Raw genomic sequence first — 56,273 nt, forward strand, 5'->3', positions numbered from 1 at the left:
GATAGACTCAGGGATGGTACCAGAACTCCCTGGGACAACCCAATAATACCGAATATGGGAAGGTTCAAGACAAATAAAAATGAAGTACTTCGCACAGTGCATAGTTGGACTATGGAATCTGCTCCCACAAGAAGCAGTGATGGCCACCAACTTGAATGGCTTTAAAAAGGCATCACACAAATTCGTGGAGGAGAAAGCTATCAATGGCTACCAGCCACAATGACTATGTTCTACCTCAACTGTTAAGGCTGTATGCATCTGAGCACCATTTGCTAGGAATCACAGGTGGGGATAATGCTGCTGCCCTTGAGTCCTGCTTGTGGGCTTCCCAGAAGAGGCATCTGGTTGGTCACTGTGAGAACAGGATGATGGACTAAACTGGCCTTTAATCTGACCAGTCAGTTGGGTTCTTCCAGTGTTTTTTATCTGGACTCCCCTTTATCTGGAATTCCCTAAGGTCTCTAGGAGACCTTAGCAGTAACAACAACAACAACAATTTATTATTTATACCCCCCCAATCTGGCCAGGCCTCCCCAACCACTCTGGGTGACTCCCAACAGAGTATTAAAACACGATAAAACATCAAACATTAAAATCTTCCCTAAACAGGGTTGCCTTCAGATGCTTTCTAAAATTCAGATAGTTGTTTATTTCCTTGACATTGGATGGGAGGGCATCCCACAGGGCAGGCGCCACCACCGAGAAGGCCCTCTGCCTGTAACCCCCCTTCTCACAGTGAAGGAACTGCCAGAAGGCCCTCGGAGCTGGACCTCAGTGTCCAGGCAGAATGATGGGGGTGGAGATGCTCCTTCAGGTATACTGGGCTGAGGTGGCCCTCTGCCACCATCGTGTTCAGGCAAATGTGGTTGGGGAAACTGGTTGCCTGTTTGGTTCATCTATCTCAAGAAGAATTGTCAGAGATTCTGACTAAACATCAGGAAGAACTTTCTGACTGTAAAAACTGTTCAACAGTGGAATGGTCTCCCACAGGAGGTTATGGGCTCTTCTTCATTGGAGGCTTTAAAGCAGAGGTTCGATGGCCATCTGTTATAGATGCTTTAGTTGAGATTTCTGCATTGCAGGGGGTTGGACTTGATGGCCCTTGCGGTCCCTTCCCGCTCTATGATTCTATAACCACGGAAATCTGTTTTGAAGCCTCCTTGTGCTTGTTATTCTCCACCACACATCTCAGCTGTTTCAAGCTAATCATGAATATTTTACATCAGAGGGAAGAGATGAAAAGAGAAGGCAAAATGGGAGAGAGGGAAAGTACTTAGGAGGCTGCCCTTCGTGCTAGAACACAGAAGAGAAGGGATGCTGACCGGAGCCTCTAGTTCTTTGTACTTGCCTTTCCTAAATCCGTAAATGGTAAATTAAGGAGCTTCAAAGCTGCTCTGGGACCTGAGGAATGCACACTGCGCTCCCTTGAAAGTGATAGGAATGGAAGTGAAGGGGAAATAGCATAAAGAACCCATCATGCTATTTGGATACACTGAACAGATCCAGTGTAGTTAAAGTGTTGGGCCAGGACATGGGTATACCAGGGTCAAAATCCCTTGGCCATGATACTGGGTGGATACTTGGCCTGGGTGACCTTGGGCCAGTGACTGCCTCTCAGCCTAACCTTCCTCCCAGGGTTGTTGTGGGAATTAAATGAGGAGTGGAGAAAACCATGTACACAACACTGAGCTTCTTGGAAATAAGATGGGGTATAAATGCAATAAAAACATAAATACATAAATACATAAATACATAGTCCAACCCCCTGCAATGAGGACTATGCAGCTGTCCCATACAGGGATCGAACCTGCAACCTTGACGTTATCAGCACCGTTCTCTAACCACACTTGTGAAGAAATAGATCTCTTACTACACTGGAGCTCCCTGCCTATTATTATTAGATGGTCATATTCATTATACAGTTTTCAATGCTCCCTAAACACCCCCCTCCCCAATTTAGGCATGTCTAAATAAGCATGTAAATTTATTATGTGCATTTTGAAAAAACAAACATGTTGGTTTTATCTATATTGTGGTGGTCTTATTATCCCTACTTGTTTTTAAAGTCTGTTTTCAATTGCAGTTTTCAAATGGATATTTCGTGCCATTTCATGTAAACTGCTTAGGGATATTTGTGCAATTAAGCAGTTCATTACTAAATAAATAGATTAAAATGAATGCAGTTGAACCTCCTGTGCAAGCAGTCTGCAAGCAACAGGCAGCACCTGGGCTAATAATATCTTGAAACCTGGCAAGAGTAATCTGCCCCTAAAGGGAAAGGGGGAGAAACAGAGAGAGACCCTCAATTTTTACTCTGGTTTTTGACACTTGTGTGCTTTCCAGACCCACCCTATTCCTGTGACTGTAATGTGTTTTAGAAGTTTTAAATTTAATATAATAATTATAACAACAACAGCAGGCAGCCAAAAGGTTGCTCTCTGTTCCTGGCCTGCACAGAGAATCCCTTTCAGCGATTTAGTTTCTCATGAATTTTGCAGGAGTTTGCAACCATCTTGGCTGGGAAACCACTGAATTTTTCTTACTGGACTCTACAAGCAGAGATTGGGGAAGAAGTTCAGTTCAGTTCACATATTCTTCTTACTGTTGTTGTTGTCTTAATTTATTACCTGCCTTTCACCTTAAGGCTCCAGGATAGGTTGAATAATAATAATAATAATAATAATAATAATAATAATAATAATAATAATAATAATAATAATAAAAAAAAATTTTATTTATATCCTGCCCTCCCCAGCCGAAGCCGGGCTCGGGGCGGCTAACAATAGTAAAACAGTACAAAAGTACAGCACAAACAACACTCTAAAATCATTCATTATAAAATTAATTAATTAATTTTAAGAGCAGCCTGCTGGTCACAAAGCCCAAACCGATGGCAGGGAGAAACCTACAGGCAGGAGTCAAGCACAAGAGTTTGAAAAGTTTAAAAGCTTACAATGAATTCACATGTGGGGGACTTGTAAAAGGGTAAAAGAGTACAGTATTGGGAAATGATCCATAATGAATTGAAAAAAATGTTTTAAAGTACTTAACCCAAGAGTCCTTCCAGGTGTTAAAAAAGGTTATTTATCTATGCCACTGCTGCAGCCCGTGTTCTGATAGCCCCAAAATGGAAAATGGGTGACGTTCCAACCAAAGAAGATTGGCAACTTAAGTTGACAGAATATGCACAGCTTGCAGACTTAACATATAGAATAAGAGACAAGAAGCACATACGTTTAGAAAAGATTGGAAAATGTTGACATGAATATATGGGAAATAACTGTGTACAGCTGAAAACACTGGTGGGAAAATTCAAGGAACCAGGAAAGGGGAAGAAGGGAAGTCATTGAATGTTTTTTATTAAAAGAAATATGTCAATGGTGGAAATGTATATTTGAACGTGAATGTGACTTTGGAAATGGTAATAATGAAAATTATAAATAAAATTTAAAAGGGTCATCAAAAAAAAAAAAAAGAATATGTATCTCAGGTGCCAAAGGTCAGGGTAAAGGTGTGCGTCCTATCTAACTGGCCCTTCCTGAAGCAATATATCAACCGAAATGAAACTAACCTCTGAAACTCGCACTGCTCTGAATGTGGTGATGTGGTTCTGCAAACCAAATACTGTGCAGAAAAGTGCACATTTTAGGGGAAAGTCTACATTTAAAGACATGTGCATTAGTGATTAGTGAACCTAACAAGAAAAAGTGCATTCTATTTGGCAAAAAGGCATACATACAGTATGTGTTTAAGTTAGGAGTGCACTAAAATGCCGGTGAATTTCCACAAATTTCTTTGGGGGGGGGGTGACTTTGCAAACTGATGTGGAAATGTGGAGAACTGAATAGAAGATTGGAAAAAATGAGAAATGGGGTGGAACCACAAATGGGCACATTCATCCATCCTTATCTTCAGGACAAAGCACTGGAAAGAATAGCACTTTTTGCAATGTTGGAATTTGAACACAGATGGGAGTGTCTCCTTGCTGCTGACTTCTTTTCAGCTTCCTTGTCCCCCTCCCCATCACACAGAGAAATGTTTTTTGGAAGCAGAGTCTGCACAGATAGGAGCCATATCCCTTTTTACGTCAGCCAGGCCAGTCTGTGCTCTTGCTAAGAATAAGCTTTTGCAAAAGCAGGAACCACGGAAATAAAAGAAAATACAGAAGCTGACAGAAAAGCAAACAGCTCTTGATGCCTGATTAAATGGGCTGCTCCGGAAAATCTTCCTCAATAAAGAAGTCATTGTTTTACAGTTCTCTGCAGTCCTCGCTCTCTTTTTATCTCTGGGACAGTCACAGTCGTGTGTGAAAGAGGAAAGTGTGTGATAAATTGTAGAACTGCAGGAGGTTGCCTGATTATGGTTGGCTGGAGGGTCATGAAGGACAAAGAAAAACTGGGGAACGATCTATCACTTTTTGTAAAGAGGAGAGTGGGGTGGGAGGCAGAGGTTGCTAATGCAACCATTTTCTGTCTTTATCTTCTTTCTTAGCGATTCATATTCATGTTCAAATCTGCCTCAGAGTTCTTCTTCCACCAGCATTCCAGAAAGCTGGTGTTAGTTGGTAAACAACATCAATAAACTGTAACTAATCTTTTGCTGACTTGTTCTGCTGTCAGGGAACATTTTCATTGCTGAGGAGTAAAGTGTTCGGGCTTTGAACGTGGTCAAACAAGTGTTGCTGTTGTGAAGGAAGCGACCTGTCAGTTTGGCTGGAGGACAAAGCTTCCCACCAGCAAAGCTGTGTGGTGGGTGTGCTCTTGGTGGAAACGAAAGACTGGCTGGATAAAGCAAATTTCCTTCAGAATACAGTGGTACCTCGGGTTAAGAACTTAATTCATTCTGGAGGTCCATTCTTAACCTGAAACTGTTCTTAACCTGAGGTACCACTTTAACTAATGGGGCCTCCCGCTGCCGCCATGCTGCCGCCACACAATTTCTGTTCTCATCCTGAAGCAAAGTTCTTAACCCGAGGTACTATTTCTGGGTTAGCGGAGTCTTTAACCTGAAGCGTCTGTAACCTGAGGTACCACTGTACAAGAACATAAAAAGAGCCAAGATGGATCAGAATATTGTTTCTCACAGTGGCTATCCTCTGCAAAGTCCACAAACAGGACTCATAGGCAATTGGCCCACCCTGGTGTTGATCCCCAGCAACTGGCCCTTCAGAGACAGATTTCCTCTGTAGGGAGAGTGAAGAAGAAGAAGAAGAGTTTGGATTTGATATCCCGCCTTTCACTCCCTTTAAGGAGTCTCAAAGCGGCTAACATTCTCCTTTCCCTTCCTCCCCCACAACAAACACTCTGTGAGGTGAGTGGGGGTGAGAGAAGTGTGACTAGCCCAAGGTCACCCAGCAGCTGCATGTGGAGGAGCGGAGACGCGAACCCGGTTCCCCAGATTACAAGACTACCGCTCTTAACCACTACACCACACTGACAATTTAGACATCATGAGGGTGCTATTGATAGACCTCTTCAGCAATCTCCATGAATTTGACTAATCCCCTTTTGTAGCCACCTTAGCTAAAGACTACCAATGCAAGGAATTCCATAACAATGGGCTGTGTGAGGAGTACTTCACTTTGTCTTTCATGAATCTGCTGCTGGTTGGCCTTGTTGAGTGAACCCCCCAGGTTATAGCACTATGAGAATGGGAGAGGCAGTTATGAGTCTCTCTCTCCTTTCTCCACATGATGTTCCATTTTATAACCCTCTGTGATGCAGTCACCTTTTGCCCTAAGTTTCAAAGGCTTCAGCTTTTCCTCATAGGGACGATGTCCCAATCACCTGATTCGGTTTAGTATAACATTGAGGAAGAATTGATGCTTTTGAATTATGGTGCTGGAGGAGACTCTTGAGAGGCCCATGGACTGCAAGAAGATCAAACCTATCCATCCTTAAGGAAATCAGCCCTGAGTGCTCACTGTAAGGACAGATCGTGAAGCTGAGGCTCCAATACATTGGCCACCACATGAGAAGAGAAGACTCCCTGGAGTCTTCCTGATGTTGGGAAAGATTGAGGGCACAAGGAGAAGGGGACGACAGAGGATGAGATGGTTGGACAGTGTCCTCGAAGCTACCAGCATGAGTTTGACCAAACTGTGGAAGGCAGTGGAAGACAGGAGTGCCTGGTGTGCTCTGTTCCATGGAGTCACAAAGAGTCGGACACGACTAAATGACTAAACAACAACAAAACATTGAGTGGAGCACCCAAAAATTATAGAATAAACAGACGAATTTCCAAGGCATCCAGAAAATTAAATCTGCAGCTTTGCAGCAGACCTAGGATGGTGATGCAGTTGTAGCATGCCATAAGTTGGAGGCCTCAGACTCTTGGTGTGCTGTAAATCCTGGGATTAGTTGAATCTAATCAAAATTCCATACTCAACCTAAGCAAAGTCCAGCCAAGAGGAAGAAAGAATCTGCTCTTAACAGAAGGGAGAGAAAATTCCAACGAAAGAGGAATGGCAGATTAAACTGTTTGACTGTTTGGAACTTGCAAAAATGACAAAAAAAAGCAGGAATCAAACAAACCAAAAGTTTATAAAGGAATGGGAGTGTTACAGAGGGTATTTAAAGAAAACAATGTTCCCAATTAAAATCTTGGGATTTGACTGATTTTTACAAATTACATGAGTGATGGATAATGTATTTTATACAATATTGATGATTGTGAAGGCGATAAAGGACGCAGTAAAAAAGGGGGGCCTGCAAGTGAGGTAGATGGTAGTCACTTTCAAAATATAGAAGATTATTTAACCATGATTTAAGGCTCCGATGATATAAGGTGTTGAACATCTTTATTAAGTATGAGTGACTTTTCATGATTTTTTTCTCTTTACTTTCTGTATTCTATGATGTTTTGAAGATGAATGGAATACTTGTAATATCTAATGAAACCAACAAAGAGCATTGTAAAAAAAAAGAAGAAGAAGAAGAATATGCTCTTAACAGTAACTTCTGTTTTCTTAAGATTTTTTTTTAATCAAAGATTTCCAAAGGATTGGGGGGGGTGGTTTGGGGGAGGTTGAAGCTTTTGTCTTCTTTTCTCTTGTTTTCAACAAGCTTGTAGCATTTCAGGTGTTTGAGGATAGGAACTGCACTCAGCCGTGTGAAACCAAAAGCTTTCAAGGTCTCCCCATATTTCCCCACAGAAAGCTGTGTGAAAAAGCTCCAGAGGAGACTGTGCCCCCTTTGAGCTTGGCAAGACATAAGCAGGCAAATCACTGAGAATGTAATTGTGCTTTTAAGGGGAATGCAGCCCTTTTGACGAGCTTAATTTCTAACCACTATCTAAAAAAGCAGAAAGCACTTTGCCCTTTTTCCAGTTTGGACAAGTGGCCTCCGTCTCTCTCTTTGATCCACTCAGACCATCACATCTTCCTGAGCATCACCCATCAAATGAATCTGCTGCCAGCGCTCAGATGTTAAGTAGCAGCAAAAGTCACTTTGACCCGGCATTTCATCTCCCTGTTAATTAAAGACCTCCATTACTTCTTGAAGTGCAATATTTATCCCTGCTTCCAGCACTGAAGGACAACTTGCAGCATGACTTGACTCCTGGATTGAAATCTAAAAGTTTTTTTCACCACCCAGCGCAGTTGCTTTGCAGTGACCCCAACCCCTTCTCCAACCTCTGGTCATAGCTTTGGAGGCCATGATCTAACAAAATGCTGTGTGACTTTCATTAAACGTGGTTCCGTATAATCCTGGATACGCCCTGGCTGCAGAAGGATTTCAGTGTGACTTAGCAGGGCTTTAATGCTCAGCAGCCCTCGAGAACACAAAATTGGAAAAAATGTTATTTGTGACCAAGGTTACCATCTGATAGACGCTCACACGGGAGCAAGTACATGAATGGAGTGGTACTTCCTTCCAAGCAAACAAAGCTAGAATTGCATGTGAAGGCTGCCATCTCATACCAGCAATAAGCCTTGTTAGCAAGATTTACTTTGGAGAGAGAAAAGGAAGGGGGGGGGGAGAACATGCGCAGGCTAAGTTTGAAAACAGGTGGGCATCGCAGCTTGCATAACAGACATCAGCAACTCAGCATTTTGGCTAATCTACTTTATTTACATAAAAACGCCCACAGAGCACTGCAACATGGCTCCCTCTCTCTCTCTAGCATCAGACAGCAAAGAGAAAAAGAACAAAGGACAATAGTCCCACTTCACGGAACATAGTAACACAAACATCCTGTCTCTGTCACTTCCCACTCTGTGGAGTCAAAACATCCACCGTCATGTGGTAGACAAAAATCCCATGACTGCAACCATGGAGCAGGAATTTTAACAGGGAGCGATGGCTGTCATTTAACTACCAGGCAAAATTCAAAGTGCTGGTTCTGGTGTGTAGCTTGGGACTAGGATAACTAAAGGATTTTCACATAGCCAGCTGAGTCGGTAGAGCATGAGACTCTTAAAGTCGTGGCTTCGAGCCTCATGTTGGGCAAAAGATCCCTGCATTGCAGGGGTTGGACTAGATGACCTCGTGGCACCCTCCAATTCTATAATTCTGCCAGAGATGGACTTTAGTGTTTAGTGTGCTGAGAGCTGTTAGGAAACCAACTTTCTCCTCACAGAGCTACAATTCCTAGAGTTTCCCAGGAAGAGGGATTGATTGTTAAACCACTCTGGGAACTGCGGCTCTCCGAGTGGAATAGGGGTCTCCTAGCAGCTCTCACATGTCACCACCCTTCATAAACTACAGTTCCCATGGTTCTTTGGGGGGAGCCATGACCATTCAAAATGATATGCTGCTGCTTTAAATGTCTCATGGAGCCATTGTGCTGAACTTTAACAGAAAGAAATACTATATATAAAAAAAGCACCATTGGTCAAATCTGCATTTTCTACAAGACAAATGTTGCCTCTGAAGCCTGCGCAACAAAGAGTGATATGAAATTCTAACTTATACCACTGGAACCAAAATCCAGGCCGATGAAAATCTGGGATTACAAAGAGGGAGGTCTCTCCCCCACCCCGGGGCTGGGGACGACGACTTATATTTGAAAAGTATGTTAACGCTATGGTATATATCCAATCTCCCAGTCAGTAAAGAGGCAAGACTTTACCTGCGCTCTGCTTACAATGCAGTCACGATCGCGCGCCGTATTAAAGGCTGGTAATTCCAGCAAATCGGAGAATTAAGGAATGTAAGAAGCGGATTAGAGCCAAACTCCTCAGCAGCTGGGTTAATACTTCCAGAACTTGACAAGGCTCTTGGCAAAAATGAGAACATGAAACGTTTGCCTGTTTTTCCCCCAGAACCCCTAAGAACCCATAAGGCAATGGGAGTCTCCAAAGATGCAGTAGTTCCTACCGACAAGGTTGGTACCTGAACAACTTGCTGGGTGCTCACCAAACCAAAGAATACAGTTGAATACAGTTTCTCTGGGCAAAAACACATTCTTCTGATGGCACACTCATTCCTTCAGTTTCCATGAGTGGCTGGAGAAAGGCAGGAGCCTTTTCTCTCTCTCTCAAGAAAGATGATAGAGCTCTCTATGGAGCAGGGACCCTCTGTTCACTTTCAAGTCTGTTTCTCTGGCTTTCTAGACTTCATCCAGAACTGCTCTGCTGGGGACTAGAATGCAGAAGTGTCCACCGCATTGGTTTAGCTCAGCTGCACAGACGTTGCCACCCATGTGTCTTTTCCTAATAAAAAGTACTAATGATTCTCAATAGCTTCTAAGCCTTTTGGCTAAGAACAACTGTGAAAATAACTGGGTTGTTGTTGTTTTTTAGTAGTAATCTTCAGGCCAGCGGCGTAGCGTCAGTTGTCAGCACCCGGGGCAACGCAAGTAATTTGCGCCCCCTAACCCGGGGCAAGGCACGTAATTTGCGCCCCCCTTAACCCCTAACCTGCGAGTTGCCGCTGGCACTGCTGCCCAAACGACGCCGCTTGCCCGGAGGAGGAGGGGAGCAGAGAGGCGAGGAAAATGCAACGGCCCCGCAGCTGCAGCAGCAGCAGCGGAGGCGGGGCTGTGAGGAGGGGCTGCCTGGCGCGTCCTCCGCGGCGAGCGCTGAGAGCCGCTGCCTGCCGGGCGCCTTCAGCCCGGACGTGCGCACAGCTCGTCGGTTCCGCGAGACATGCGGCTCTGCTACAGCCTGCGCCCGAGGCTCTTTGGCGACTCCGGAGGCAGCGAGTGCGCCCCCCCCCAGATGTTGCGCCCAGTGCGGCCTGCCCCCCTTGCACCCCCCACGCTACGCCACTGCTTCAGGCAACCCTAGGTATATAGAAGAAGAGTTTGGATTTTATATCCCACTTTATCACTACCCTAAGGAGTCTCAAAGCGGCTCAAAGAGTCTGTCAAGGCAAAGGTAGACTTAAGTCATATGATATTTAAGAACATCAGAGGAGCTCAGCAAATGATTCTGAGAGGCCCACAAGAGGGGCACGTAGATGAGAGCTGTCTCCTGGTGTTGCCCCCAGCCCAGCAATTGGTATTTAATGGTAGACTTCTTCTGCTAGTGGAGGTCCCATAGAGCCATCTTGACTAATAGCCAGCAAAAGACTTCTCCTTCATGAATGCCTTGCCTAGCTTATCCCTCTTGCCCAGCTACTCCCTCCCCATTTCAAAAAGCAGCTGTAGCATTTCCGCACAACAAACTTCATCCAAGCTGCTTAATTCTACACACATTTGCTAGGTTCAACGGTGCTTGTTCCCAACTAAGCATGCCTTAGGGAACTCTGATGGATCAGTGCTGGAGCCCTCCATTGTAGCCAAAACATGAAAATTATCCTAATCCACTTTTCTGAGTTTCTGACTTCTGTTCCAATGAGATTAAAGAGGAAGAAAAGTACTGCAAATTTCCCCACCCAGTGGGAAATGCAGACCCCTCAAGGAAAGAGGACTGATCGCAGCAGATGGAGCTGTGGGCTAAATCTGAGGCACAGCTTGCAGGTTTTAAAAAATGTACATCTGCTTGCTTGCAGAAGCTTAACAAGGAAGGGGAAGGTTCGAGAGTAATACTCTTAAAATTCATATCCCCAGCAGATACACACACACAAGTCACACCGGGAGTGGGCTATGTATCAGCAATTAAATCACCGCTTAATATTTTGATTTTGACAGCTTAACCATCATCAAAATAGCTTAAGGCCTAGCAGGAATGTTGGAGCAGTTTGGGTTTGAAAATTAAGACAATTAGAGGAAAGGCTCACTCTTTCCTCCCCAGTTGAAATTGGGATGTAGAAGCTGTGAATCACAGTCATGTCATGCTGGGCAAGACAGTGATCCATATCATCACCAGGGGGCCAAAAGGATTGTATCACTCTTCGGGGGAAATGGGAATTCTACACACACCACTTGGCAGGGCAATTTGTACAACCAATTTGCCAAGTAGTTGTGCATACAGTAGAGCACTGAAAAAAATGCTGCCTTGCATTTGTACAACCAATCTGAAGGTTGGCTCATCTATCTCAATAATGTCTGCATCAGGGTTCCCAGTGTGGTACTCTCTAGATGTTGTGAACAAACCCTGAATCAGGAAGTCCTTGACTGGTTCAAAACTTGTCTCTGCCATAAAGTTGTAGTTAGCCCTTGACAAACTGCTGGCTGTGTTCTCCTGTAACGTTGAGCTGTAACATAGTTTAGCCTTCCATGCATGAGCTTCATGTGTTTTCCCCTCCCATCTCCCTGAATTGCAGACTGGAAGGGCTCGTATCTGTTTTCAACTAACCACAGTTTCTTGTGTCCAAACCTGGATAGCTTGTGGCTAGCATACTACCTATGGTTTACTGAAGCAAACCAATTTTCAGCTGTGTTTAATACAATACAAAGCAAATACTCTATTCCAAACTTTAAAAAAAGAGGTTTAAAGACTGTCTCAAGGCAAATCTATAAAAATGTAGTATAAGCACCAACAACTGGGAAACACTGGCCTGCGAGTGCTCCGGTTGGAGAACAGCTTTTACCAAAGATGTCATGGGCTTTGAAGACACTCGAACCCTGGACACAAGGGAGAAACGTGCTAAGAGGAAGGCACGCTTGGCAAATCCACACCGTAATCAACTCCCGCCCAGAAACCAATATCCCCACTGTGGAAGAACATGTGGATCCAGAATTGGCCTCCACAGTCACTTACGGACTCACTGTTAAGACCGTGTTTATGGAAGACAATCTTACTCGGCTATGAGTGATTGCCAAAGAAGACTTTAATGATCTTCAGCAGAGCCTCTGCTTAGGTGCTCAGACTGCTGAGCAAACAGAACAGGGTAGCTCTTCACATTTGATAAATTCAATTCCAATTATATTGGGCAAACTTTTTCTACTGGTATTTTTCAACAGACTTTGAAAACTTGTCTTAATTTTGCTGCCTGTCATGTTCCATTTATTTATTGATTATTTAAGCAACGATGGTGCAATTATTTGAACTGTTTATATTATGTTTAGTTTTATGCTAGGCTGGTTGTTGTTTCCCCAGCCTGCTTTTTCCTGTGAATTTGAGGTGTATAAAAAGTTTTAGTTTTTTGTTTTGCATTGCTTTAACGATTGTTTACTTTTGATATTTTTATGCCACTTTCTGAAGGGTTTTCTCTTGAAAAGCAGCTTATTGACTAATCAAATATATAATGACCCTGCCTTGCACCAATAAACCTTGGTAAACACTAGAAACTATGATTATTCGACAATGGATGTGAAAACTTCTGACTGCCTTCTCATGTCCATGCTAGAGGAGAAGAGGGGAAAGCAAGGAACATTCCATTGCCTCTCAGTTTCAGACATCTCCAAGCTATACCCTGTGGTGAATAACTTACTTCACATGTAGATGGTCCCAGACTCAATCTGAGGTGTCCCGAATTAAAAGGATTTCAGATAGCAGAGCCAGTAACGGTTGTGAGGCATCGGAGCAGAGCTTACTCTAAGTTTCACATCCTCCAGCTTACTGCCCAAGCAGCTGGCCTAACCTTCCCCCCACCAAAAAAAATACATCCCTCCCCAGAATTTCTTTTAACTGAGAAAAGGAAGAAAACAGGAGGGGAAGGGGGAGGAAATGACAGAAAAGAAGAAGAGGGAAATGGAAATAGGAATCACAATAAAGAAAGAAAGGTGGCAAAGAAGGAAAGGAAATGAGAAAGCAATCATAAAAGAAATGGGGGAGGTCTTTGCAAATAATTTCAGAGTAAAAATGTAATACAGTTATACCATGGTTGTCAAACAGAATCCATTCCATTCCATTCAACTTCCAAAAACATTTGACAACCAAGGCATGACTTCCAATTGGCTGCAGGAGCTTCCTGCACTCAACATTGGATATTTGGCTTCCAAAGAACATTCACAAACTGTACAGTGGAATCTCATTTGTCGAATGTTTCGAAAATCAAACGTTTCAGCTTTTGAACGCTGACAACCCAGAAGTGAATGCTTCCATTTTTGAACGCCCCTCAGAAGTCGAATGGCTTCTGAGGCATATTTCTCCATTTTTTCAATGGATTTTGCCAACTGGCAATTGCACCTTGATTGTTGAATGTTTTGGAAGTCAAACGTCTTCTGGAACAGATTGCATTTGACAACCAAGGTTCCACTGTATACTATTTGTATCAATCTGAAGAGGGTAACCCTAGGCCTCAAGAGTGTGGGGTGTGTGGAATTCGGCCCTCTAGATTTCTGTCTGGCCTTTGGAATTCCCCCTAGGCCATACCCCTGCTTTCCAAGCCACCCCTCTTATTGATCACGCTTGGCACCTTATTGGCACGCTTGGTAGAAATGTTTCCTGGTACTGCGGTGATGCCTCCTGCTTGTCTGAACAGCTTCAAGCGAGTACCTCTGAATTTTGTGTGGCTGGACTACAGCCTGCTGTGCGAAGGTAAAAATCCTTTCCATTACTCCGCCCACTTTTCCCTCTGTCTCTCCGCCCACTTCTTGCCCCTCCCACCACTGGCACGTTCCCCCCTCCCCAGCTTTGGTCCTTGGGCTGAACAAGGTCACGTTAATAAAGTTAGTTAGACTGAAAGGAAACTATTTGTCTTCATCTTCTATTTTATTTAAGTTAGCAAGCAAACTCCCTATTAAACTTCATATTGCCTAACTTCACCAAAAAAAACCCACCTACAATTAAATTTCCATCGCACATAATCTTCCTGGCTGCATACCGGAGCCAATTAAATCCCACTTTGGAGAGCCATTGATCTTCAGTCTGTACAGTGCTGGGCTAGTGGGAGCAATGAACTGACTCCGGGTAAAGCAGAGACGTCTGTTCCTCTGCAAGATGGGGATAACAATGACTTACTGTCATTATGCGGATCCCTGAAATAATGCGTGTGAAGAGAGCATTTTCAAAAGTAGTACATTATTTTTATCATCTGTAGCACCCACACATCTGGCAGGAGACTCTGTTCAAGATCGTAAACAGAATTACAGTTGGGTGACTCCATTTCCAAGATTTCACTGTCAGGGGTCATCCACGCTTATGCTTCCCCTGTGCCTAGAAAACACGGATCCGAGCAGTTTTTCATTTGTCCCACTGCTTTCCTCAGGAAAACTCCCTCTTTGCTGCTGAATCGGAACAAACACCTATCCACAGAAACCCCAGTTGATGTTTGCTCCTTTCAGCTGTAGAGATCAGGTTTTCCTGGGAGAAAGCAGTGAGCAAGTGGAAGTCTAGGTGAACCTTTCATTTCCAACTCTTTATATTAGCTTCTACCAATTCTAGCCTTACTCTGAGCAGACCCACTGAAAGTTATAGGTCTGTTTAATTTAGGTTCATTAATTTCAGCAAGTCTACCCTTAGTAGAAATTGACTGAATATGATCCATCTTCTTCAGCACTTTGAGCTGCCTGACAGATGTGAACATTTAAGAGGAGTTAGATACCACTTATATCTTTCCCATGAAATGGACTCATTTTTTTGCCACATCTCAAACCAACTTTTCTGAAAGTGCCTAATAGGACAATGGCACAAACTCAAGCGTGTCTTATGAGGGAACATCCACAGAAGCAGAGAAATTATTGCCCACTTCAATTCCTCATGCTGGTACTGACCCTCTCCCAAACTCTGAGGTCAATCCAGTTCCACCTTGGATTTGTTTGGATGTTTTCTTGGAGCCTTCCCTTCATCCCTCCTGGCTCCTTGGGCTGGCTTTTGAGGACTCCATGTCTTGCAACAAATCCACAATGCTTTGCTTTTCATTCCTGATGGCAAGTTGGAGCGGCGTGCACCCAGCATTGTCCTCCAGATCCAGCAGTGCCCCAGCATCCAGCAAAGTCTTTACGATGGCCACATTGTCTTTGAGCACCGCAAGGTGTGTGGGCGTCCAACCCACCTTGTTCCTGATGTTGACATCTGCCTTGTGCTCAAGGAGGTTGAGGATGCTGAGAAAAGCCCCCCGCTGTACTGACAGGTGGAGTGGAGTCCAGCCCAAATTCTCAGCTGCATTGGGGTCCGCTCCGCTTCTTAGCAACTCGGAAATTGCAGCCGCCTCACTGTAACGTGCTGCCAAGTGAAGGGGAGTCCAGTCTAGGCTTCCTCTGGCATTCACTTTACCATGGTTGTCCACCAGGAGGTGGATGATGTCCACGTAGCCTTCGATGGAAGCCAGGTGCAAAGGCGTCCATCCTTTGTCTGTCCTCAGGTCCACAATGGCTCCATATTTTATCAGCTTCTCACAGATAAGGTATTTCCCTTTTGCTACAGCCATATGCAGAGCACTGTAGTGATTCTGGTCCAGGCTGTTGACTTCAACGCCGTTCTTCAGAAGGTACTGGACCACCCTGAATTTGCCTTTCTCCACAGCGAGGTGAAGAGGGGTCCGGAGGTTTCTCTGCTTCCTTTCCAGGTCTGCGCCTTGGCTGGCCAGCATTTTAACGAGCTTGATGTGCCCATAACAAGCTGCCAGGTGCAAGGCAGTCCGTCCCTCATTCTCCTGAGCATTGGTATCAGCCTGGCGTGAGAGGAGAACCCGCACCACGTTCTCAAAGTTGTTCTGAGAGGCCAAGTGAAGGGGTGTCCACCCATCAAGTTCTCGGGTATTGACGTTGGCCTTGTGATCGAGTAGGAGACGTGCAATCCTGTCGTCTCCGTTCTGAGCCACAAAATGGAGTGGTGACCAGTTGTCCTCATCAGCCATGTTGACATCTGCACCATGTTGGATAAGGAGCAAGATGGTCTCCAGAGACCTCTTTTGGACAGCCAGGATGAGGGGTGTGTAGCCACAGGCTATCCTCTTGTTGACATCAGCTCCCTGCCTCAACAGGAATTTCACCTTCTCCAGGTTTCCTGAAGCAACCATGAGGTGAAGGGTGTCTTCGTGGCTCTTGCTAACTTCTTCTGACATTACCAGAGCTTCCAAGCTTTCAACCTCATTCTGAGGTAAACAGTGGGATTGATCCTTCTCATTCTCAGCTGAAACAAAATTAAAAGGGGCTGAGAACATAACCAATGAGAACTGGTGATATCAGGCACTTTGGTTCTGCTGAAATGTGGCCCAATGCCGTCTGTGAAGTACTACTGTCAACTGCTGTGGCCAAGCTATTTATTAATTTTAATCATTTATATCCCACCTTTCCTCCAAGGAGCTCAAAATTTCATGGATGGTTCTTGCTCTCCCCATTTTATCCTCACAACAACCCAGTGAGATAGGCTGAAAAGATGGTGACTGGCCCAAGTTCACCCAAGTTTGAGTTTCATGGGAAAGTGGGGATTTGAATCCTGGTCTCAAAGCTTCAACAGTCTATTTAATTAATGTACCACACTGGCTCTGATATACAGCATGATCCTTCTCTGTCATATATGGTGCTAATTTTGCATTCTAGGATCTATAAATATTTTCTTGCGCCATTCTCTGCATTCTCAAGCAGACAGGGCTCTCCTACTGGATTGGTCAGCAATAAGAAGTCCTCCCCTTGGTCATTTTCATTAGAAACACAGCTGCCCCCACAGTCTGTGAAGTCGTCCAAACTGTGCATTGTGACCCACATCTCCAGTACAACTGATGGTAATATTTACTTTCATATCTGACACCAAGCTTATTTCTTTTTCCCACCAGAGTTATACTGCAGGTTGCAACAAGAAGCAATGCATTCTGCTGCTCAGTTTGAGCTTACCCCCTGTCACCACTTCTATCCCCTTTCCATATGGGTCACTAGTCTGAACTTTCACCCCTGAATAGGTTTGTGAACTGTGGTTTTCTGCCTGACCCCAAATTGATGCTAGAATTACACACAAACACCCATCGATTAGGATTTGATTTACTCAAGTCCCAACTGGTTCTTATATCATTGTTTCACTGCGTTTCAATAGGTTTCCAGCTACTTACATTCTAGTTACTAACAGGTCATTGAGATAATTTCTTTAACTGATCCAATTAATTCCTGTTTGTAAGCCTAACTTCCAACCTCTATTCAGACCGAGAACTCTCAAAATGATTTGAAAGTTGCTGCTAGCCACCACACCTCTCAAGACCCGGAACAGGGCAGTGGGGAATGATGGGAAAAGGCTGCCTCAAGATTCAGTGCAATGCACTAAGGTCAGATTCCCTTATCCCGCTTGGAACAGAACATGTTGAGCAGTAGGACTTTGCAGAACTCCAAAATGTGTTTCAGATCCTACAAAAGCGGATACTCACCACTGTTGTGTGCTTCCTGAAAGGGACCGGATCCATTTGTACCCTTTCTCTTTGTATTGAAGACATGGAAAAGAGCATGGAGACAGTTAGCAATGTAATAACATGAGCCATGTGCTATTCTGTCATGATATCTCTTTTAAAAGGCCTCTTTACTGGATTGTGCTGTGTTTTATATTCATTTTCACTTTGTGTGCTACACACTTGTTACACAAAGGCATTCATTTCTTTGTTCACCTTGTATGGCCTTTTTGAAAATAAAGAAAAATCTATCTATATCTATCTAGGAATCGTTTCTACTGGAGAACTACAAATATGCAGAGCCCATCAGAACAGCAAGTCCCACAACTGACCTTGAGATGTTTTGCATCATTTCAGATCCTACTTCTGTACCCTTCTTAAGATGCAACACATGGAGAATTCCCTTCCTATTTAGGGCAAATGCTCTGCCTAAAATGACCAAGGTAGCAGGACAGCTTTCCCCTTACCGGTTCTCTTCTAGAGAAAGGAGGCTTCACCGACATCTTCCTGGAGAAGCGCTCATTCTCCAGGTCCACCACGGGGCATTGGGTTAGGGACAATAGCATGTCTGTCTCCACCACCACATCTAAGGAAGTGGAAAAGATTGGGAATGAGCTCGTTTCAAGGACTTGCACTTCCATTTCCCATGCAGCTTAAGAATGCTGAAATGCCAGTTAGTTGTGGAGACCAGATCCTACATGTTCTGGGGAGGCTGTGGTCCATGTTCCAGAGATATAGTAGATGGGGCCTTCTCTGTGGCAGCAGCACTTATAGGATGTCAGTCATGGCAGAAAACCTGCTTTTCATGCAGGAAGTCTCAGGTTCAAGCTCTGGCATCAAGAGGTAAAGGATCTCAGGTAGGATGTAATGGGAAAGACGCTTGCCGGGGACCCTGAGGAGGAGCTGCCTCTCAGATTGGGCATCATCTGACTAGATCAGGGATGAGGAGCATGTAGCCCTTTGTATATTGTTGGACTCCAACTCTTAGCAGCCCCAGAAGCCAGCAAAGCCAATGACTGGGGATGATGAAAGTTGAAGTCCAGCAACATCTGGAGGTCCACAGGTTCCCCATCACTGATCTAAGAAGTAGCATTCTCTACTGCAAGAGGCATTCCATCCTGCAACCATAGAACACCTCTTCTCACTTCAAGGATTGGAATCCCTGTGGTCCTCTAGATAGTTTTGGACTCCAATTCCCAGCAGCCCCAACAGCCAGCATGACAAGTGGCAAGGAATGATGGGAGTTGTAGTAGCCCAGTATCATCTGATCGATCCCCACAGGTTGCCTATCCTTGGGCTGTATGGATCAAAGGTCTGCGATCTCTGGATGAGGTCAAAAGCCCAGCTGGGATCCCATATGTGGAATAGCTCTCAGGAGGAATCCTTTCAACTACCAGACCTATGAAGCTTGGTCTCCTTTGGGGCTCTTGGTCCCAACATCTCTTCATCAAGTCAACCATCTGCTGGCATTCCGCTGGCCAGTCATCACGGATGGGCTCCATGGAGGGGCGCTGGCCTGTTGCCACGGTGACGATGACAGCCATTGTCTTGACCCCTATTGAAAACGAAAAAGGACCACCTTCTGTCACATATTTTTCCTCCATGGGAAAACTGTGGATGTATGTTAGGAGAAATGAGCACTAAATTGCTGACAGGTTTTGTGAGGACTTTAAAAATAAAAATAAAAAATCACCAGCTGATGTGACATTGTGACACACTAGATTTAATACTGGCAAAAATGAGAAACTGAGAGAAACCCAAACGGGCAGATATGTCCATCTCTTGTGGTGAGTGGCAAAAAGGGCCTCCTCTCTGGTGGTAGTCCACTTCAGAAACATCCTCTCCAGAAAGATCAAGTTGAATCCCTCAGCTTGAGCCAGTCAAGATACCCCCTGCCCTCCCACCAGGACATCTGAACCGGCTTTACAGAGTGGTGCTTAAGCTGGGTTGATTCAAAAGGATTTTATCCCACTGTTTATAAGTGTTAACTTCATTTTACATCTGCTTCTTTGCTGCGGTTTTCTTCCTGCTGTTTTTATGGCTTTCATTTTAATTTCCCTTTGTGCAAATTCTCTTTATTTGGTTGTTACTCACTTTGGGAGTTTGCTTTTCCCAAGCTGAAAAGGAGGCTTTAAATCTGGGGTTGGGGGTGGGTGGGTTGGAACAGATAGTTAGTTGTTTTTAATTTTTGTTAATGTATAGAAAGACTGCCTTTTTAGGCATAGCTCACATGGGGCGGCTTCCCTGTCATAAAAACACAATAGATTTTGAAAGAAGCAGCTAGATGGTTTATATGGAAGCAGCGCAAATGTTATTTTAAAAACATAGACTGCTTAAAATAAATAAACCAAGAGCAATATAAATTTCAGCAGATATAAAAAAAGCCAGGCATTTACTAGATGTTGTGGAAAGTTGTTTGTTCTCTATGCATTTCAACAGCTCTTAAGATATAATCAAATTTTGGGTTCCTGAGATCAAAGAACAGGTTTTCACCTATGCTTGGATAAAATTAGATGCCATTTTGAATCAAGATGGCAGACTGAAGCTTTCTAAACTGCACTGATTTGGGGGGGGGGGAGGGTGGTTCTTAGAAATATTGAGCAACATTGGGGCCTATCCCACTTGCTCTAAATAAATAAAAATAAAGGCATTTCCTCCATTAACAACACATTCACCATTCACTCATAGGGTTATGAAGAAGTGAACTCTGGATATGTAACTGTTCTTGCATGGGTGAGAAACCTGTGGCCATCATGATGCTGTTGGGACTCCAGCTCCCATCATCCTTGACCGTTGTCCATCATGGCTAGACAATAACATATTGAAGTAGTCACAGGTTTACCATCCCTGTCCTAGAAGGAGTTATTGGAAGCCTGTACTGAAATTTCTGTTCCAATCCCTCACCTGCATTCTGCAAACGAGAACCCTGGGAGAATAGGTGATTTCCATCTCCTCACCCCATCAGAATTACCTGAATACGGCTTCTTCTGGGTAAGAATCTCCCAGATGACAATCCCAAAGCTTGAAAAAGAATGAAAGAAATGAAGATGAAACAAATGCAAACAAAAACACAAAGCATTATTAGGAGGAAATAGTTACACAGGGAGCTTAAACAAAACAGGGATTTGAAAGCTATGAAATATGGTCATGTGGAGCAACAGGGTGGGCCCAAATATAGTTTGCAGCCTGAAAGAAAAGACAAAATGGCTCCTTCCCCCTTTCCATGTATGGAAACCAACCAAACTGCAGTTGGATGTTGTTACTTTAACACAGGTAATGAGTATACTCAATGGTATACCTGAACTTTTCCTGCTCCAAGTGCCTCAGCATCTGTTACCTTAAGCATCCTCCTCATTCTGCCTAATGATTGGGTTGGGCGCAGACTGCAAGCTGAGAAGTGGCAAACAAGACTCAAGAGTGGTCAGAAGGTAAGTCAACTCCACCAGAGAATGGATAGCCAGCAACTCAAAGGGACAGCAGGTTGGTCCTCACCTGTAGACATCAAATTTAGTTCCTGGTGGACTGGAGCTCTGCAGAAGTATCTCAGGAGGGATATAGCTCAAACTACCCCTCTGGGCTGACCTCTCAATATATTCCATTAGACTTGATTCCTCCATCCACTTGCAGAGTCCAAAATCTGAAATCTGAAGTCAAGGTGAAATAAAAGTACATTTTTCACTTCCATGCCTACCACTGATGTAACTTCATTTGTCTCCTTATTTCTGGGCATGGGCTCCTTTTTGTATTTGTGTGAGAGTTTGTTTGTGTGGGTAGATGGATGTTATATAAAATTTACTTTAATTATAACTGGAGCCAAAAACCACAAATTCACAAATGTTTTAATTTTTCAACATCCTCTGGCCAGAACAAGAGGCAGATAAATAAGCAGTGCTGCAGTGAGTAAGAGGAGGAGCAGGTCCTGGGGGCTCTTGTCATTGGACTGCGTTCCAGGATCTGGGCCCTCAGTAGGTGCCCAATCACGCCAACCGTTGGCATCAGCCCTGATCTTTCCCATCCTTGAAACTTGTAACTGGATATGTTAGAGACAGAACCTGGGACTTTCTACAAGCAAAGCTGCATCATACATGCAGGACTGAGCTATCACATACACACACACACACACACTAATCCTGCTCCCCAGAGACACAGGTGGCACTGTGGTCTAAACCACTGAGCGTCTTGGGCTTGCCAATCAAAAGGTTGGCAGTTCGAATCCCTGCAACGGGGTGAGCTCCCATTGCTTTGTCCCAGCTGCTGCCAACCTAGCAGTTCAAAAGCACGCCACTGCAAGTAGATAAATAGGTACCGCTGCGGTGGGAAAGTAAATGGCATTTCTGTGCACTGTGGCACTTGTCATTGTGTACCGTTGCACCAGAAGCAGTTTAGTCATGTTGGCCATGCTGTGGACAATTGCCGGCTCTCTAGGCCTGAAGCGAGATGAGCGCCGCACTCCATAGTCACCTTTGACTGGACTTAACCATCCAGCGGTTTTTTACCTTTTACCTTTACCTGAATCCTGCTCCCCAGTTTGACCTCACCTTCACATGCATGTTGGCATCCAGTAGGATGTTTCCTGGCTTTAGGTCCAGGTGAAGCAAAGGAGGCTTCAGACTGTGCAAGAAGTTCACAGCCAAGCTTGTCTCATGGATGATCCGGAACTTGAGTTGCCAAGACATTTGGTGGGTGGGGAGAATCTTCTCCAGGGACCCATTGGCCATATATTCCATCACAATCCCCAAAGGGCTGTAACAGATACCATAGATGGACACAATGTGCTGGAACTTGATTTTCTCTATCTTGGCTGCCTCTTCAAAGAGATGCTTTGTGCTGGTTCTACAGGGGGGTAATGTGGAGCATTACTGCTAAGTTTTGGTCTCAAAACAGTGAAAGACACAAATAAGAACACAAGGCGAGCCTGCTGGGTCGGATCAATGTTGTCAAGCTCTGTTGTTTCAGTTTTACAACAACAGCACAACACATTAGTGTACTTTAACTTCAGTGGTAGATGCAGGTCAGTGCAAAAGATTGGCTGAGATGGTACCAAGTGATGAAGCTTAGACAGGATGGTGATGGTGCCATGGTGAGCATTTCAATGAATGATTTGTGTAGTCTGGATTAGAAACTGAGGAAGAATCCAGTTTAAATAGATGCATACATTAAATTTTGTGCCTTTGCCTTCATTGGATCACCTTTGGCATCAAATGCCTACTTATGCCCAAGCCACTCATGAGTGGAACATTTTTCTTCCTCTCTCATAATATTAGGACTTGGAGACATCCAATGAAACTGAACATTGGAAGGCTCAGGACAGACAAAAGAAAGGACTCCGGCACACAGTTAGAAATCGCTCCCACAAGAGGTGGTGTTGGGAAGAATAGGGTGTTGGGTGAGATGGGCCATTGGCCATTGGCCTGATTATATACAAAATCCTAATTATATACAAAACTATTCACACAAAAGTCATATATTATACATACATATATGCATATATATATATGCATATATATGCATATATATATATGTGTGTGTGTGTGTGTGTGTGTGTGTGTGTGTGTGTGTGTAATTTATATATAATTTATATATATAATTTATATAGATAGATAGATAGTCAGGTCCCTTGCTATACTACAGTTTTGCAGCATTATTTTATAATTTTATACAGTTATATGCATTGTTGCATGTACAGTGGTGCCCCACAAGACGAATGCCTCGCAAGACAAAAAACTCGCTAGACAAAAGGGTTTTGCGGTTTTTGAGCTGCTTCGCAAGACGAATTTCCCTATGGGCTTGCTTCGCAAGACGAAAACGTCTTGCGTTTTTTGCAAGTTTGTTTCCTTTTTCTTAACACCGTTAATACAGTTGCGACTTGACTTCGAGGAGCAACTCATAGAACGCGGTGTGGTAGCCTTTTTTGAGGTTTTTGGTGATTTTTGAAGCTTTTCCAAAACTTTTCCCACACCGTGCTTCGCAAGACGAAAAATTCACTAGACGAAAAAACTCGCGGAACTAATTAATTTTGTCTTGCGAGGCACCACTGTATATGCTTATGCACTGGTAACCTGGAAACCTGGAGCAAAATAGTATATGTAAAAAACGAGTATATGAGAATTGTTCATATTTTTAGAAGAACCAATAAAAAAATAACTGGCATCTCATCTAGCTCAATGAGTGAGATGGAAATGATTGAAATTCTATAGATAAGATAAACCAGAAAAGTAAAGCTTTTGGTTGACAATTTTGGTCCAAGCGCTCTCATGACAATCTTGCGATACTAAGGGTAGGAGACCAGTGGGGTTTAAATTTAGGCGAAGCCAATAATTAAATGTCCTGCACCAAATCTGTAATTCAACAGAGGGGAGGTTAACCTCTAAGTGCAATGAAGCTTTTCGAACACAGGATGGAACAAGAAAAAAAAATGCCTTAGGAACTTTGAACAGCTTCTGTAGATCCAAGATGAGTGCCTCTCCAAATCTGAGACCCATATATAACTGTGCTAGGGGTTTAGCTTTAAACACTTCAAGAGCTGAGGGTATGTGATTGCCACCTTTGGTATGGAAAAGGCACATCAGAATTTTGGCACTTTGGGAGGCTTTTTGCTTTGCATGCATATGATGGGCTCCCCATGACCCTGTTGACTGGAAAATAAGGCCAAGGTATTTAAAGACCAATAAAAAAATAACTGGCATCATGGAAATGACTGAAATTCTGTGCAGATAAACCCAACGTTGAAATTCTGGGGAAACTCCATTCCCAGTTTGGAATTACACATGCAATCAATGTCCAGCCCTTCTTGAGGGTAGCATCAGGATGACTTAGAAGCGTGTGAACAGCGCATCACAGCTTAGTCATTATCACAGAGAGAACACCTGGACTGCACTAAGAACCTGACCGATATGCATTGTGTTCACCACATCAATAGCAGTGGTACTCCTACAAGCAAGTTCACTACCTGCTTGCCCATGGGCTTGCAAGCCCCTCTGTGACATCAGAGAGCCTTGAGGCAGTCTGAGGCAGTACTGCACCTCTGCTGTGCTTGGTTCAGCTGCATTTCCTTTCCTTCTGACCTCAGTGCTTATAGTTCCTCCAATCATACAGTGGTACCTCAGATTAAGTACTTAATTCGTTCCAGAGGGCCGTACTTAACCTGAAACTGTTCTTAACCTAAAGCACCACTTTAGCTGATGGGTGCTGCCGTCACGCCACCGGAGCACGATTTCTGTTCTCATGCTGAAGCAAAGTTCTTAACCTGAAGCACTATTTCTGGGTTAGCGGAGTCTGTAACCTGAAGCGTATGTAACCCGAGGTACCACTGTATATACATGGCTGCAACTCAGGGCTCAACCACACTTCCGCTTGTTCTGTGATTTCAAAGCATGGGCTCTGGTTTCCCGCTGCTTTCCCTGGGAAAACCCACTGTTTGCTTCTGAATCAGAAAAATCCACAGAAAACAAGGCTGACGTTTGTTCCAATTCATCAGCAAATAGTGGGTTTTCCCAAGGAAAGCAGCAGGAATAAAGAAAAACCTCTTGGACCACCTAGAAGTCACAGACCAAATGGAAGTACAATGAGCCCTCAGAACAGGCACTCCCAAACTCGGCCCCCAGATGTTTTGTGACTACAGTTCCCATCATCCCTGACCACTGGTCCTGTTAGCTAATAATAATAATAATAATAATAATAATAATAATAATAATAATAATAATAATAATAATATATTTATATCCCGCCCTCCCCAGCCAAAGCCAGGCTCAGAGCGGCTAACAACGATAAAGTAACACAGCATTCTAAAATCAATTCACTTTAAAGTCAATTCAAAATTAAATTAAATTAATGGCAACCATTGGGCTAGAGTTCTGTGAGGAGTACCAAAGGAGGGGGTCAGACTGTGCCTTGGCCAAAGGCCCTGCAGAAAGATGTCAAGTCCCACAGGGCCCTAGTCTCTTGTGACAGAGTGTTCCACCAGATCGGATCCACAGCCGAAAAAGCTCTGGTTCTGGTTGAGGCCAGCCTAATCTCTCTGTGGCCCGGGACCTCCAAGGTGTTTTTGTTTGAACACCATAAGGTCCTCCATGGGACATAAGAGGAGAGGCGGTCCTGTATGATGGGAGTTGTAGTCCCAAAACATCTGGAGGGACAAGTTTGGGGATGCCTGCCTCAGAATAACACTCCATGCACTTGTTGGAGTGGACCATTGTTCACAAAACCTGTGTCATTAATTTTTTTAGCCTTTAAGGTTTGTTTTCCTATAGGGCAGAGTTTCCCAAACTTGGGTCTCCAGCTGTTTTTGGACTACAACTCCTATCATCCCTAGCCAGAAGAACCAGTGGTCAGGGATGATGGGAATTGTAGTCCAAAAGCCATTGGAGAACCAAGTATGCGAAACCCTGCTATAGAGTATACCATGGATCAAGAGGGGAGAAAGGAGAGGGCAGGAAATCTCTGGCTAAGGTACGACTGAATAATGGTTTCAAAAGTGCAAAGGGTCACAAAGAGTGAGGGGTGTTCAAATGCCTTTTAAAAGTTCATGCGCTTCATGACTGGTGTCCCCCCCCCCCAAAAAAAAAATGAAGAAAAGAAATCTTAATTATAAGGATTACAGGGAAACTTTGGGGTAAATTTAGCAGTGAATGACAGAGCCCATCTACATAATGGATATTTTAAAGACAGTTGGTTGGTTTGGAAGTTCCATACCAGAACAGGCAACCATTGCAGTATCTAGTCTTGTTTTGCCTGGGTGCAATGCAACAGTTTTTTTTATATTGCTTCTCAGCTGGCTTCACATTCTGCTCAATAACTTGCCTGACCAGTTGGTGCAGCTCAACACACGCTAAAGGCTGCCAAGAGAATTAGCTTCAGGCACTTGACAAGGTGGGCCTGAAGCAAACCAGGCCAGTCTCAACTCGCCTCCCACTGAATGCTGTTTTTGTTGCTTTGGCCAAGGTGTGAGCTAAGCACATCCAAAGAGCCTTTCAAACAGAAATCTGCCAAGGGAACCCTCTCCAAAGAAAGCACCTAGCACAGCCAAGCAGATTACCTGTCAGGTCTGGAATCCTGGGGAAGGTGAGAGGAGCACTTCACTGCAAAGGTGGTTCTCCATCGCTTGTGCCTCACTCGGAAGACCTCGCCAAAAACCCCACTGGCCACCTTGAGCCAATCGTCCTCAAAATCTTCCTTGGTGAACATGGTTAAGCTGCCCGAATGCCGGTCCATTTCCAGAAGAACAAGCCAGGAGGACCCTTCCTCTGGAGAGCTGCCTCCGCCTCTTGTTCCTCTGCATCTGATGAGACAAGGAAAGCCCAGGGAGGACTGACTTCCTGGTTCTGGCTTGCCAAGGGCGGGCAGAGAAAGCTGTGTGTGTGGATTGCATTTGTTTGGCATGACTCTTAATGAAGTCACAAGATCCACAGTTTGCAGCAGGCAGCAGTGCCCTCCGAAACAGACCAGCTCTTATACAAGTAAGACAGCAAGGAGGAGAGAGAGAGATACAGTGGTACCTCGGGTTACATACGCTTCAGGTTACATACGCTTCAGGTTACAGACTCCGCTAACCCAGAAATAGTGCTTCAGGTTAAGAACTTTGCTTCAGGATGAGAACAGAAATCATGCTCCAGCGGTGCAGCAGCAGCAGGAGGCCCCATTAGCTAAAATGGTGCTTCAGGTTAAGAACAGTTTCAGGTTACAGTAAGTACAGACCTCTGGAACAAATTAAGTTCTTAACCCGAGGTACCACTGTACAGTACACACACAGAGGCCTCTCCAGTGTGATAATCCTGTCTGGGTGGGGAGGTTTTTCTGCCTTCAAGTGAGCTATTTTGGCCCATCTGAAGACCCACAAGTGCTCAAGGCCGTTGAAAGAAGCTCTGACCCATCCTTCTCTCACCCTGTCTGTTCTACTCCTCACAGTCAAAAATTAAATTGTATGTTTCTTGGGGCAGAGATCTGTTCCCATTTATTTATTCCTGTACTGTGCTTTGATGGAGATGTAATTCCCAACAAAGAGCGCTTCATAGCAAGGCATTCCTGATCGAACCATGGTTTAGATTTGTTGGAGTATAATGGCCACCGTGTTGCCTTTTTCGGGGTCAAATAGGGTTGAAGAAGTAAAATCAAATCCTGAAACAAGTTTATTCTAGTTTCAGGGCATGAGGAGTCTAAGAGGTTGTCTCTCCTAATGAGGAATATATCTGAGTGTAACCTGATAGAGATGGATAAATATAAATATAAAATGTCAAGGGTGGGGCAGGGGGCTGCTCTTTCTGCATTTATCCTATTTCAGTCAGTCTCTGACTGTTTCATTCCATTGACACTGTAAGTTTTTTAATAAATGAATGAATCACTGTATGTGTTGTTATGTGTGCTTCAATAGTGATGTTACTGATTTTGATGCCTTGTGTTTGCCTGCTTTGTAGAAGAGTAGGGTGGTAATGTGTTACATATATACAAATAACTACAAAAGGGTATGATCACCCGGTGCACATTTTCTCAGAAGGAAACCTTGCCTGAGGGAGCATTGGTAGGGATGTTAGGCAGAAACTCCACAAACACATAGAAACCTATGTCACCACTATGTCTGGGAAGTCCCAGGGTGATCACATGGCACACCTGATTCTCAAATGTCTCCTGCTTAACTCCTTCACTCGGGAATGGAATGGTGTGGTTTATGAAGTTACATAAGAAGGGAAAATCCCCAACCCATCCCAAACAGCTCAACCCTGAAGAAACATCCCAACAAGTAATTAAACTTTTATGAGTCCTGCTGGTCAGTGGCTCAAGTTGCTTCATAATCTGACCAGCAGTGAGAAAGGGAATTAATTTCACTTAATTGCACACTTTCTCTCTCCCTCCCTCCCTCTCTCCCTCTCTCTCTCTCTCTCTCTCTCTCTCTGATCTATCAGACACAGAGCTTAATTACAGAACTGAGAGCTGCCAAATTCCAACATCTGGATGTTCTTTGTCCTGAAAATTCCTCCCCACCCCCAGTTGTAGGTAAGTTAAAAAAAGTTTTTTGTCGGCAAGGAAGAGAACTGTGCACAAGCTCAGAGGAATACTTTATTATTTCACATGCTTTCAGGGTCTAGTACAGAAAGTAGGTTCTATGAATCAAGTCAGTCAAGTTTAGTGACTAGAACTTCAGCTTGAAGTAACCATCTGCCCAAACTTGGCCCCAAATCCCACTTCACAATATCATACTCCTTTTCCTTCGAGGCAGAGAAAAAGCCCAAAATGATGTTAGAGCGCAGAATACCAAACTGAAAAATGAATCAACAGGCATTGTGATGTCAGTGCCAAAGGAGAACTAATCTCCAAATCAGTTGGGAATCATAGTTTTCTCTATGTCAACATATTAAGCAGCCTGGCTAGGTGGATGAGGTGAAGGACAAAGGAACCCTAAAAACTGATGCAGAAGCTATCAAGGCACTATGATTAATCACATTCAGAAAGCAAATGACTGGGAAGGCAGGGTAGTGGGAGAGATGCAAGGAACCCACTAGTCATTTTTACAGCAGCTAAAGGATTTCTAAAGAATCAACAGCAGAGGTGCAGTTAAGAAACTTTAAACTCTGAACTTGAGTGGTCATATGCCCACCCCTGGTCAATATGCAATACTTTACTTCCTTTAAAATTAGGCACGTCAGCCCAGCTGCAGTTGGGGGACCCACCAGCCCTGGACTACGGCTGCCCCCCTAGTCCTGTCTAGACAGCACCGCTGCTGATAAACAGGGAACTATCCAGGGAGAAGTCTCGGTTCAGCTCTTCTAACTTCCACGGATCGCAAAGGACCTGTTTGCTTATCCTTTCATTTTCCTCCCCCTCCCTTCAGATCTGTGACCTCTTTCTTGACTTGGACAAATTCCTTCCACATGAATGCAAGCCAAGGTGCCTGGCCAGTATAGTCTGAACGTTAAACCAGTAGTTGTAATGCTGCAGCAAATATTGCTAACACAGTAGAGCATGGGAAAAACAGGGATACAGCAGTTAAATCCCAGGAGATAATAACCGTGAAACCCAACAATCTCCTTTCAGGAGGAAGATTCCTGACCCATGTCAACTCTTGGGAATTTCTACTCCCAAATTATTTAGGATTAACGCTGCCAACTAGGCTCTAAAGAAGGGCCCCTCTTTCTTCGCAACCTTGGCTTCTGAACTTCCAGTCTCCAAGGTGGAGATACAACTCACATGGGGTCCATTAGCCTATCAAAACCTTTTCAAGCCAAGCCTTTTCTCTCTTTCAGAATGTGCCGCCCACTCCAGTGACACGTCTGCAGTTCTTAGGTTCTCTCATGAAGAAGGAAGGGAGAGAGAGAAGCAGAGACTTAAAAAGCAAGCAGCAGTGTGTTCCCAATTTACACTGGCGGCAGCGGCAGTAGCATCGAATCATGGCATAGCTACTGGCAGCAGCTAGCACTGAGGGCTTCAAGGAGCTTCCATTCTTTGGGGCTCCAAGGCTGCTGCCATTTTGATTTGGCGCTTCCGATACAACCAGAGAAGTACGACGACAGACGTTAAGACAATAATTCCAGTCGATAAGCCTAGAAGAGCAGGGAGCATCATGGTCATGTCAGATCCTGGAAAGATAAATGGAACGAGAGTTGGGTGGGATTGGCCAATGTTGCAACGTGGTAGTAATTCTTTCCTAGATGTCCCTAGTATTGCAGACATGTAAATTTAAAATTCCCCACAGGTGAGAACAAAGTGCCACCGGCACTGTGCAAATGTCCAACCCAAGATGCAGGACTGGCAGTGGTAATCCAGGAGTCCATGTGATGGAGAAGCTGAAATCCTGGACACTTGGCCAGCACGAGGAGATATTTATGGGTTTTGTGAGGTCAGCCTGGATGATATCCTTGAATCCCTACCAGGCCTACAATCCAGTAAGAGTTAGAATCTAGTTGAAGAGGCTGCAGAACCTGCCCAATCAGTCCCTATGTTAAGGTAATGGCCATTTTGCCTTCATCAGCATCTCAAAGATGTTGCAAGAGCTGCAACAACAGCAGTGGTGCTCTCCAGCCTAATGTGCTGGCTTTCCCCCACCGCCCTGAGCTGCAACATAGGAAAACAATAGAGTTGGTGAGTGTAAGATGGAGACACTGAGGCATGTTTTGCTCTGTGCAGCGGCTCCCCTGGGAACCTGGGGGCAAGCAAGATCTGTTGGGGTGTTGTTGCTGTGAGCACCTCCAACCTATGCTCAGATGACATACATGTGTAAATATAACCCTATACAGTGGTACCTCAGGTTACAGATGCTTCAGGTTACAGACACTTCAGGTTACAGACTCCGCTAACCCAGAAATAGTGCCTTGGGTTAAGAACTTTGTTTCAGGATGAGAAAAGAAATCGCACACCAATAGTGTGGCAGCAGTGGGAGGCCCCATTAGCTAAAGTGGTGCTTCAGGTTAAGAACTGTTTCAGGTTAAGAACGGACCTCCAGAACGAATTAAGTTCTTAACCCGAGGTACCACTGTACAGTCGTACCTTGGCTGACGAATGCCTTGCACCTCGAATGTTTTGGCTCCCAAACTCCACAAATCCAGAATTGAGTGCTTCAGTTTGCAAACGTTCTTTTGGAAGCCGAACATCCGATGGGGCTTCCACAGCTTCCAATTGGCTGCAGGAGCTTCCTGCAGAAGTTTCCAAACATTTTGGAAGTCGAACGGACTTCTGGAACGGATTCTGTTCAACTTCCGAGGTACGACTGTATCCCAAAGACACCATATTCTCTGCTGACCTTCATTCCAAGGAAACCAAACCCTGAGCTTGCCACTCAGAAATTGTGGCGGCATGTAAAAAATATTCTGCAGCAGAAAAGGATCAAGAGGGATCAAGAACATTGCTCTCTACCCCACCACTCCTAATGGGCACCAGCCACCCCTGAGTGTGTGGGGTTAGTGTGCATGTGTTTGTGAATGAATGTCCTTCCCCCCCCCCCAACGTTCACTCATTTGTGTGCGTGTCAATCCTTGAATGCTGGCAGAAGAGAAGGCCATGCTTAGAAATCAGACCCATCATCCCCAAGATAGTAGAACTCAAATCCTGCAGGGCTCACTTTTGTTGAAATATGCATGGGATCAAGCCATAAGAAATGTGGAGCTGGAACAAAAGAACTCAGCCTAAGGCTGTCTGTCCTTTGCTTTCGCCCACAGCAGGGGTGCAAAGGTGAGGGGATTAGCTGGATAAGCAAACCAATTCTAATCCCCGCTTCTCAACCTGTGATGATGTCCCTTCAAGCACTCCTTTTCTGATGACCTTGTTGCAACCCTAGGAAAAGCCAGCAGCTAGTATACTGCTCATATTTATCATTTATAGGGAATGTCTTTTCTCTCTCCTGCTTCAAGAATGCATTGCACATCTCTCTGCACATCCCAGCAATCCTGCAAGAGTTTCACAGGTAGGCAACTGTGGGAGAATTATTTGCCCAAAGTTATCCACCAAACTGATGGCAGAAGTTAGACTTAAATCCGTTACCCAGATCCAAGGAGCAAATTCAGCCTTCCTCAACTTGGTGATCACCAGGTATAAGGTAAAGGTAAAGGGACCCCTGACCATTAGGTCCAGTCATGACCGACTCTGGGGTTGCAGAGCTCATCTCGCTTTATTGGCCGAGGAAGCCGGTGTACAGCTTCCAGGTCATGTGGCCAGCATGACTAAGCCACTTCTGGTGAACCAGAGCAGCGCACGGAAACGCCGTTTACCTTTCCACTGGAGTGGTACCTATTTATCTACTTGCACTTTGACGTGCTTTTGAACTGCTAGGTTGGCAGGAGCATATTCAGCCTTCCTCAACTTGATGCTCACCAGGTATGTTGGACTGCAACTCCCATCAGACCACCAGTTGGATAGCTCAGCCAGTAGAGCATAAGACTCACAATCTCAGGGTTGTGGGTTCAAGCCCCACATTGGGCTAAAGATTCCTGCATTGCAGAGGGCTGGACTAAATGATCCTCATGTCCCTTCCAACTCTGTAATTCTATGATATGTCCCAGCAGCAAAGGGATGTGCTGACTAGGGCTGTGATGGAAGTTGTGGTCCAAAACACCTTGGCAGAAGAAGGCTCTAGCGGCTAGACTTGTGCAATTCTCTAGTTGCTACCTGGAAACCTTGAGGCAAGAGGAAGAATGAAGAACACAGGTCACACACATACACACACACACACACACACCTGTAACTGGTCCAGGTGTAAACTCTACCTGGGTCTTTGGAACCGGTCCGAAGGAGATTATGTTGTGGCGGGTTTGGTAACTGTCCCTGCTGCTTGACTTGGAGAGGGTACTTAAGCAGCTCTGGGAAGGAAATGGAAGGATTATTCAATGTGGAGGCTGCAGCTCAGTTTATTATTATCACATTATTTATCCCTTGAAAGCACAACATTAAAACACCCACACAAATTGGGAAGGGGAAAGAACCACCATTAAGGCTCAGAGTGCAGTAGGGGACCTTGGGGCCTCATATTTCAGCAGTGCCCTGTGCAATGCCATAATTCAGCAGCACCCCGCCTCTCAAGCAACATTCTAAATACCGTAATAGTTGTGGCTTCCCCTGCAGCCCTGAATAAAATATTGTAGGGGTCCAGGTAAGCCCTGCCGCACATAGTTGATCACATGACGTAGTGCACAGACACACTATTTGAATGGGAATGTCCATTATCTTTGTGGGGACCCAGCCCCCTCAAATATTTTATTGTGGGGGGCTGAAGCCCCCACAACTCCTAAGAATTGGCTCCTATGCCCCCAAGAGTCCACACCCTGGGTGACCAAACTGGTCATGCTACCCTAAATTCTTCTCTGCAGAGATGCAAGGTTCAGCAAAAGACTTTATTTTTATCCACAGCTTTTTTGGTTTCTAGAATGGCAGTCTGTGGCAGGAGTTGGTTACAGAACAGCAATTGGAGAAGAGAGGAAGGGGAGAAACATAACACATTAAATAAAGCAAGAAAATAAGTCAGGGGGGTAATTACCGCCTGATAATTTGGTTTGGATGTCATGTCTAAAAGTGTCTTCCCTTTGTTCCCCAAATCCCGCAGACACTTTTGGAAGGAGAGGCATTCTGGATATGCTCAGAGGTACTCTGTTCTTTTCTGGGCAACCTCCCCAGGGTCACATGTCAATGGGGGTGTGTGAGGTGAGGGCCGGAAGTGAGTGAAGCAGAAAATGCAAATGTTACCTTTGTACAGTAGGCTAGCTTCTTCACACACACACTCACACGCCTGCTTACAGAATCTCAGCACCTTCTTTTTTCTTAATTGTTTAAAACGATCATTGCTAAAACTCGGCTGCTAGGTAGCATAACAACTGCGTAGACATCAGCTGCTTAGAGAATATTTGCTAAACCTGAGCTGCTACTAAGGCAGCTCAGCTCAGCTCAGATAGATGCCTTAGCTTGCACCCTTGCCAATAAACTAAAAGAGGAGTAAATTACACAGTGCTTCTATTTTCTACCCTTACACCTCTTGAAAGACTCTAGCGGGACCCTTTGGTCCTCTGTCTTCTAATGGAGCTCACCTGTTCACATCCAGCGTCGTCACTCAGGCAGACACTGAGTTCACAGTGCAGATAAGCCACAGTGTGGCTCACCATCTGAAAAAGTTGGATGGTGAAGTTGGCTGTTTGGGATTTGCTGTTCTGGAGCACTTGAATATGTGCACATTCCCTCAGTGATCTAGTTGAGAGAGAGAGAGAGAGAGAGAGAGAGAGAGAGAGAGAGAGAGAGAGAGAGAGAGAGAGAGAGAGAGAATCACCTGCATAGCGGCTCAATATGTACCAAATCAGCAGATTGGAAATTCACAAAGTGTTGAGAATCCTTAACTGAACAAGGAATTCAAATGATGGACATGCTGTGATGGGCACAGATGCTGCTGAATTTAAAGGTGGTGGTGGGAGAATGAGATATATTTTCGGATGACAAACCTCTCAATATCTGTTATTAGCTGAGGAATGAAAACCCCATATTCGTGGGTGGCGCTGTGGGTTAAACCACAGAGCCTAGGACTTGCTGATCAGAAGGTCAGTGGTTCGAATCCCCGCGACAGGGTCAGCTCCCATTCCTTGGTCCCTGCTCCTGCCAACCTAGCAGTTCGAAAGCACCTCAAAGTGCAAGTAGATAAATAGGTACCACTCCGGCGGGAAGGCAAACGGCGTTTCTGTGTGCTGCTCTGGTTCACCAGAAGCGGCTTAGTCATGCTGGCCACATGACCCGAAAGCTGTACGCCGGCTCCCTCGGCCGATAAAGCGAGCAACCCCAGAGTCGGCCACAATGGGACCTAATGGTCAGGGGTCCCTTTACCTTATACCTTTGACAGCTGTCTGGATTACATAGATGGTTGGTTCTGAGTTTGTAACTTGTGATATTCCTACAATTTGCTGATGTGGCACCTGGCCGGATCTGAACAGCCATGCTCTTTCAGCAGTCAGTGGGGTCACTGCCAATGGGGTCTTATTGCATTATGGAATAGAGTGTTTGCCCAGGGCTGGAGAAATCCCTCCTTTAAAAAAAAAAGTCAAGGTGATTTTGCTAAGCCGACTCATCCAGATGTTGTGTGGGTTCTCTATGATTCCCTTGATCCTCTTTCGGCTGACAACATGGCAGAAGCGATCCTTCCTGCTGGCAAGCCACTCCTAAGCCTTCACATACAGATAATGACAGTGAAGGAAAGTCACCATGAATTAATGAATTTGTCCTCATGTAGTCGAGGCCAAGGGCAAATGGATTTGCATCTGGCACAAAGATACAGGCGACCAGCCAAAATGACCATTTGCCACCTATGGATTGGGGGGCGGGGAGGTTCTTGCTAACAGTTGGCACAGGTTCTGAATAAGCTGTTGGGGTTGCAGCAGACAAATCAGCTGTTGGAAGAGGCTGGGAATTTCACGGCTATTGCACTAAAGGATGTAGATAACAGCCTAATGTTGCAAGCCCAACCCCTCTTACCTGGGAGTAAGACCCACTAATTTCAATAGGACTTACTTCTGGATTGCACGGTCGATCCATTCTGCAACTTTTGACCCCACCCCCAATTTTCCCACTCTTGCTGTTCACCATAATATCCCTGGACCAGATTCAACTACAGTAACAAGTCATCCTAGCGGAAACCCATGCAAGGACTTCCATTAGCGTAATAGGGCGTTCCCAGCGTGTCCTGTGTGTCCCCTGAATTGGCTAGGGATATGTGTGCCTGGGGAACCTTCAGAACAGTACAGTGGTACCTCAGGTTACATACGCTTCAGGTTACATACGCTTCAGGTTACATACACTTCAGGTTACAGACTCCACTAACATAGAAATAGTGCTTCAGGTTAAGAACTTTGCTTCAGGATAAGAACAGAAATTGTGCTCCAGCGGCGTGGCAGCAGCAGGAGGCCCCATTAGCTAAAGTAGTGCTTCAGGTTAAGAACAGTTTCAGGTTAAGAACGGACCTCCGGAATGAATTAAGTACTTAACCCGAGGTACCACTGTACAGGTAGACAGGGGAGACCTTTTGTTTTTGGTGCAACCAATAATCATGTTGATGTTTCATTCATTCATTTATTTAATCTTGTACAACTCTCACAGGATTTAATTTTATACGGCGTCTCATAAATGTAATAAATAAATGAAAGTCCATCTTGTTCCCTTTTCCCAGAAGCATCTGTCTGGCCACTGTCAGAAACATGAAACTGGGTTTGAGGAGTCTTTTCATTTTTTTTCTGATCCTGCAGAGCTTTTCTAATGTGTTTGTGGTGGTGTTGGTGCAACAATCAGGCCAGGCCAAGCATAAACAGGGAAAAGTGAAAAGTCCTCCCCCTGGGCCTCTAACCAATTTGACATGGGAACAATGCCCTCCTGAACTCAGATATGGATGTCCAGGTAAAGGTAAAGGGCCCCTGGACAGTAAAGTCCAGTCAAAGGCAACTATCGGGTTGCCGTGCTCATCTTACTTTCAGGCCAAGAAATCCGATGTTTGTCCACAGACAGCTTTCCGGGTCATGTGGCCAGCATGACTAAACCACTTCTGGGACAACGGAACACCATGACAGAAACCAGAGCACATGGAAACATTGTTTACCTTCCCACTGCAGTGGTACCTATTTATCTACTTGCACTGGCGAGCTTTCGAACTGCTAAGTTGGCAGAAGCTGGGACAGAGCTCACCCATCGCGGGGATTCGAACCGCCGACCTTCTGACCAGCAAGCCCAAGAGGCTCAGTGGTTTAGACCACAGCGCCACCCGCATCCCTATATGGCTGTCAATTACATCCTGAATATCTAAAGCCAAATCCATGCACTCCCCACCACCACCAAGACAACAGACAGCATCCCTTTCTACAGTCCCTGATGCCCCAGACAAAGGTAGGTTCTGGAGCATCCATTTCCCACCTCACACCAAGCATCCTTCAGCCTCAAGTTGCTTTCCCACCTGACCTGGGGAAAAGACAGCAGGCAGCCTCTGGACCCACAAGCCTGGCAGTGGGAGTAACGCAGCATGACTTGACGCTCAGAGTCGGGTGGCTTCTGTTGTCCTGCAGAACGATCTGGGCCAGGAAATTGTTAGGGAGAAATGGAGTCTTGCCCATGGCTACAGTCTGTAGGCTCATCTCCACAGTGTAGTTGCCAGAGCCACAGGCATCGTCAGACACAACCGCAAAGCTGAGTGGAGAGAAAGAGAGAGGGAGTGCGAGTGGGGAAGGAGGTGGGGATTATCCCCCCCAAATGGAGGCTAAACTACAAATATCCCTTCCAAAGCCCAATTGTTTTCCTTTAACATCTCACTATATAATACATATATGCCTCCGAAGTAACAACAATCCTTCCTGCATCTGATAAAGGGGATGTGAGTCCATGAAAGTTGATGGAACAATAAATCTGCTGGTCTTTCCATGAGGCTCTGAAAGGTGCCCTAATTTATTATGAGCAACCACAGATATTCAATCTCCCTGCTGAATTTCAAAAGGACAAAAAAAAAAAAACCACCAAAAAGAATTGCAAAAGGGAATACGCCTCCACAGCCCAACTGCATCAACACTCTGCTTTTGTAAACTGAAAACGGCGGCAGAACATTGTTAGTTACCACTCCTTGGTTAGGCTGTTAATAATAATAAAAAATCAGGTTTTTTGCATATGAAGGGGGAGGAGGAAATATCTGGGGAAAGAGCATAGCTCAGTATTACAACATCCACTTTGCAAAATGAATAAATAAATAAAAAGAGCAAAAACAATAATCTTAAATAAAAAATAATCTAAGGAAGCACGGCGGGTGGGTGGGGGCTAATGAGAAGCGAATATGCTCAATCGCCGAGGAATGTTGGACATGGAAAAGAAAATAGAAAATCGAGTGAGGATGGAATGAAATAACCCCGAGGACATGGTTGTCTGGCACTTTGAACAGAGGCATCCTGTTAATGGGTGAGGAGGACACACTGCCACATTTTGTTGCAGTTGCCACTTGTAAAATTCTGCTATTACGGCCATTTGGGGTGTGGGGAGGTCTCAGGAATGAAACAGAAAAGCTATCAGTATATTGTGAAAATGAAATAAACTGCAGTCCTGGCAGTTGAAGTTCCATCATTTGAACAGTTATAAAAAGTAAGGTAAAAAAAGGTAAAGGACCCCTGGATGGTTACATCCAGTCAAAGGCGACTATGGGGTTGTGACGCTCATCTCGCTTTCAGGCCGAGGGAGCCAGCATTTGTTCACAGACAGCTTTCTGGGTCATGTGGCCAGCAAGACTAAACCGCTTCTGGCGCAATGGAACACCATGACAGAAACCAGAGCACACGGAAATGCTGTTTACCTTCCTGCCACAGCCATACCTATTTATCTACTTGCACTGGTGTGCTTTCGAACTTCTAGGTTGGCAGGAGCTGGGACAGAGCAACGGGAGCTCACTCTGTCGCGGGGATTCGAACCGCTGACCTTCTGACCGGCAAGCCCAAGAGGCTCAGTGGTTTAGACCACAGCGCCACCCACATCCCTGTGTAGAATGGTTTTAAACCCTCACTGGAGCAGTGGGGGGGTTCTTTGCAGTTTATGATATCTGAAGGGAGCTTGTAGATGCCTTGTCCAGAGGCAGCAAGGCCCCCTGCCCAGTCACCACTCACCTTGCTTCCACAAGTGAGGCCATCCAAAGCAAGGCCTCAGTTCCTGATCTTAAGCACCGAACAGCTCATTTAACAGAAAGCTGTCCCGATTCATAAATAATCTTAATTTTGCATGTCCTACAGCATTGAAATGACTGCCTCTCATTTGAGGCTATCCTTACCCACCTTGGTGCCCTCTAAATGTTCTAGACTACAACTCCCATGGACTACTAAATGTGCTGGACTACAATGGCTGCAGTCCATAAATATTTGGAGGAAGGGGAAGGCTTCCAATAGCCCCAGCTCCAAATAGTTACCCATCCATGAAAACATCATCTGAGCGCATCACTCTCTGGTGGTGTGCTGTCCAATCTGACAGAGTCGAATTGGGGTCCCATGGTGGCAAATCAGCTACTGAGTCTTCTCTTCCTCCTCCTCCAGTAGAATCACTTGTGATGGGAACTTGCTCTTCAGAGGTGTGTGAATTAAATCCTCTACTGGTGCTGGTAGCATCTGCAGAAAAGTCTCCACCAGCCTTCATACCAGGTGCCTCTGAAAGGCTCCCCGGGGTCGGTTGGACTTGAGCTGCAGAACTTAGGAATATCTCAGAGATGCCCGGTGGAAGACTTTGCAAATGGGGTGCCTGGTTTAGAAGACTACCAACAAGTCCATCAGCAGCAATGCTGGGAAATAAGGTGGTCATTAGAAATGCTGGTGCATTAAGAGCTGTAGAAAACACTGAGGAGATTGGCAAGGAAGAAGCAGCCTCCTCCTCCTGTCCCTGTTCATCACCTGCCAACCTGGGCCTTTCGGGGTAGCCAGCTTCTAAACTTGCTGGCTGAGGTTGCAAGTGAGATGCAACCAGGAACTGATCTCCAGTCCCAGCATTCTTGTTTCTCCTGTGTTTAAGAAACCTGCCCTTGCTTGCTGATGGTGAGGAAACTACCATTTCAGTTGTTCCACCTACACTAGGCTGTAGCCTGTAGGAGTCGGTCTGCAGTGTTTCCAAAATCAGTGCTTCTTCACCCACAAGTGACGGAGTCACATCTTTAAGAGTAGAATTTGGTGCAAATGAATGGACAGGGTGCAGAGGTGACTTATGGACCTCCTTTTGATGATCTGCAGATCCTGCAGCATAGTATGATGAGGATGATGATGATGATGATGCTGGGGAGGAGGAGGTTAATCTGAAATCTGTGGCAACCAGTGAAGCAGATGAATGCCCAGAATCTGTGCCACGCATGGTTGATATCAAGCTAGTTGCTTTGGTTTGCTTGTAAGTTTCAATATCTGTCAAAGTCTTGGTTTCTACAGCACTCAGCATTGGTTCCAGCTGTTCTGCTGCACTTGCAAGAGAGGCCCTTCCCCTGAGCGTTACAGTGGTTGGATTGTATTCCGTAACCAATTTGGCAGAATAGGAATGTGTTGTTACCTGGGAAGGAACATCGGCAGATGGTCTAGAATGTGTCTGATGATTCAGGATGTCCTCAGGATGTTTTCCAGGCAGAGTCATTTGCATCAGAGCATCTGCTGAGAACAGAGAAGACAAAGATGGTGTCTCCAGGCTCTCATCTGTCCTGGGGGCCTTGGATGGGATGTGATGGGAATCAGAAGGCTTGTGGAAGGTAGTGTTCGTATGATAGGAAGATGTTTCATTTGCCACAAGAAATGCTTCTGCATAGGGGTTATTTAAGGCTGCAGCTTCTTTGTGCTCTTTTCCAGTTGAGGACATTGGAAAAGTTGACACCGCGTTGGGTACATAATGAACTTTAGAAGGAGTCTTTCCAAAGTGTTCATTGATTAAGGAGCCGCGTGATGCTGAGCTTGAAGGTGCAAGATGTTGGCCCACTTCTAATGGCAGTTTCGTGTTCCTAGCTGAAGATGCACTCAAGGACTCTTCAGAGTTCTTACTGATATGGGTAATGGGGCTCACTGAACCATATGGATGCTCTTCAGTGTGAAGCATTACTGTTGAGCTCAGCAGTGGGGGGTTACTTGCAGCCTGAAGGGAGCTTATTGGTATCTGAGAGGCAGAGGGTTCTGTCAAGGAGGACCGAGAGGAAGCCTTGTCAAGGGTGCTCAACAGTTCAGTTGTGAGTGATAATGCTTTGGGTTGTTGCTGCATAGGCACCATTACTGGTGGAGCAGCTGCGATATGGTTCTTCACAAGCACTCCAGCAGATAACGAAACTGGATTGTCCTCTTCCAGCCTTCCAGCAGACAACTGAAAGTCTTCATTGTGGTCTGTGGTCAGTCCATGCTTTGTCCTAGTGCTACGATCCCTCAACCCATAGAGGAATGGATTGGCTGTTGAAGTGTTGGATCTCACCAGACTGACTCCTATATGCTTTGGGGAAGCACTGGAGGCTGGCCCAGAAATGACTAGATGATCCATCAAATTAGGAGAATGAGTGTTTGCCCTTGAGGAGTGTCTAAGGGTGGACACAAGAGGACCAATTCCCACCAATCGCTCCTGGATACTACCAGGAGTAACCAAAGCTAGAGCAGCCTTGCTGGTGAATGAAAGACTAGCATCATGGCCCACTTCTTCCTCAGTAGGAAGTAGCACATGACCTTTAGGTGCCTCTGGTGGTAAGAAGACAAACACAGGTTTAACCAGAATGACACTGGATGGACTCATTTTTATCAGACTCGAAACCCCTAGATAAGAGAAGCCAAGGGCAGAAGTCAGAACCAGCATTTCCTGCCCACTAGCAATTGATTCTCCCAAAGTTGGGGTGGTGTTTCGCATAGGCTGTAGGCACACCATGTTTTCAGCATTCTGGACCAAGTGGGACAAATACTGAAGGGAGGGAGACATTCCCAGGATGCCACTAGAGGCAAAAGAGTCAAGACTTCCAATATCTGGCCGACTGAGGTGTTGAAAGAACCCCAAGGAGCTTTGCATGAGATCTTGAGCACCAGCCACCACCAGCATTGGTGTTGTCCTCAGGCTGGTGATGTTTTCTTCCACCTTGTGTGCCAGTGGAACGGGAATGTTTGTTTTGGTTTGGTGGCTGATAGGGGAAGGTGGACCATCTGAACTAGGAGGACTTCTTGAGGAGACAGGGATAGAAACATCCTGTACAGTTGTCCCTTGAGTGCCAGACTGAGGTGTTGGAAGGCTGGTTTGTGGAGAGTGTTTTCCTTCACTCACTTTCTCAGCAGTGTGAGGAGTCATGGGAAGACCAGGTGCAGCTTGAAGTTGCAAACCAGGATGGACAAATGTGAGTCCACTTGGCATCTGGGTTTCAGCACCTGTAGAGGCTGGTGCTTCTGTTAACAGGGATAAAGCATGGCCAAAGGCAGAGGCATTGGATAGTCTTGACTTGAGATGGCCAAGGAAGGTCATTTCAAGTGAAGGGTGCTGGGCTGGGGTAGAGGAACGTGTTTTTGGTGGGTAACTCTCATTTTGGGGTAGGCCCCGCAATTTTCCCAAGGCATCCAAGAACTCATGTTCTATTGGGGCATGGGCAGACACCACTAGCAATTGCGACTCAGTGGGAGAAGAGGCAGAAGACTCTGCTATCTGTGGTTTGGCATCAACAGAGACTGGCAATCCTTGTTCCAATGATGCCTCATTTGTCACTGGCTCAACACGGGCAGATGTGACCGAAAGATGGGACTCATCAATAAAAGAGGCAGGCATTTGCGGCTTGGCATGTGATGGCACATTCGTGCCTGAGATACCCATTTGCAGCTCACCACTAGCATGAGGATGGATGCTCTGTGGTTGCAATGATTGGGCAGGCAGGGAGGGTGCCTTAGTGTAAAAAGAGACAGACGTGTCTGGTGACAGTTTTTGAGAGCTATGGCCAAGGAAAGTGGTGCCTGGGACATTCAGGGCAGCAGCAGATGTACCTGACATATTTGGTTCAACACCAAAAGGAACAAGTGACCCTGAAGCTGTTGCTCTAGTATGAGTAGAAGCAAAGTTGCCTAGCAGTCGCTGCTGAGCTTGGAACGGCACAGATGCGCCTGACGCTGTTCTCTGTGATTCACTGGGTACAAGAGTTGGCAACACTGACTGCCTGGGCTCAGATTGGGAAGAATCTGCCACAACTGATGTGCTAAATCCAGCATGTGGAAAGACAGAAGCCGAAGCCACAGTTGATGGTTCTGACTCATGTTCAGCAGAAGAAGGAGAAACAAGTGAAACAGGTCTCTTTTGCCCATCATGGGTGCCATGAGTCTCTGGCTTGGTGAGAGCAGATGTATCCAATGATTCTGGCTCACTAAGAGATGGAACAAGAGCACTGGGAGATGGTCGCTCTCCATGGGCTGTCGAAAACATGTTGGGCAGTTGAGATTTGGATGTGCCTTGCATAATGTAACCAACAGAGGCAGACACAGTGTCTGATGGTGATGCAACAGTGGAAGAGATACCCATGTATGACATTGTAGGTCCAGAACGAGCTGCTGTTGGGTGGGCTAGCTGAGGCATGTCATGCATGCTTACCTGTGGCTTGTCATCAACCAGGAAAGGAATGTCCAGTGGTTGTGCAGTGGAGTGGAGTGGGAGAGATGACTTTGGCCAGCCCTCAAGAGTGGTTTCTTGCAGACTAGGGGCAGCCTGCGTTCTTCTTGGCTCACCAACAGTTTGAGAAAGCCTGACATGGGAAGTCTGGGTGGCTGTCTGATGATCAGTCTCATGGTGCAAAATTAAGCCGTCTTGAAGATGCTCCTCTGATTCATCAGATGTTCCTGATTTACTGAATAAGGAAAACTGGGGCACAAAGAGAAGTTTGGGCAGAACACTTTGGCTGGTGTTCCTTGGCCTGGCAGAGTGTGGTGGGGATTCTGAAGAGAGGGTGTTTGGAGTCAACAACAATGAGGAAGAGAGGGTGTTACTTGGAGAAGCAGTTAGACGTGCAGGGTTTTCAGCCATTCTAAACTCAATGGTTTCATCTTCCAACACCATCTCTTTATATGGAGAGGAAGCCGAGGAGGAAGGCTGCATCAACTCTGTCCTGGGAATGGTTGTCATTTTCTCTTCTGAAAAAGACTGATGGAAGAGAACTGTGGAGCTCCCCTTAAGGGATGGACTCTGTGTCTGCTCCAGGAGATCTGGAGTGCTGCCAACAACTGAAGTTCTCATATCCAACTGGGTTTGTTGATGCTCAGCTTGGGTCCATTGGCTAGCTTTGGGGATCAATGTTAACAATTTATCCATCCCTTTCTTGGCAGGGGTCTGCATGGTTTCTGCAGGGTATCCTTCAGTGTCTGTTCTGTTCTCAGTGAAAGCAAAGGTAGTGGCTGCCACTACAGAAGGGTTGATAGACAACTCTACCCTCTGCCCAGCACTTCCTGAGGGCTCTGAATCAGGCAGCACAGTTGCAATCACACCCATTGCTACTACCTTGCTGGAGTTGGAGGCAGGCTGCTTCAGAGTCATGCTGAGCTCCTGAGATGTCGACTCCGCTTTTCCTTCTTCCCTAGACAGGGGTGTTACCAGCCGTTCCAGCAGGGGACTGAAGGATGTTGCTTTTGACTTTGGCATGCCTGTGGTAAACAAGGACTGGCTGGTGATGGGAGCTTTGTTTTGGGGATCCAAAACAGCTCCATCCAAGAACTGTTTCAGGCTTGCAGGCTTTCTAACAAGAACAGGAAGTGTCTGGTCTCCATCTTCTGAGGTTGCTTCCACCTCTGTTCCACTGACTTCATGAAAATGAGAAACATCCTGATTAGCAAGGTCTGATGTCAAGCTGTCAAACCGAAGTGTCACTTTTTCTGTGTCATCTTCAGTCCTTGAAATCTTGGCTGTCACCAGGCCGTCACCAAGAAAGCTTCTGTCTGCAGAGGGACTGGACCAAAGTTCACTCTTGGAGGCACCTAAAAACCCTTTAAAAATCATACCAAAAGAGGAAGAAAAAGGCAGTGTGTTAAAGCAGTTTGTTGCATTTGTTTGCTATAATCAGTCTGGGGAAAAGAAAAAGCAGTTTTTAAACCTCTGTCCTCTGTAGGGATGAGTCTGCTGCACTTCTTCTTCAAAACAAATTAAACTGGTGGGATTGCAGCTTGCAGCTTCTCCTGGAGTTTCTTTGAAATGTAAAGGCAACTAGGGAGGGCTGCAATTTCAGGATGATTTAGTTTCCTTTATTGCAGCGCAGTTTTAGTAATGAATATTTATATTCTACTTTTTTTTAATTTGCTGGTGTGTAGATCAGAGTATCCATACACATGGTGGATGCAAACGGACAGTGGATTTTAGCTGTGTTTCCCCCCACCCCCAATTCTGCTTGGATAACTTTTTGACCAAGCTGTTTATACATGTTCTAAACAAACCAGCAAACCAACACAGTCTCTGACTTCCAGGCTGAATTTGCACTTCTTGTAAGGCACCCAGAGGAGCATCAGAGCCAATGCCGTCTGCGGCTGGGCTCCAGTGACACCACTGCTTTGTTCCTTCTCTGCAAACCAGGAAACACCAAACCCTGTGCTTGGAGAGTGCCATCTAGGCTGCAGCATCAGCCTGCCCGGGCATCCGATCACCTGACTATTGAGGGCCAATCCCAGGCCACCAGACTCAGACTTGCTCCTGAGTCCAAGCAATTTATCTCTAGCCCTCCCTGCTTGCCTTTACATTTCAAAGAAACTCCAGGAGAAGGTGCAAGCTGCAATCCCACCAACTAAATTTGTTTAAAAGAAGAAGTGCAGTGTGTTAAAGCAGTTTGTTGCATTTGTTTGCTATAATCAGTCTGGGGAAAAGGAAAAGCAACTTTTAAACCTCTATCATCTGCAATAATGGCTCTGCTCCCCTGCCCTCTTTCGGATCACCCAACTGCTCCTGACCCACTTGGACAGACCATCAGCACCCTCCCCTCTTCCCTCCAGGACCCAGAACCTGATCGGCTGGAGAACAAATACCTGGCAACCCACAAAGGCTTTAGTGTTCATGCACATTCCTGTGCATGGATGTGCATGAGAGAAGATGCATCCATCATTGTCTTTGTTGTTATCCATTTTGTCTCTTACGCACCTATACATATGTATATCACAATAGGTGCATTCTTTTTATTCTTCGCATGATTGGACCAATGGAACATACAACTGATATTTTATATGAATTGTGTGACTTCATTGTATTGTATTGTATTGTATTGTATTGTATTGTATTGTATTGTATTGTATTGTATTGTGTTGTGTTGTTGAATTATGCAATATTATAAATTAAAGCTGAAATACTTTAAATAAATAAAAATGATGCATCCATTTGTCACTCACTCTAAGATTATATGTTTAGAGATCCTGGTGTGTAAGTGTGTGTGGCAGGTAACCTCTGAAGATTGCCAAACCTAGTAAATGTAGCTCACATTTTTAACAAGGCATCCCCTAAAGGAAAAACTGGGGAGAAAACTTAGGCTGTGGTTCACCAGAGGCAGGGACCAGAAAACAGATTGCGGGTAAATAGAGGCAGCTGGAATGAATGGCTATGTAAAAACAGTCATTGATGAACCTACCCACACCCAATGAATTTAACATATTCTTATGTAAGCAACTGGTGCCAAACTGAGTCTTGTTAATAAAACTCTCCAATTGGCAGGGCCCCAAACGATCATCACAACAATCCCAGTAATATTTCCCCAGTAGTAGCACACAACTGAATGACAGGTTCATCCACTCAAAATTGATCTTGATAAAAACTACCCCAGTAAATCCTCAAAAATGTCAATGCTCCTGTTGAAGAGATTTCTCTGCACAATGTCAGAGGCCCAAAGTGGCTGTAAGTCTGGTTTAAGTAGGAACATAAAGTTGGCTTACAGCTGCTTTGTTTCATCAGCCAAGTCCAAAACAAACCACACATAAAGTGATACCTATCCCCCTGAGATCTCCAAATCAAAATCAAGCATTATTTTTAATTTCTGGACCATCTTTTTAACCACCTCTCTTTCCCCCCCCCCCATATCACACATCTGCTACTGTAGCAGCTGATGACATCCCCAAGGTCTTCATTGAGCCTCATGATTAGAAGGTTAAACTCTGCTGCGCGAAAAAGCGCATCAGTGCATTTTGCCAAGGCTTCATATTTGTGCTCCCAGAAATCCAGGTGTATGCCATTAGCAGGGACAAGTGGAATATGTGCACTTTGCAAAAATGTAAACAGTGTTCAAGCGGTGACTTCTGAGATCAGCAAATCTGCTAGCTGTCTCACCCTGCGGGACACAGAGAACATGCTACAGCGGAGATCAAGATCAGGAGTTCAAGTCAAGAGGGCAGAAAACTGTTGGAGAAAATTAGCACTGCATCTGCTAATTGCAAACACACAAGGCAAATGAACGCTCCACAGATGGCTGAATGGATGAATATCATATTGTATATAATAATAGCAAATTCAAGCGCTGAGTTGTGACAGTTATGTAGCTGAAATAAGCCTACAGAGAAACAAGAAGTGAGGCATGGACAAGTATGTTCATTTCAGTTTCTCGGTTTCTTTTTTCCAATCTTGAGTACAGTTCTCCCCATTTCTGCACCTGTTTGTAACTTTTAACGAGAAAACTGCATTAAAATCTGCATGTGTTTTTCTGCATGTCCACTAACATGCACATTTCAGTATGTATTTTTACCTAGTATATGCTTTGCAAGCAATGCTTCCCCTAATGAGAAACATTTTTGTAATTTCTTCTAATTTCATGTGCATCTTTTGCTAACCTACACATTTCCGTATGCATTCCTTGGTTGCGGAAGTGCATTGGCAAATTTTGAGATGTTGCAAATTTTGAAGGTTCTTATTAAAACAAATTTCTCCACCACTCTTACTCACCAGCCAGTCTCAGTAGCCCTGCCACCACCAGCAAGGAAGTGGGGAAGCTGCTGTCCATCTTTCTGCTTCAAACTGAACACAAGAGCCCTTGAAGCACTGGAAGGGACCTTGCTCACACCATGGGCAGAAGATGCTGCGACACATTTGCAATGAAGCATTTGCAAACCTCGCTTTACAGGTGAGCAGTCTTGAATTACATACTTTATAAAAAAGTCTTTAGGCCAGACAGCAGCCAATTGCAAAAGGGCGAGGGAGAGAAGTCCAGCCAATTGGAAGGTACTGATTAAGAAAAGAGGTGGAAGTGGTGACACAAACCAAGGCTGTGTGTGCTCGATTTATTCCTCTCTGCTTTGAGATTTTGGTTGGCTTAGATGACAGAGAGAGTTGGCTAAGAGGACGGCTTTATGAAATGCAGTTCTCTTTGGCAAAGCCTGGTTTACAAACAGGGGCATTGTTAGGGGGTGGGTCAGGCCTCCTGCCCCTCCCTCCCTGAATAAACTTTTTTTTTTAATGACCTTGCTTATAGGGTGGTTGGGTGCTCTCCAAAGCACAATGTCAGTGCAGCAACTCCCACCCACCATGTAATTGACTTTCCAGTCTGGGCAAAGATTATGTTGATCTGTGGTTGCTGGACAGGCCAAGCTCTTCTGTTACTACATTGGCCTGGAGTGGTCAAATGACACATTGAATAATAATAATAATAATAATAATAATAATAATAATAATAATAATATTGCAGCATGTTTTTCAGTACTTGTGAATTGTGAAATTATTTCCCCCCCAGTTTTTTATTGGTAGATTTAGATCTCTTAGTTGGAGGGATAGCTTAAAATGAAGTGATTACACTGCTATTTTGTTTTCATTGCTCTAACTGGTTTTTATTATATGTTTTTATTATATTTTGTGTGCTACTTTGGCAAGGACACCTTTTGAAAGGGTTGTTGTTGTTGTTGTTGTTGTTGTTGTTGTTGTTGTTGTTGTTTAGTCATTTAGTCATGTCTGACTCTTCATGACCCCATCTGGTTCAGCTCTGGCTTGGGCGATCTGGGCTCCAAAAAAACCCTTAATGACTTTTCGGATTTTTACCTCTTGGACTATGGCAACCCTACTTTACAACATTTTGAAGCCAGGCTATCAGATTGTTTGTGCAGGCTGTCAGATTGTTTGTGCTGCATCAGAAAACTGGTTCTCCACACAGGGCAAAGAAAGTGTAACTTTTTGATGTTCATGAAAAGGCCTTGCCTTACACCAGGCAGGTGTAAAATTGATTAACTTGAAATATTTACTTTTTTTAAACCTTTCTAGTAATAAGCCATAAAGCAGCAACAAATACAAAATGCAATTAATGAAATCAGTAGCATACCATGCCCCACTTCAGTTCAAACCAAAAAATCCCAGGGACAGTTAAAACTACAGTTCATGCAATGTAGACCAGTGTAAAGTGAGTTGAAACTTTCAGGTCTTTGAGACCCAATTAAATATGGGCAGGAGGGACTCTGGAACTTAAAAGGCAGAGATTTGTAACCAACAGTAGTCTAAAACAGCACAGGTCTGTCAGTTTTCATTGGTCTGGGCAAGATTCAGGTCCTTTGTTGTGAATTCATACCAGGATAGCATTTTTTGGTGCCTGTCCTGGTACCCACAAGCAATTTCTCGGAAGAAATATTTCTTCTATGTTTTCTTACTCATAAACAGGCAGTGGCAAGGCTGTATTCAGTTCTCTGAGCAGTCTAAGACTCAATTAGAAGCATTACAGTTAACCTTGGCTGTGAACCGCGCACATAATTTTGAAAGATCTATGGCTAAGCCAGCTGTGCCTGCCTTTCTTATAAAGACATGAAACAGATCTCGTTGAATGAAGTCATCATAACCTCATTGCCACCAAAGACAAGGGTGGATGGAAACAAATGCATTTAGCCCTGCGACCTACAGCTTCTGTATTATGTAGAAAAGCCTATTCAAATCCCATACTGGGTGGAAAGGAAGAAGCATCATTTAAAAGAAGGATGTGTCAGTATTTATTACCAAGCAGGACAGCCTACATGGAGTTGGTACATGGACATGGGTGACACTGTGGTCTAAACCTTTCAAGGAAGGAGGGAGAGTAAAGACTGCTAACTGAAGAGTTCTCTGATAAACAAGACGAGTCGGAGGAACAAGAATCAATCATGAGAAGATATGCCAAGACTCGGTATGGCAAAGGGACTGGATGGGGGAGGGGGGAAACTTTCCTTTCTTTCCTCTATGCGATTAAACAAGAATCCCCCCCTCACAAGTCAGAAATGCCATTTTAATGACTTAAGCTGTGGATTTACGACTGTGTGGAGATAAATTTTCTAACCAAAGCATGTTTTAAGAAGAGCGTGGAAAGTTTAAGAGCTCTGGAATGACGCAGTTAAAAATACCGTCGCCATATTGGCAAGCTCTGTCGGAGGACTTGAGTCTGGGAGGAGGAAAAGAGCTGTTTTTATATTATGGGTGAGACTCCTCAGTGGGACTTAAGAATGACAGATCCTGAGATTAATGATGGAAAGAGCGATGTTATTTATGAAAGTGATGATATATGGAAACCATCTCGATATGAGGATTGGACAAACGGAAAAATCCACACAGAATATAATTGGTGTTTTTCTGCTTAAGGAGACTATCAGAAGAGATCTTAAAGAAAAAAGAAAAAATATACGAACAAGATGAGATGTGGAAACTGAGGAGATTTCACCCCTCCCATACCCAAGAATCTCCTGACCATCTCCTGATGGTCTCTGCTGACTCTCCACAGAGAGAAGGAGGCGTGTCCTGCCTATATACTTATTCTGCCCAGCAACATATCACTGTGTGTGAGAGAGAGTCAGTCAGTCAGTGTATCGGAGAGAGTGAGAGTGTTAGAGATCCTAGAGATAAGATTGCTGCTAAGAGCAGCTGCAGACTCTCAGTGTAGCATTGATTTATGCTCAGAATATTCAGCTCTGTATATAGCTTTGTATCATAGTTGTAGTTACAGAATAAAAGGAAGATATTCTACAGAGCTGCTCTCCAAGTGGTTTATACTCTGCAAGACTCTGCAAAACTCTGCTGCGCAATGACTGTAGTATTGAGACAGTGAATCCGGTGCTCTCAGCTCTAAGCTGTGAGTCCACAGCACTGTGACCTGTTCCTGTGAGAAAGGAGGTCTCTGGCGGTGCTACCCAGCTTGCCTAGCCCAGTCGGGGTTGAGGTGCAAGAGTCCAGTTGGCGCACTGGCTCTAGGGCGATGCTGACATCAACAGCAAGATAAGACTGGATAGAATTGTGAACTTTATTTGGACTGATTTGGATATGAGCGCAGTAGCAAGAAGATGATCGGAATCCCCCTTCGGATCTTGAAATATGGGTCCCCTCAACAAAAATAATTCGGCTTTGTAATTCAGAATTTATGTGATTTGATTTGATTTGATTTGATTTGATTGGTCGGTTAATAAAAATTAATTTTTTTAAAAAAAGACACTGTGGTCTAAACCACTGAGCCTCTTGGGCTTTCTGATCAGAAGGTTGGTGGTTCGAATCCCAGCGAAGGGGTGAGCTCCCGTTGCTGTGTCCCAGCTCCTGCCAACCTAGCAGTTTGAAAGCACGCCAGTGCAAGTAGATAAATAGATGCCACTGCGACAGGAAAATAAATGGCATTTCCAGGCTCTCTGGCTTCTGTCATGGTGTTCTGTGGCTCCAGAAGCGGTTTAGTCATGCTGGCCACATGACCCAGAAAGCTGTCCGTGGACAAACGCTGGCTCCTCAGCCTGAAAGCGAGATGAGCGCCGCAACCCCATAGTTGCTTTTGACTGGCTTAACCGTCCAGTGGCCCTTAACCTTTTACATGGAGTTGACACTTTAGGTTGAGACCCTTCCAAATTTGCTGGCCTGCCACTCCCATCAGCATGGCGAATGGGCAGGGGGATTATGGGAGTTTTAGTGCGGCAACATTTGGAGGGCCACAGGAATAGCTGCCATAGCATTCTCTTCACAAGCTGGTCTCTGTCACAAGGAGCTCAACTGTGGTTATATTTCTGTAAATATTAGACAAATCATTTGGAGTGGAACCACTGCAGTTAAAAAATCCCAAGTGCCCATCCAGTTAAAACACTAAATTGTATGGTCTCTCTGAGATAGGCTACATTCAATGAGTGTACAATCTGCGTACACTCATGGGTGAGCTGCACACTTGTAGTTACCCACATGTAATGTGCAACAGGTGTACAGTCTGTGTAGAGGAGCTTACAAATTAACACGTGTACACTCATACACGCATGTGTAGACAGCTTGTACCTATGTTCACTGTAATGTGTGAACAAGTCAAACAAGAGGTGTGCAGGGCAGAAGGAGAGTCAAGCGTAGATTGTGAAAAAATTACCGTATTTTTCGTTCTATAAGACGCACCAGACCACAAGACGCACCTAGTTTTTGGAGGAGGAAAACAAGAAAAAAATAATTCTGAATCTCAGAAGCCAGAACAGCAAGAGGGATCGCTGCGCAGTGAAAGCAGCGATCCCTCTTGCTGTTCTGGCTTCTTGGATAGCTGTGCAGCCTGCATTCGCTTCATAAGACGCACAAACATTTCCCCTTACTTTTTAGGAGGGAAAAAATGAATCTTATAGAGCAAAAAATATGGTAAATGCTAGGACCTCAGAATTACCTTGATGGACCAGAACCAGCTCAATCCATGCAATACTCTGTTTCTAAAAGCAGTCAACAAACAACATGGAAAAAGTGGGGATGGGATACTTTGTAGGAGCTGTAAATACAATGTTAGGAGAGCGTGCAAACTGTAGTTGTTTTGTTATTTATTTTTATTCTTACATGATGGACCCCCCCCCCTTTGATGGTTTTCAGAAAGGCAGTATGAAAATATTTGAGAAAAAAATGTGCTTAAAATAACTTTTATAAAGAAACCAGAAGCTTTCTTATTAGGAATTGTAGGTACCAAGATCCCAAAGGAGCAGAAAAGACTTTTCATGTATGCTACGACTGCCGCACGGATGCTACTAGCTCAGAGATGTAAAGAAGATAAAGTCCTTACCAGAGAAGAATGGCAAATTAAGCTGTTGGAGTACGTCAAAATGGCAAAACTGACAGGAAGGCTCAGGAACCAAGAAGACAAAAACTTCAAGAAAAAATTGGAAAGATTTATAATTTATTTAAGAGACCACTGTAAGCAAATGAAAACATTAGCAGGATTCTAATAATACTTGTAATGAAACAAATACTATGGAGAGATATAAAATATGGATGAAATAATATGCAGTTGAAAATGTTGACAATAGGATGTGAGGGGTGGGAAAATCTGGAGATTCAGAGGGATCTCTAAATATGAATATGTATTCGGTATTTTACACTTGTAAAATCTAATAAAACTTATTTCAAAAATAAAATAAAGGCAACAAGAAAACGAGGCGGGGGGGATGTTTTAGAAAAAAACAAAACTCTGCCACTGTGCGAGAGACAGAGCTTCTCTCTCTTTTCCTGTGTCCATATCATAACAGCAAAATCAGATATATTAACAGATGTTATTTGCCCTCACAATGAAAGAACTGTCCTTGCGAACAGCAAGGTGCTGCTGATGGTGCCAAACTAGGCTATCACATAGCTTCTCGATCTGCTCTCCTGAAAGATGGTGCCTCCCCCAGTTCAGCAGAACTTTCTGTAGCTTTGGGAAGTTGCCATCAACAGCCTCCAGTGCCTGGAACTTTCAGAGCCAGCAGCTGTTGAAAGTACTGGGGAGACTGCAGGCATTTATAAAAAGTCTTCTCCCCTGGGATCTTGTTATTGCTGGCGGGGCTGGTGGTGGTGGTGTTCTTCAGAATCCTTTTTCTAGTCCCACAGATCTCCCTGCTACCATTACTGTGGCTTTTGCTTTCTGGAGTAAATAGTATCTATGGGATGAACAACGAGCCCAAGGACTATTTCTTAACCTGTAAAATTATTATTATTACTACTACTACTACTGTTATTATTTATTACGTTCTTATAGGCCGGTTGTGTGAGGCTACAAAGCAACAAGAAACACTCTTTTCGAAAGCTTTCTCTTCATACCAGCCATGGTCACCTCAGGCGACAGAAAAATAGTCTCTGTTCTTACTATTATATCACAAGCTTTAAGCCTGAATCCTAGCGCTGAAAAAATCAGTTTCTGCACTAAATTCAAAGGAGGCTGGCTCCAAACTTAGCCTCATTAAAGACTTTTGCATGATTCCAAAAGGAGGCTGTGAATGCTTAGCACCTTCTTGATTAAGCAGCTCCGCATTTAGAATCTGCAACTGCCCAGTAAAAAGTTGGAAAGCGATTTTACATCTTTTCCGTTTAAGTCGTGCTGGATTTCTTTAATTCTAGGAAGCCAATCCCAGGGAGTTAGTGTCAAGCTTAGACCTCAGCGCTCACAGTAACACCAATGCACACTTCTGATTTAGTACATCTAAACATAATCCTAACAGCACAATGGATGTCAGCCATCTGCTGTGATCAGCAACTGCAATGGATATTGTCCAAGCAACTCTTGAAATAGTTTGCATATGTGTCTTAGCGGAAGAATTTAATGAGTAACCAGTTTGCCATCTAGTGGTTACAGAAGACCCTGTTCACAATCAAAGGGGCAGAAAAAAGAACAGGAGAACTCTGGATCCATCACTTGACATGGGTGCAGAAGGATCCAGTATGGAGCTTTGCAAACATGAAATAATACCTGTATTGTATAAAGAATGTGTCACAGCTCCAGAATCAATGTTGTAATCTTCTACAGGAGAAGGTAAAATGTGACTTTGAGGGGGAAAGGGCCAACTTTGCTGATCAAGAGGGCCAAGGCATAGTCTGAAACAGCAGCTCTGCTGAAGCAAAGAAGTCAGGGAGGTCTGGTCAATGCCTGGAAGGGGGGAAAAGGAATCAAAGAAGACCTCAAAGATACTGAAGATAACATGTTATGGGGCTCCTTCCTCAGAAGCTCCTGACTCTCTTCAACAGATTAACTATAACAAAGCCATCCTGTGACACTATAAAAACATATAAGCATGTTTTAGCTATCACGTGAAGAGATTGAGTCAATGGAGAGAAGAGTCTTCTGATTCATATGTGGTTAGGGTTGCTATATTTCAGAAAGTGAAAATCCAGACAGAAAAGTTGTTGCATTTTTTTTTAGCAGAATTGTTGAACTTTGGGGGGTGAGGAGCAAAGTTTTTTTCAGTTTAGAACAGCACTGCTGGCATGGGCAGCCTATATGGGGTGGGTTTGCGCACATCGGCAGGATCAGAGATGTTTGTGTGCATTTTTAAATCAAAATAATGACACTAATAATAACAATGATAATCATCCAGTCTTGTGATACATTAAAGATGAAAAAAAGTTTGTTTTGGCTTATAGTTTCATGGACTAGAGTCTGCTCCATCAGATGCATGAAGGGTTATCTTCAGAAGAAAGGTTTTGATACACATGAACAGACAGGAAAATGTTGTAAAGAATAGCAACAAAATACAAAAGTACAACCTGAGACCTATTAAATTAAAATGTGCAGAATAGAGTGACCACCAAGTGAAGGTGATTAAACCAGTATCCACCAGGGCCCACAACCCAAAGAGACCAACACTGTTGTGCTGGTGTTCAGTGTCAAATGAGAAGCAGCCCCTTCCAGCCAGCCATCATATCTGGCTTGGAAGAAAGCCCAACTCACTCCAAACAGCACCTTCCTCTGAAGTGGGGAAGATTAATACACTCATCAGCTGCTCCCAAGAGGACATAATGATATCTAATTTTACATCTGCTGCTTTTGGCATAATAGCCATCTAAAAGTGTCAAGGAGGGAAAAGAGAAGAGCCAATCTGAAATCAAATAAGATTGCCCTTTACTTTTCTGTTTCTTTTCTCCTCTTCATAGGCTGGCTGCCCATTTTGATTATATTACTGCAACCTGATTAAGCAGCAAAAAAGTACTGAAGCTAAATATGCCAGTCTGGGGGCCAGGTCCACCTCTGACCTTGCAATAGATTTTTGTGTGCATTCAGTGTGTTGCTTGGTCTTTCACAAACAGGAGGTACATGCTAAGCTGCTGCTGCTGCTGCTGCTGCTGCTGCTGCTGCAAAGGATCCAATTTACCCTCCACACAGCTCCGCCTCAAATGTCCTCTTTGATTCTTTAAGACTGACAACTGCCCATTTTTGTTAATAACCTTCTATTGTCAATGTCTGTCTAGGACATTTGCATCACCCTCACCTTAAAAAGGAACACATTTACTCATTTTCTTTTTCATGCTCTCTACCTATCTGGGCATGAAAATCGACACCTAAGATAGCTGATTAACACTTGACAAGTGGCTTCTGCAACAAGGAAACCAGTGGCTATTTTAGAACCCTCTTGAAATGGTGCAACTTCTATCATACCAAGAATTTTGCTCATGGAAAGGTTACCTCTTTTTGGAAAGGAGGAAAAAGCCTCTATCATCCAGGCATGGCCTCAGGCTTTGTATTAACTCAGTCATCCTTCCAATACTTTTATCTCCCCCTCCATGAATCACCAAACAGTAGCCTTGTTCCAATTAATCCTCTTTATTACAAAAACAAAGTGCAGCCCTGACCAGAGCTATGGCAGACTTTGTAAACATGTTCTGGAACATTTACAGAAGCCTTTAAAATCCCTGCATGTGCTTCAAAGAGGTGTTGAGGACTGCCATTCCGTTCAACTCCCGCAGCCGACTAATGTGCCTAGAAGTTGCAAAGCAAAAGAGGAAGATTAAGTCAAATGCAATTGTTAGGGCAAAAGATGAAGTTATGTGTCTCTCACTTATCAGAGTCGTAGACAGCAGCTCTCTCTCTCTCTAATTTTTATTAAATTTTCTGTTTTACAATTTAGAGTATTCATTTTAACAACCTTA

At 44.5% G+C, this 56,273-nt stretch overlaps 2 protein-coding genes across 2 annotated transcripts; both read right to left on the bottom strand.

The window, feature by feature from the left end:
* Nucleotides 1–13,965: 13,965 nt before the first annotated feature.
* ANKK1 (ankyrin repeat and kinase domain containing 1) lies at nt 13,966–26,904 on the bottom strand. Its single transcript, XM_081172525.1, has 8 exons — nt 26,620–26,904; nt 22,124–22,418; nt 21,078–21,229; nt 20,557–20,606; nt 18,985–19,140; nt 18,053–18,171; nt 17,568–17,616; nt 13,966–16,345 (listed from the first exon to the last, which is right to left on the bottom strand). The coding sequence occupies exons 1-8, from the start codon at nt 26,793–26,795 to the stop codon at nt 15,057–15,059; spliced, it is 2,286 nt and encodes a 761-aa protein (XP_081028651.1). The 5' UTR covers nt 26,796–26,904; the 3' UTR covers nt 13,966–15,056.
* A 1,759-nt stretch (nt 26,905–28,663) lies between these two features.
* On the bottom strand, nt 28,664–39,393 carry LOC308574076 (uncharacterized protein). The gene is made up of 5 exons (XM_081171536.1): nt 38,950–39,393; nt 36,978–37,202; nt 34,082–34,238; nt 32,743–32,863; nt 28,664–30,151 (listed from the first exon to the last, which is right to left on the bottom strand). Exons 1-5 carry the CDS (start codon nt 39,333–39,335, stop codon nt 30,000–30,002), a joined length of 1,041 nt encoding a protein of 346 aa, XP_081027662.1. The 5' UTR covers nt 39,336–39,393; the 3' UTR covers nt 28,664–29,999.
* Between the last annotated feature and the right edge of the window lie 16,880 nt (nt 39,394–56,273).

Source organism: Podarcis bocagei (genome assembly GCF_964188305.1).
Source record: "Podarcis bocagei genome assembly, chromosome: 15".
Lineage (NCBI taxonomy): Eukaryota > Metazoa > Chordata > Lepidosauria > Squamata > Lacertidae > Podarcis > Podarcis bocagei.

What these genes read in the sequence shown, in the direction of transcription:
- LOC308574076 (XM_081171536.1), bottom strand. Translation starts at nt 39,335, where the DNA reads ATGACCACCTTATTTCCCAGCATTGCTGCTGATGGACTTGTTGGTAGT. An exon ending in GCCTGCTGTCTTTTCCCCAG is followed by an intron (nt 34,239 to 36,977) that starts GTCAGGTGGGAA and finishes TCTCTCAACTAG; the next exon opens with ATCACTGAGGGAATGTGCAC. An exon ending in TACACCTGGACCAGTTACAG is followed by an intron (nt 30,152 to 32,742) that starts GTGTGTGTGTGT and finishes TTATCTTTCCAG; the next exon opens with GATCTGACATGACCATGATG.
- ANKK1 (XM_081172525.1), bottom strand. Translation starts at nt 26,795, where the DNA reads ATGGACCGGCATTCGGGCAGCTTAACCATGTTCACCAAGGAAGATTTT. An exon ending in CAGGATTCCAGACCTGACAG is followed by an intron (nt 22,419 to 26,619) that starts GTAATCTGCTTG and finishes ACCCCCCTGTAG; the next exon opens with AACCAGCACAAAGCATCTCT. An exon ending in CCAGAAGAAGCCGTATTCAG is followed by an intron (nt 19,141 to 20,556) that starts GTAATTCTGATG and finishes CGTTTTCAATAG; the next exon opens with GGGTCAAGACAATGGCTGTC.